Genomic DNA, 72,089 nt, shown 5'->3' on the forward strand with positions numbered 1-72,089 from the left:
CCTATAAAGGTGTCATGACCTGTTCCGACTCAAATCTATGGCTTGAAGCCATGCAATCCGAGATGGACTCCATGTATGAGAATGACGTATGGGATCTAGTTGATTTACCTAATAAGGTAAAACATCTACAGTGCAAATGGCTTTACAAAATAAAGTATTCTGTAGACGCGCAACCAGATACCTATAAGGCACGACTAGTGGCAAAAGGTTTCACTCAAGTGCAAGGATTGCATTATGATGAAATTTTTGCACCCGTAGTTATGCTGCGTTCCATTCGGATTATCTTAGCAATTGCCGCTTTTCATGACTATGAAATTTGGCAAATGGATGTGAAAACCGCCTTCTTAAACGGTTATTTGGAGGAAGAGTTGTACATGGTACAACCCGAAGGTTTCATAGATCTTGAAAATCCTAAGAAAGTGTGCAAGCTTAAGCGTTCCATTTATGGACTTAAGCAAGCTTCTCGGAGTTGAAATCATCGTTTCGACCAGGTGATAAAAGAGTATGGTTTCACTCGATCGGTCGAGCAACCATGCTTATATATCAAGTCGAGTGGGAGCAAGATTGTATTCTTGATATTGTATGTCGATGACATACTCTTGATTGGGAATGACATTCATCTCTTATCTTCGGTTAAAGGATGGTTGAAGAACCATTTCCAGATGAAAGATCTGGGTGAGGCACAACGCATATTGGGAATCCGTATCTACCGAGATAGATCACGACGGACGTTATCACTGAGTCAGGAGTCTTATTTGGATAAGATTCTTGAAAGGTTCAGCATGACCAACTCCAAGAATGGGAACCTTCCAATGACGTCTGGGATGCAGTTGAGCAAGTCTCAGTCACCCACGACGCCTGAAGGGATTGAGCGCATGAGTCGTGTTCCTTATGCATCAGCCATAGGATCAATCATGTATGCCATAATATGCACACGTCCAAACGTGGCATATGCATTGAGTATGACGAGTCGGTACCAAAAGAATCCAGGTGAAACACACTGGATAGCTGTTAAAAATATCCTTAGGTACCTACGGAGGACTAAGGATAGGGTATTGACTTATGGAGGAGATACTAAGCTATGCGCAATCGGTTACGCAGATGCTAGCTTCCAAACGGATCGAGATGATTCAAAATCTCAGTCTGGGTTCGTCTTCACTCTTAATGGTGCTGCGGTCAGCTGGAAGAGTTCGAAACAGAGTGTTGTAGCAGATTTTACTACTGAATCCGAGTACTATGCCGCTTCGGAAGCAGAAAAGGAAGCCATATTGTGGACAGCGGGCCGCCCACGGGGGCGCTTGGTGAAGGGGCTCGAAAACAAGCGTTTGCATTTTGTAAGGAGTCGCCACCAATTTTTATGGGAAATTGGAACCGTTCGAATACCTCGTGTCATGTCAAGACACAAAGTAGTGACATGAACACTAAGCAATCGTTACCCTTAGCATTCTATGTCTAGAATGACTCTCGTGGATGCCAATGAACACGGGTGCTCACGGAGATCTGGAGTAAGGGGTGAGGGTACGTATTAGGAAGCTCTTTTGATCGAACACCTAATCCCGCCCGCCTCGATAGCGGCCTCTACTAATGATTAGGGAAGTTATTCGTACTCGATATATCGTCGGCTATATGCATGCAATGCAACATCCATAGATTAATCCTAGCATGTGAATTAAGACTAAGTCGGTGAACAATTAATTAGCATACAATTTGGTCGAAGTTGGAATTAATATTGATTTACATGTGAAAACATACAAAGAACGAAAGAAATACAATAAATATAAATGCAATAACAAAAATTACATTAATTACAACGGATTAGGCGATTTATGTCGAAAATACCTTTAAAACGGATGTTTGGGAAAACGAATAAAAGAATAAAATTACGAACAGGAATTAGCGTGATAATACGAATATTAGTTAGTTAATACGTAATATAAACAAACTAGGTCAAGGCAGAAACGGAATTCAGGGACAGAAATCACCCTGGAACAGGCGCAGCAGACACTGCGCCCTTTGGAAGAGGCGCAGCAGTTGCTGCGTCTGTTCCAAGGGTGAGTTCTGGCTGTGAAGCCGGAACTGCAAATCGTTAATATTAATTGGTAAATTAATGGATTGATTATGATTTTTAGACTCGTATGAAAGTGATTAATGGATTATTTTACATATGAACATGTCATAAAACAGTAGAACATGGATGAGACGGAATTAGACGAATTAATTGTGTGAAGGGTCGATGTTAATGAATGAACAAACTAACAAACGATTAACTGATTAAACTAAACATGATGAATTGATGACGAATTAGTGATGAACAATAAATAAACAGATGCAAATTTATCAACAACGAATTCCAGAAACCCAATATGAACGAATTGAACCTCTAAAACCCGGAACTTGAATTTAATGACGAAAACCCGCAAATATGAATTATAAGGGATTTAAGTCGGACTTGATGACTAATTAAGCATGAATGATGAATTATATACAATATACATATGATTTATAAATTACCGTGATGAAGAATTAAAGAACGAAACAAAAGGAACAATTTGACACGAATTACAGAGGACGGAGGAAGAAGAAAAGAAACAGAAGGCTGGCGGCCCCTCACGAAGAGCGCGGCAGCAGTGCTGCGCTCCTTCGAAGAGGCGCAGCGATTCTGTTGCGTCTTTTCTCGACGTCGTCTCTCGGAAATCCGCGAAAACAGGTTTTAAAGACGGTTTTTAGAAATCGATTTTAATGGTGTTTCCGACATAAATCTTACAATTGTTATACAATAATTAAAATACAATAAATAAATAGAATATACACCCTCAGACTTACATGTTGACGAAACGAGAAGAACTAAGAAGATCGATTAGTGATGCTCGACGCGAATGCAAAGAAAGAGTGCCCTCGTGAGAGGAAAACGATTTAACAAGATTGATTAATTAAGTTGATTGATGTGTAGTTGGTCAAATTGGTCGGTCATGCAACGGAGAGGCTGGTACCCGGAAAGATCCGAGCTTACGTGGTCGGAAGTCCAAGCACGTAGGCGCCAATTAGTAAGAACGAAGTCTAGAATGCAAAGGGAGAAGAGAAGGGCGGACACTCGCGTGAGAAATATGAGGAACGAAAGCTCCTATTTATACTAATCACGTGAAGGAATAGGGTTTCGGAGACTCTTTGGAAGTGAATCTCGGAAAGATATAAAAAAGATACGTAAATCATGCAAAGAAGGGCCTGGGAAGAGGCGCGCAGATCCACTGCGTCTCTTGGAAGAGGCGCAAAGACTCTTGCGTCTGTTCCCGTGGAGGTTTCCTCTGTTTAAGAAAGATTTCCGTGTTTAAGTTATGGTAGGACGGATTTAATTCGATTATCTTTTGAATATTACGGGATATTGTTTGCCAAAAGATAAAATTTGATAAATATAGAAATAGAAATATCAGGAACCTTCCGAACATTCGACTCGGGATTTAACAAATGCTATCGAGAAAATGGAGACGGTTTTTGACCCGGACCGAATGTACTCTAATTATCGCCAAAACGACCGTATCGGCACGTAGATGACAACTAAGAGGTTGACATTTAATATTTGAGCAATCACTTGACGATAATCTTACGAACTGTCACAAATCGTTCCGCGAATCAAACATGCGGCCCAATCATCACCGGGTGGTTTGCGAGGGGTGTAGAAACGAGGTGTCTACAGAGCCCCCACTTTGACTGAGGCTTGGACAAGGCGAAAGTCAAAGTATAGCCATCAGGTCAATCGAAGATTACAACTTGACGACTATGGCGACGCGAGGCGCTCAAGGGGTCTCGAACCAAGGACTGTCGTCGGGAACATTTTAGAGTCCGTCGACTATCGGGAGGGTCGTTTAAAGTCCATTAGACTACGTAAGGAAGCTCGCCAACCATAAGAAGAGACCATACCTGAGACTTAATCGAACTTCGCGGGGAATAAGAGATATTGAAAACAAGCAGGACGTCAGAAAGCTGGGGAATCCACTGCGTCGGTCTCAAGCGAACTCGCGAAATTTGGAAGTTGAATCGCTTGCGTCGGCCTCAAGCGAACTCTTGTTGGGGAACATATCGACGACTAGGAACATCTTGATCGTCGTAGGGGAAACCTTGAATGAGCGATCGCAAAATACTCTGCACGGATAAAATGGTTGAGCAATATGCGAAAATCGCTGCTGCTGGTTAAAATGAATTTGGACAATACTGCAAAATACTGTCGCACTGGATAAAATGCGGGCCGGAACGAAAGGAAATCGTCGAAACGGACCAAAGTGATAAAATGTCATCGAGGAAGAGGCGCACCAAAGATGGGCCCACGAATAACGAACTCATAACGGATTTTTGAAAATCCATATGGAGGGAAACAAAGGAAGAGGCGCAGCAAGAGCTGCGTCTCTTGGAAGAAGAGGCGCAGGCGCCTTTCGTCTCATTCTCCCCAATTTGGCAATTCTGCGTAAAAACGCGAAATCAGAAGGGTTTTATTTCATTTCATTCGAAACATAAATCACTCCATTCTCTCTCAAATCTTCACCATTTTCGTCGAGGTTGGATTCAAAAGCTTGCTCAAAATATGACTAATCGAGGTATGTGCTTTAGTCTTGCATTAATCTCCCATATTTGTCGAATTTTAAGCCGCGAACATTAGGGTTTTCGACCCTTTTGATCGAAAATTTGGGGCTTTTCCCCCAAATGGATTTGTCATGCCAAATTGATGCTAGAAATGAGTAGTAGGCCATGCTAGGAACGTAACCATGTATTTACTTCGAATTTTCATCAAGTTTTGAGCCCTTGAGCGGATTTTGAGACGGTTTCACAGCTAGATCATAAATTGCTTCGAAAATGGCCTTAGGATTGCCCATTTGTGATGAAATTTGATATTTGGGACCCTTGGATGATGGGTAAACTTCCTGTCATCTCGGAATTTTGGTTGGTGACAACTTTTGCAGGACACCTTTTAGGGCATAATCGCCGTTATGGCGAAATGCTGCCGAATTTTCGACTCGAACTCGGAACTAGGTTTTGATTTTGACTTGACTTGACCCTATTCATCACATGAGTGATTGAATTGGTGGGAATATGGCCAAGGATGGCCAGAAAGGGGCGATTTCCGGGCCTTGAAGGCTCGAAATACTACTTAACAAAGGCTTGTCATCATGTGATGCGGTCTGGATTTGCTTTAATCGTTGCAGGTGACGATGCTTCTACTTCCGGGAGGACTCCCATGGAGGTAGACGCCGCTGTTGTTGAGGAGGCTTTGGAGCAGGCCTTCACCGCTGCGGTGATGGCTGCTGCAGAGGAGGTTCCTGAGGAGGAGGCCGCTGATGAGGAGGAGATTCCGAGACGGGCCCATCTCGGACGAGGAGGTCGCCAGCTGAGAGGTGCTCTGCGTGGCCGAGACACGGGAGAGTAGGCACCTTGTGTGGGCTGCAGAGGGTCACTTGTCCTACAGTACGGTGAAGAGCTTGGTAAATAGGAATTCCCTAACTCATTACCTATCCTTTTCTATTTTGTTCAAATCTCTTTCAAAACTAAAGATAGCTTTGTTTCAACTCATAATAGAAGGCCGGGAACATCCGGTCGTTCTCGGGGTATACGACAGCGATGGAGCATTACGAGCGGTTGTCGGCGGAGGAGAGGGCTATGATTGAGCGCGGAGCGTTTGGTCCTCTTGTTCAGGTCTGGAGGGATATCGTGAAGAGGAAGTTGCGGGCCAACCTTAGCCTGGTCCGCGCTTTCTTGGATCGATTCTGGGACACGACTTCCACGTTTCACCTGCCTTTTGGTGAGGTGGGGGTCACCTTGGAGGACTACGGCATGATTTCTGGTCTGCCGTGTGGGACTGAAGAGATGGTGTGGCCGGAGACTGGCATGAGGGCGGATTTGGCCGAGGCGAGGAGGTTGATCGGCTGGAACCTGTCGCCGAAGGCTGTTGCGGTGCCGGGTTTAGTACCCAGTACCTATGTTCGAGATTACTTCGCGGGGAAGACCCCGGCATCGGTGGTGATCGATGGGAGGGAGACGGCTCCTCCTCCTTGTACAGCCGAGCAGAGGGCTCGTCTATGGCTTTGGTGGTTCTTGTCTTCGATCTACCTCGGAGACAAGGGTGAGAGGCTGTCGACGAAGCTTCTTCCCTTTCTTGCCTTTGAGTTCCCTAGGGCGCCGGGACCGGGTCTTTGCTTTGGTTTTGCGGTCCTCATCCGCTTCATGAGGGCCATGGTTCGTCCGGAGTTGATGGAGAAGGGGACTTCTCCGGCGCTGTCGGACACAGGCTCTTGTTGGAGGTATGAACCTTCCTTCGGATCAACGTAAATTCCTTTCTTTTATCAAAGATCGAAAGATCGTCATTGACTATTCATTTTACGGGCGTGGGTGTACTCCTACTTTCCGGGCCTCCCGCCCAAGAGGACGGAGAGCGTTGGAGAGGGCATATCCGTGGTGAGGGATTGGGTCATGTGCCGGACGAAGAGCAAGCGTTCTTCTCACAATGTCTACCGGCGGGATGTGAACGCCCTTCACCGAAAGCAGCGTGAGTATCCTATTTGTATTCATTCATATTTTTGTCCTTTGCTTTAAATTGATCATAGGAATGACCTTTGCCTTCATATTGTCGCAGTGGGTGCCAGACCTTGGGCGGAGTACGCTAGAGCGCCTCCTTTTGTTCCGAGGTCCTTCGTCCCAGGAGCTCGAGCCTGGCCGTTGTGGACGTCGATGGGTCTGTATGGTATCGGGCGAGCGGTTAGCTCGTCGGTGCTTTCGGGCGCGTTGCGGTTCCGTCGATCCTCCTAGGACGATGTTCAGGAGCCTTCCGAGGCAGAGAGGGAGGCGGACTTGGCGGTGCGGTGGTGACGACCTTCTTCTCCCCGATGAGGATTACTCGGCGTTCCTTTACGGGAGGTTGGCCTATTGGCCGGTAGTGGTGAGCATCCTTTGTTTTCTTGTTGATTTGATTTTGAAAATTACGACGAAGGATCATCGATTAATGAGAGTCGTTTTGTCTTTGCAGGAGGTTGAGGCGGCGGGCATCGAGCCCCGTAGTACCCGAGACCCTCGAGTACACCGACGCCGGGAGGACGACGATCTCCGAGTTACGTGACTTTGACGTATTTGTGACGGATCTTGGCCTAGATGATGCAAAGATCGATTCGGAGGGTGAGTTCCCATTTTGCATAGTTTTCGTGTAAGAACACATTTGATTGAATTTGTTTAATTTACTGAGAATTCTTTTGAAATGCAGGTCGCGCCATCTCGGTTTGTGGCACTATGGAGGGTGGCCAATCGGCTACGAGCTACGGCCATCGAGGCACTCGTCGGCGGTCGAGGTCGTCAGGTATGAACCTCATTTGTTTTTCCTTGATCTTTGGCTTTTCAGTTTTGATTGAGTTGATTGACAGGAGCCAATTCGTTGCTGTTTGCAGGGTGACCGTGAGTCGGGACGAGAGTTGGCCCAGGCTCGGGAGGAGACGGCTCGCCTGTCGAGGGAGCTCGAGTTTCGGGATGCCGAGATCGCTGCTCTTACGGCGAGGGTTGCCGAGCTGGAGGGCACCCAGCAGTAGTCTGCGTGGTTTTGTACATCTGATTTTGAAACATTTTTGGACTCGGTTCGGGGCGCGAGCCCCCAGTTTACTTGGTCTTTTTGACTTGTTTGGGGCGAAGCCCCCAGTTTGCTTGTACATTTGTACCTTGTTCGGGGCGCAAGCCCCCAGTTTGCTTGTACATTTGCTTTTTGTTGCATATACGACGGCCTGAGTGCCTTTGCTGCTGGGTCGTGTTGTTTGTACCTGCAGGTTAGTTCTTGAACAGGTTTGGTAGACAACGGTTTGCACCGTCATGCTGCCGAAATTTACGTAGAAAAAATCACATACATTTACATTTTTATATACACATAAGGCCTTTAATTAGTGCAAAATGAGACTCGAAAAGGACGTGAAAATGCAAAAATTTTGTCGGAAATGACCGGACGGTAGGGAGGGCTACCCCCTAAAAAAAGAGAAAAAGAGAAATCTATAAGTTAGAAAATGGAGAAATATAAATATTGAAATTTTATTAAAATGAAAATAAGAAAAAAAGAAAGAAAAGAAAAAAAAAGAAAGAAATGATTTAAAGTGTGCTGAAATGGCGGAAGTGTCGATGTCGCCTCGAAATGCGTGCCCGCGAATTTAGGAAACCTGAAGCATGGTAAATGTCTCGGATTTACCAAAATAAAATCCCGTAGGAATAGGAAATTATTCGTTATAGAATTAGGAAAGATCCAAACACGGAAATCACGTAGTGAGTCTGGGAAGAGGCGCAGCATGAGTGCGTCCTTTGAAGAGGCGCAAAGCAGTGCCGCGCCTGTTCCCCAAGCGGTCGATTCCGACGGATTTTTGGAAACAGCAATTGGTATAAATAGAAGCGTCGACGAAGCTTTAAATTATATAATTCTTCCGTCTCTTCTTCGTCGCCTCACATAAAATTCTCAAAACAAATTCTCAAGAGAAAATTATCATCATGAATACTTTGGAGATCCGCTTGAAGGAATGGACTAATGAATTTTCGAACACGGAGAAGCATGATATGGGTGCTTATAACCTTGGGTCTTTGTTGAGTTTGAAACTCATTAAGGTTGTAAAACCGTTCTTGGATGCTTGCCTTGATTATTGGGATCCAAATTATCATGTTTTTGCGTTCCCAGGAGGTGATATTTGTCCTTTTCCGGAGGAAATTGCTGCTATTGGCGGGTGGGACCCTGAACATTTACCTGCCATTCCTTCTCGCTCAAGGGTATAAGAGCAAGTTTAGAGATTTGCTTTGGACCGACGGACTCGAGGTGGATCGTCTTGTTACTTCGAAAGGCGTGCGGATGTTGGATTTTATAGATCGATTCATCAACAGGCCGACCCTACGTCTCTTATGTTGCTAGAAGGAGAGCATTTGGCTTCTGTTTGCTTCATGTATATGTCTTTCAGGGACATGTTGACGAAGAACTGCGAGGTGATCCCCGTCTATTGGGTCTTATTGAGCAAATGGAGCTGCGCAGGAGCCCAGCTTGTCTATGCTTAGGGGAGATTATCTTGGGCTTGGATAATAGGAAATCCAACCGCGATCTTCCGTTTTTGGGGAGTTCCGTCATCCTACAGGTAAAAGACACCCTTTTTTTTTTTTTTTTTTTTTTTTTTTTTTTTTTTTTTTTTTTTTTTTTTTTTTTTTTTTTTTTTTTTTTTTTTTTTTTTTTTTTTTTTTTTTCGTTTTCGGGGTGTCTAATACCTGTTTTGGTAGGTTTGGCTTATGGAACAGCTCCCATTGCTCGAGCCCCTGTTCATGCACTTTCTTATCATGCCCGTATGATTTCGATGAGGACGAGGTTGTACATGGTGGATTTCACTCGTGTCCGTGACTATTGGAAGAACAAGTCTGAAGATCGATGATGGCCCTTTGATCGTGGGTTGTACCGTGGTGGCACCTCAAGTCATCACGGAGTGTCTCCTTTGGATCCTACTAGGTCCGTGCGCATTCCTGGATTGGAATTTATGGTATGCATCTTTCCCGAGAGGTTGATGAGGCAAGTCGGGTTGAAGCAGATGATCCCTAGGCTTGACACCGTTCCAGATCGCTATGGCGTTGACTACCGAGAGCCGAAGAGAGTGGGCTATGAAATGGGCCCAAAGAAACATGTGGTTCCTGAGTTTCTCCGCCAATGCTTTGTGGGTGTCTGATTCCTATCGAGGTGGAGAAAGGCCGCAACTTCGGAAGAGCGAAAGATCGAGGAAGCGCGAGCCCGTTGACTACAAAGTGCGCGAGGGAGAGAAAGAGAAAGAGAAGCATCCGATCAAGGAGAAGAAGAAGCGGCTTTCAAGTCATTCATCCTTGAAGAAATCGAAGAATACTCCTGTCGCAGAGATGGTGGTTGGCAAGAACGGAAGAGTCAGGCCTCGAGAAAGACCGTTGGTGATTAGGTCTGAAGTGGTGCAAGAGCGCCCGGCTCGAGGTCGTGACAAGAAATATGACAAGAACGACAAGGGCAAGGGAAAGATGGAGGAATAGCCCAAGTCTTATTTTTATTATTTGATTATTATTATTATTGTTGTAATAAAAAAGGAGGGATTTTTAGAATCCTAGCCTATCTATCTTTATTATTTGTCGTACTATTTTATTAGAAAATGGATGAATGAAATAAAAAGGTTAAATGGTTATGAAACCGTTGGTATTTTCTATTATTATCCTTGTCGAATTTCAAATGCAATGCAAATGTCCTTCTATTTACATTTTAAATATAATGGTGGGTTGAATCCCGTGAAGGATTGCCTACGTATTCACTTAAAAAAAGCGAAATCAAACCCTTGCGCGTAGTTCGAGTAAATGTAAAAGAATAATTGTTCGAAGCAAGAGCTTGTAATGAACATAGAAAATAAGCATGAGCTTTTGCTTACTCTGGAGGTGCAAATTTAGTTTGTTTGATGATATGAGGATGACAAGTTTGCCAAGATGCAAGAGCATAGTGACATTCAAATAGGCCAGGGGCCGTTTATTTAGTGCCACAAGAGCGACACGTGGGTTTACGCGAGGCGCGTTTCATTCTATCCTAGGCATAGTATCGTTTCAGATTGGTCGAGTTTTGTGGGGTTTGAAAACTCATTCCCATCTAGGTCTGTGATTCTAACCGCACCCCCTGGAAGTATGGATTTGACTAGATATGGTCCGGCCCAATTAGGTTTGAATTTTCCCCTCGGGTCGACAGGTAAAAGAGCTCTAACCGATTTGAGTACTAAGTCTCCTTCTTTGATGTTTCTTGGCCTAACTCTTTTGTTGAAAGCTCGTTTGATACGTGCTTGATATGTTTGGACATTATGTAAGGCACGTAGCCTGCGCTCATCCAGGAGGATGAGTTCTTCGTATCTATCTTTCTTCCAATCGGCTTCCGGGATTTGACTCTCGAGGAGGATGCGCAGAGATGGTATTTCTAGCTCAACTGGTTGTACGGCTTCCATGCCGTAGGTCAAATAGAAAGGAGTAGCCCCAGTGGGCGTCCTAACTGATGTACGATACCCCCACAAAGCGAAGGGTATTTTGCTTGGCCAATCTTTATAATTGTCAGTCATTTTCTTGAGGATTGTGACGACATTCTTGTTGGCTGCTTCTACCGCGCCGTTAGTCTGTGGTCTATAGGGCGAGGAGTGGTGATGCTTGATCTTGTACTTGGCTAGCAATTGTTCGGTTTCGGCTTGGAAGTGTGACCCATTATCGCTGATGATCTCATGTGGGCAGCCATATCGACGAGATGATGATGTTGTTCGTATGAACTTCGCCACATTTTTAGCCGTAAGAGCGGTGTAGGAAGCCGCTTCTACCCACTTGGTGAAGTAGTCAATTGCTACTAGGATGAAACAGTGACCTCCTGTTAAGTGGGGTTATTTTCCCAATTATGTCAATTCCCCATGCGGAGAATGGCCAAGGAGATGTCATCGTATAGAGCAACGAAGGAGGGACATGTTGTATGCGTTCGAAGATTTGACAGATTGTGGCAATGCCTCACATATTTGATGCAATCGGATTCCATTGTGGTCCAATAGTACCCTAGACGTGTGATTTTCTTTGCCATCATAGGTCCGCTCATGTGAGGACCGCATTCTCCATCGTGGACTTCTTCCATCACCTTTCGTGCCTGTGAATGATCAAGGCAACGTAGGACTACACCAAGAGGTGTTCTTTTGTACAATTCTCCTTGCATTAGGATGTATTGGGAAGCTAGTAGGCGTATAGCTCGTTGTCCCCTTTTGTCCATATCTGGTGGATAGGTACCATTAAGCTTGAAATTCAGGATTGCTTGGAACCAGGGTTCTTGTGCGATTTCTTCTTCATCGGTAATTTGATGGACATACGCTGGCTCCGACCGTCGTTCGATACACAAAGGCATTTCCATCATGTAATCTGGCATATTTATCAAAGATGCAAGCTTCGCAAGAGCGTCCGCAAATTGATTTTCTTCTCGAGGTAGGTGTAAGTAGGTTACATGATCAAAGAATTGAGCCACTTGGTCTATCCGAGCCTGATAGGGTGCTAGGCTTTCACTTCGGATTTTCCAGGATCCCGTAACTTGGTTGATGATCAGTGACGAATCCCCGTGCACTCGTAGGTTTTGATGCCTAAGCTTATCGCGCTTGTAGTCCAATGAGACAAGCTTCATACTCTGCAGCGTTGTTTGTCACCTCGAAGTCGAGTTTGACAGCAATTGGTATATGCTCACCTTCAGGAGAAATGAGCAACACTCCTATCCCAAATCCTCTTAGGTTTGATGCTCCATCAAAGTATAGGTCCCAGGAGTCTACATCTGTTTGAAGTATATCCTCGTCGGGAAATGACCAAGTATCTATGGCTTGTGCGTCGTTGATGGGAGTTTCGCGAAGAATTCTTGCGACGCGCGACCCTTTATTACTTTTAGTGGCACGTATTTGAGGTCAAATTCGGAGAGCATCATGGTCCATCTTGCCGGACGTCCGTTGAGGACGGGTTTCTCGAAGAGGTATTTGACTGGATCCATTTTGGAGAATATCTTGTGAGTAGCTAAGCATGTAGTGACGTAGCTTCTTTGTTGCCCACACAAAAGCGAGGCATGTCTTTTCGAGTTGTGAGTATTTGCACTCGTATTCCAAGAACTTCTTACTTAGATAGTAAATAGCTCTTTCTTCACTTCCTACGGTTTGAGCTAGCATAGCACCCATGGCAGTTTCAGTTACGGTGAGATATAAACCAAGAGGTTGATCTCGTTGTGGTGGCATGAGCACTGGTGGTTTAGCCAATATCTCCTTGATTCTGTCGAACGCCTTTTGACAGTCGTCGTCCCACATGGTGTGGTCTGCTTTTTCTTGAGTTTCTTGAAGATAGGCTCGCAAATCATCGTAAGTTTCGATATGAATCGACTTATGTATTGCACTTTTCCCAGAATCCTCCTCGACTTCTTTTTTGTTTGAGGTTGTGGCATTTCAATCAGAGCTTTGATTTTGGAAGGATCTATTTCTATGCCTCGTTGGCTAACGACGTATCCTAGGAGTTTGCCAGATGTTACCCCAAATGTGCATTTTTGAGGGTTGAGTCTCATGTTGTACTTCCGTAGCCTTGCGAAGAACTTGCGAAGGTTCGCAATATGTCCCTCTCTTTCCTTGGATTTGACGATCATGTCATCCACATATACCTCGACTTCTTTATGCATCATGTCATGTAGGAGTGTAGTCGCGGTGCGTTGGTATGTAGCTCCGGCGTTGATCAATCCGAACGGCATTACTGTATAGCAATAGGTTCCCCATTGGGTGACGAACGCGGTCTTATGCATGTCTTCCATAGCCATTTTGATTTGGTTGTAACCCGCATATCCATCCATGAAGGATAGTAATGCGTGGTCTGCAGTATTGTCTACCAATATGTCAATGTGAGGTAGAGGGAAGTCGTCTTTTGGGCTTGCTTTGTTCAAATCCCTAAAGTCAACACAAACTCGGATTCTCCCATCCTTTTTAGGTACGGGTACTATGTTAGCTAACCAGTCAGAATACTCGGAAACTTTGATGAACCCGGCTTTGAATTGCTTGTCAACTTCTTCCTTAATCTTTAGAGCCCACTCTGTTCTCATTCGTCGAAGCTTCTGTTTCACAGGTTTGAAACCTGGCTTAATCGGAATCCTATGTTCGGCGATATCCCTGTCGATCCCTGGCATGTCTTTGTAGGACCAAGCGAAAACGTCTTTGAATTCATTTAGGAGGTCTATGAAGTCGGCCCGTTCGGTAGAGCTCAAGGTAGTCCCTATCCTAAGTTCTTTGGGTTCTAGTTCAGTTCCTACATTGATGGGTTCGGTGTCCTCATTACAGTCCCCCTTCCCCTTCCCGTAGTATTTCTTTGGCTATGTAGGGAGGTATTTCGGTCAAGTCCGGGTTTTGGTCATCCTCAGTATCATCATAAACAGAATTGCACTCAAGATAACGCAAAGAGTAAGCGTAACCCGATTTATTCATATTAAGATTTGAGTAAAGTTGAAACAAATGAGCCAACTGATCGATGGATAGTGGCGGCAAAGGGACAAGAATGGTGGGGCATTTCCCGAACATCGTGACCACTTGAAAATAAGCTAGAGAAACGAGGGGAGTGGGGATGACGACGGGAGTAGACTCTCTAATGACTCCTCTAGACTCCGACTCCGACTCCGACTCCGATTCGAACTCGTCGTCTCTCGGTTCTTCTTTGAACATCTCTCCTTCTCCGGTGGTGAGCTTGAAGAGTCTTCCTTGATTGTTGGTCCATTTGATTGATTTCCTCCACCCTTTCTGCTGCTTTGTGTCGATTTCCGTGATCAAGGCGGTGGGGTTGAAGCGATCGTCTTGAAGTATCGTAGTAATGATCTCATCCTGCGCGGCCCTAACAAATCGGTCTTCTCCAAATAGGAGGCTAACAGCTTGTTCGTCTAAGCAAGGTGCTTGACGGGTTTTGACGGTAGGAACCGTTTCTGGAGGGATGAAGTAGCAATCGTGAAAGATCTTGATTCCGGCTAACTTCCTCTCGAGGTAATGCCAAGGTTCGGGAAATCCATGAAAGAGTTCCGAACTTCCTTCTTGAACGAAGTATCCATTCAAGGTAGGGAGGTATGGTCTCATTTGGACTCCTACATACTTGCGATTTTGGACTTGGGCGAGCATTTCGAGAACTTCTTCTGTTGTGGGTTTGTACCCTAGTCCAAGTGGTATTCTTGATGAGTTGCCCTCCTTGTATGGCGCGAAGGTGTTCTTCCGAACTGGGTTCAAAGGCATTCCAGGGAAGTATCCCTGGTTTTTGAGTATGTGGTTGACCACCAAGTTAGAGTAGGGATTATAGTATAAGGGTGCCAACTCACTTTCTATGACATTTACACTTTGGAAGCCCCCAAGTTCGTATATGGGATCCGCAAGGACTTGATTATTCGATTGCTTCTCGATTATGGCCTTGATGGGTGACGAAGTGATCGTCACAACCTTGCCATTTAGTGGGATCTTGATCTTTTGATGAAGGGTGGATGTTCTTTGCTTTGGAAGCATGAATCCAAGGCCTTCCCTAAGTATGTTGAATGAAGCTTCGATGTCCACTATTTGGAAGTTGACCTTTCGTTCGATTGGTCCCGTTGCTATGGTTAGGTTAGCAAGTCCTACCACTTTTCGTCGTGTACCGTCATATGCACGTACACCTTGACTTGTAGGGGTCCAGTCCGACTCTTTCATGCCTAGTTTGTATGCCGTTTTGAGGGGTATGACGTTGATCAGCGTGAGCCATCATCTACCAAGGTCATTGGCACATTCTTCTTTAGACAGATGACGGTGATGTATAGAGCAAGGTTGTGATTGGCGCCAAAAGGTGGCAAGTCTTCGTCTGAGAAAGTAATAGGATTACTTAGCTTCGGTGATTCTTGGAAGACCAAGTTGACTACATCTTCGGGAGTAGAGTTATGTGCCACATTCAATTTGGCCAAAGCTTGCGATAAAGCTTGGCGGTGTGGAAATGAGCTTGCTACTAGTTGCGGATGAAAGATCAGCCTTGGTTCTTTGTAATTGCTTGAGCAAATGATCAGTGGGGTCATCTTCGTTGTCATTTGGTGTGATGACGTTGGTTGGACCGTTTTGAGTAGTGCTTTGGTATGGACGACCCGAGCGAGTTAGGTGATCCACATCTTGGTCTTCGCCATTTTGGACTATTTCCTTGACTAAGGAGTTTTCAATGAGATATTCGTCTTCATCGTCATCGGCCCAAACCCCATTGATTGCGGCTAGTTCCCTCATCCTCATGATGTCACTTTCTAGTTGTATGATTTGATCGACCAGTTTGTCGACCACGGCGACTACTTCTTGCATAGTGGCATTTTGAGAGAAGATCAATGGTACGCGCTCTTTAGGTGTTGCCTTGGGATCGCGCAAGGTTGTTACCATGTTTTCTAGTTCCCACACTTGCCTATCTACACTCCTTGCCCATGCGATGAAGTCGGAAATGGTAGGGGAGATGGTAGAGTAGAGTCTTTCTTTCTCAATTGCATGAATTTCATTTTCGGTGGGAGAAATGAGATGTGAGCAATCTAAGGTAGATTCGTCACTTGTAATCATTAGAACTCCAAGAGGATTCTGAGTGTTGTTGGGCTTACCTCCCGGTGGAATCGGAAGTCGGCCGTCTTCAATCATATCCTGAAGCACGTGTTTCAACTTGTAGCATTTTTCTGTGTCGTGCCCCTTGCCCCTATGGTATTCACGAGGGAATTTTCATCCCGAACTTGGATTTCCTTTCGGGTTCGGGAGTAGGTCCAATGGGTTGGAGTTTGCCTTGCTTCACTAGCCTTTTTAGAGCATTGGAGTATGTATCCCCAAGGTTTGTGAACTTCCTTGGTGGGCTAGTTTTCTTTGATGGCTCGAGAAGGTTAACTTCGTCGGTCTTGCTAGTAGAGCCGTATGAACGACTTGTGGACCCTTGGTATCCTCGACCTACCGTTTTGGACAAGAGTCCTTTACGGATGTCGTCTTCAATTCGTGTCCCTAGTACAGTTAAGTCCTTGAAGGTCTTGATGTTTTGATATCTCAAATGGTTGGCATATATGGGCTTGAGATTGTCCACAAATTTTTTTACAAGAGTAGCCTCATCCGGGCGTTCAACTAGTTGGGTACTAGTCTTCCTCCACCTACTTAGAAAGTCGGTGAATCCTTCTTTGTCATTTTGGGTAAGAACCTCTAGAGTGCGCATGTTGACTTGGATCTCGGCATTATCCGCGTATTGTTTCGAGAATTCGATGGCGGCGTCCTCCCAAGTAGCGACCTTTTTGTGATCTAAAGTGTAGAACCATTGCTTTGGGATGGTGTCAAGAGATGAAGGAAAGATCCTTAAGAACATCTCGGGTTTGATGCCTTTGATAGACATGTAGTCCTTGAAGGCGCGGATGTGGTTCAAAGGGTTCTCATGTCCTTTAAACTTAGGGATATCCGTCATGCTAAAGTTAGTGGGCAATTTGGAATTGACGGCTTCATACTTGCGATTGTTCTCCCTGTAAATGTCATCCCCCTTAAGGTACATCAATTGCTCCTCTAGGTATTGGAGTCTTTTCTCAGCTGCGGTTGTTCCTAGGACAGGATTCTCATCTTTAGACTCGTCATCGGAAAATTGTAGTACTTCACCTTTAATGGGAGGTAGCTTTCCCTCTACATCAAAGATGCGGCCTTCGATAAGCTCAAGGCGGTCATAGGTTTGTTCTTGAGTGATTTGCATTTGGGCTATCGCGGCTAGGATTTGATCATTACTCTCTTGAATTTGCTGGAGGTTCGTATCATCACTTGACCCAGGCATCTTGGAAACTGGATAAGAGACCGGCGACGAATCAAAACACGATCGACCATTCTATCACACTTGCTAAAAGAGGAAAAAATTTTGACTCGTGAAGTGGGTGTGTGCCACTTGTGTTGAGTGAGTTTTGAAGAAAGACAAGGTCTTTGAAAATGTGTGTCCTAGCCAACTGTAGTGTAGTTGTAGGAGCGGACTCGAGGTGAGGTTTGGAATGGGCTTGTGGCCCGAATTTTGACGCGACAGACGGACAGAGTTTTGACCGGATTTTGTACTAATTAAAGGCCCTATTTTCGAAATTCTTGATTGAAAACGGGTTTTGATTTTTTTTGAAAATTCGTCATGATTTTGTTTAGAAATGGTGATCACGTAAGGTTTACATATTTATACAAGCATTATAACGGGATGCTGAGTGCATTTAGAAGGGTTTTGGTTTAAAGGGTGGGTTGCCATACCGAACCATCAAACCCGAAGTCTGTGGAGAGGCTCGTGCCAAACAAGAGTAAGGCCGATTCCTAGTCCATTTCCTCAAGTAGTGAAGGCCCTTGATACAAACAAGAGTAAGCATCATGGTATGGATGACGTCAATCGCTATCCATCCTTAGGCCCAAATAAGAATTAGGACCGTTTAGACGGGACGATTGGTCGAATGGGTTGGGTTGGGCCTAGGAAGGCCGAATTAAACGGTCTAGGAAGACCGAGTTATGAGAACCGACAATTGTCTTGTACAAACTTATTCCCTAACCTTGTTCAAGTTTCACCCTAGCTACACGTAAGTGTATATCCCTAGCGGAGTCGCCAAACTGTGGACAGCGGGCCGCCCACGGGGGCGCTTGGTGAAGGGGCTCGAAAACAAGCGTTTGCATTTTGTAAGGAGTCGCCACCAATTTTTATGGGAAATTGGAACCGTTCGAATACCTCGTGTCATGTCAAGACACAAAGTAGTGACATGAACACTAAGCAATCGTTACCCTTAGCATTCTATGTCTAGAATGACTCTCGTGGATGCCAATGAACACGGGTGCTCACGGAGATCTGGAGTAAGGGGTGAGGGTACGTATTAGGAAGCTCTTTTGATCGAACACCTAATCCCGCCCGCCTCGATAGCGGCCTCTACTAATGATTAGGGAAGTTATTCGTACTCGATATATCGTCGGCTATATGCATGCAATGCAACATCCATAGATTAATCCTAGCATGTGAATTAAGACTAAGTCGGTGAACAATTAATTAGCATACAATTTGGTCGAAGTTGGAATTAATATTGATTTACATGTGAAAACATACAAAGAACGAAAGAAATACAATAAATATAAATGCAATAACAAAAATTACATTAATTACAACGGATTAGGCGATTTATGTCGAAAATACCTTTAAAACGGATGTTTGGGAAACCGAATAAAAGAATAAAATTACGAACAGGAATTAGCGTGATAATACGAATATTAGTTAGTTAATACGTAATATAAACAAACTAGGTCAAGCGTAAACGGAATTGGTGACGTAAATCACTCGAACAGCGCAAAGAGACATGCGCCCTTTGGAAGAGGCGCAGCAGCTTGATTCTTTGCGTCTGTTCCAAGGGTGAGTTCGGGTAGTTTGAAGCCGAATCGCAAATCGTTAATATTAATTGGTAAATTAATGGATTGATTATGATTTTTAGACTCGTATGAAAGTGATTAATGGATTATTTTACATATGAACATGTCATAAAACAGTAGAACATGGATGAGACGGAATTAGACGAATTAATTGTGTGAAGGGTCGATGTTAATGAATGAACAAACTAACAAACGATTAACTGATTAAACTAAACATGATGAATTGATGACGAATTAGTGATGAACAATAAATAAACAGATGCAAATTTATCAACAACGAATTCCAGAAACCCAATATGAACGAATTGAACCTCTAAAACCCGGAACTTGAATTTAATGACGAAAACCCGCAAATATGAATTATAAGGGATTTAAGTCGGACTTGATGACTAATTAAGCATGAATGATGAATTATATACAATATACATATGATTTATAAATTACCGTGATGAAGAATTAAAGAACGAAACAAAAGGAACAATTTGACACGAATTACAGAGGACGGAGGAAGAAGAAAAGAAACAGGAACTGCGGCAGCCTCACGAAGAGGCGCAGCAGGTGCTGCGCTCCTTCGAAGAGGCGCAGCAGTTGCTGCGTCTTTTCTCGACGTCTGTCTACTGGAAATCCGCGAAAACAGGTTTTAAAGACGGTTTTTAGAAATCGATTTTAATGGTGTTTCCGACATAAATCTTACAATTGTTATACAATAATTAAAATACAATAAATAAATAGAATATACACCCTCAGACTTACATGTTGACGAAACGAGAAGAACTAAGAAGATCGATTAGTGATGCTCGACGCGAATGCAAAGAAAGAGTGCCCTCGTGAGAGGAAAACGATTTAACAAGATTGATTAATTAAGTTGATTGATGTGTAGTTGGTCAAATTGGTCGGTCATGCAACGGAGAGGCTGGTACCCGGAAAGATCCGAGCTTACGTGGTCGGAAGTCCAAGCACGTAGGCGCCAATTAGTAAGAACGAAGTCTAGAATGCAAAGGGAGAAGAGAAGGGCGGACACTCGCGTGAGAAATATGAGGAACGAAAGCTCCTATTTATACTAATCACGTGAAGGAATAGGGTTTCGGAGACTCTTTGGAAGTGAATCTCGGAAAGATATAAAAAAGATACGTAAATCATGCAAAGAAGGGCTGGGAAGAGGCGCGCAGCAGCCCATGCGTCTCTTGGAAGAGGCGCAAAGACTGTTGCGTCTGTTCCCAGGAGGTTTCCTCCTGTTTAAGAAAGATTTCCGTGTTTAAGTTATGGTAGGACGGATTTAATTCGATTATCTTTTGAATATTACGGGATATTGTTTGCCAAAAGATAAAATTTGATAAATATAGAAATAGAAATATCCGGAACCTTCCAGAACATTCTGACTCGGGATTTAACAGCTATCAGAAAATGGAGACGGTTTTTTGACCCGGACTCCGAATGTACTCTAATTACTGCCAAAACGACCGTATCGGCACGTAGATGACAACTAAGAGGTTGACATTTAATATTTGAGCAATCACTTGACGATAATCTTACGAACTGTCACAAATCGTTCCGCGAATCAAACATGCGGCCCAATCATCACCGGGTGGTTTGCGAGGGGTGTAGAAACGAGGTGTCTACACATATGGATGCGTCAATTCTTACAAGGACTTACGATAGTTCCTAGTTCGAATGATCCGATCACCATCTATTGTGACAATAGAGGTGCCATCTTCCAGGCTAAGGAGCCTAAGTCTAGCAACAAGTCTAGACATGTACATCGGAAAGCTCACCTGATCCGTGATTACGTGGAGCAAGAGGAGATAGTGATTGACAAGATAGCTTCGGATGATAACATCGCGGATCCTCTCACTAAACCGTTGAATTATGATAAGCATGAAGGGCACGTTATTTCCATGGGAATTAAACGTGTTCCCGAGTTGTAGTAGTTGATTATGGATTTGATACACTATCTTTTTCATATACTATTTATAACTTCATCGTTTTATTTCATATTTTGTTTTTCATGTGGATTGTACTGACAACATTGAACGCCACAAAGTGAACTGAATTACATTATATTTTTTTTGGTCCTTAATCGCCCATATGAGCTGATAACTTTGGCTATTATATTGTGCAGTCGATTGATGGTGGGTTCAACGAGCCATAAGTCAATCAGTTGGCTGATCGATCACAAATACGGGTTATAACGATACCTCGTGGGATAGTTTTTGTGACAACGTAATGGAGTCCTAAATGTTTAAAAACATTCGGTGCCAGGTCGTGGATTGGACGTCCATTGTGTACCTAGAGTCGATTCTTTTGACTATCGACTGTCTCTTGAGATTAAGGCAGTTTTTGGGTGACTTTGGTTTCTTTCTCATGGTCTGCCGTAATAGGAGACTAAGTAGATTTTTTCTGGGTCATTTCATATCGTGCTTACATCTGCAGGATTCGAGTTGAAGAAAATATCCAACCTTTATCAGGTTTAGTTATTTCTCTGGGCCACTCGAGGAGTTGTAGAATCGAAATGCATGGCCATGCTCGAATGATGATTCGTTTATCAGTTAAGTTACTCTCTATTCGGGGAAACCACTCTTGATATTGATCACTTGTAAAATACGACCTTTGTGAATACGGATTTTGCAAATTGTTTTACATTGAGTGAGAGAAATTTTAGGATATGAGAATCGGTTATCGCACATATACTTGAGAGGACAAGTGGTAGTTTGTTGGAGCTTGTGTCCTCCACAAATTAGTGTGATAACATTTATAAATATCTTATAGGTTCACAAGGGTATACTTCGTATTTTAGCAGTTGATTAACGATTACTTAATAACGGTTGGCTTGCTAGAAAGTTTGACGTTATTATCATACTGATGGCGGTGATCAACTGGTCCCTAAAAGTCACACCTAAAAGATGTGTTTGAGAGATGTGATTGTATGAAAATATAATCACATTGATTCTTGACTAAAAGGTTAGTCCAAGTATTTGACTAAACAGTTAGTAAATGTGTTGATGAGACGATTATTTAATACCGATTAAATAATATTAGCTGAGACGAATTAACTGTCAATTCGTAAATTAAATATAATATGTTATATTTAATTAATGTATATAATGTTAGCTTAAACGAATTAAGATGTTAATTCGTAATTAAACATAATCGGTTATATTTAATTAGCTAATTATAAATATGCGATATTTATAGTTAAAGTGTATATTATACGATATTCTCATAATAAATTATTATAGACCGGTATTAATGAATCGACTGCAAGCTGTTGTGTGTAGACTTATTAATACGGAATAAAATAAATGACAATTTATAAATAATACACTTTATATACATTTTGTAAAAACTACCAAAATAAGAAGATTTAATCTCCTTATTTTTGGTAGATGAAAAACCGAAAATAAGGAGATAATATCTCTTATTTTTTCGGTTGGGTTGACAAAAAAAAGGGAAGAAAATATCTCCCCTTATATTCACTCTTTACACGGTTTTAAGGAATGAGGGAGTTCATTTTCTAGACCTAATTTTTCTAACCTAATTCACTCATCACACAAGAAAGCAAAAACCCTAAAATTAATTGTAAAATTTGGGGATCTCATTCTAGCAATTTGAGGGGCATTTCTCGGAGCATCTTGGGTGAAACTAATAGGCGAATATCATTTTGATATTGTTCTTAGGCCATTATTGCTAGGACCGAAGGTTGATTCTTCATCTCTATTCTATTTTGTTTATACAATTCATTTATGACTAGTTTTCATAGATTATAATTTCGTTATAATCCTTAATTTTAAGGGAAGTATACCGATTTTCCCACAAGTTGTATGTTCACACACTCGAGTCGGGTCGCATTTTATTTATTTATTGAAAGTGGCGTTTGTTGTGTATGTGCATTGTCACCTATCTCTTTTGGGGTGGCCTGTGTCGATCCATATGATATCCTTTGGTCATATGGGGAGCGGGTTATGATCGAGTTATTTGGATAGTACGCGGGAGACGGGACGAGCTTGATGATATCACGAGACGAGTCTAGTTGGCTATAAGAGTATAAATATCAGGAGTTGTATTTTAGTTATTCATTTGTTTACGTTTATGTAATTCACTAAACATTTATATTAATAAAATTTTCTTTGATTGATGTTTTGAAACACTACCTCGGAAAACCGAGATGGTATCGCTCAAATTATCTTGGCCGGATAATCGGGGTGTTACATTGGTGGTTGATCTCGCTAGGTGGATTGTCTTGATATTAGATGTGCTAGTAAGTGATATGTTAGTGAGACGGAGCCTTGTGTGACGTTTGTGGATGGTATTCGGTAGTGTATGGAGTTAGTGTCGGGAGGCTATAATGTAGTTGATACGATATCGCGAGCTATGTTATGGAGGTAGGCATAGTTGGTGGAGTTAGTGTTAGGAGTTCATGTTTTATAGGTTGGGTTTGAACTTTGGGGACGAAGTTCATTTTTAAGGAGGGAAGATTGTAATACTACGGATTTATGAGCTGTTGGGTACTCTATTGAGTAAGGCTTACTCTGTCGAGTAAGTGAGTTTTGCGTACGAAACAGTGTTCTGTCTGATGGGTACTCGATCGAGTAGGGGCCACTTGATCGAGTATGTCACTTACTCGATCGAGTAAGTCACTTACTCGATTGAGTAAGTTATTTTTACGGGTTATTTTGCCGGGTTTTGATAGCAACGCGAGAAAGATATATAAACACCTTTCGTCAGTTTCTTTTCACTTTTTACCCTAGTCTAAATTTCACAAAGATAAAACAAAGTTACATTGCTTTTCTCTTTCGCATTGCTATCAAATCCCAAGGCTTGTGTCGTCGGAATCCAGAGTCCTTTACACCGTTGAGACCGTCGCGTTGTGGGTAAGATCCTAGTACCGTTTTTGTATTGTTTCGTTGATTTTGGTTGAAACCCTAATTGGGTAATTTGGGGGTTTTGGGAGTATTTTGATAGTTGATGGTGATTTTATGATTGCATGATTGATATGAGGTGATTTCGTAGAGGAACGTTTCTAATTCGCCGTTGTGACGATATTGGTGATTGTATTTCCAGGTAGGGTTTCCTACTCAGTTATTGTTTACATATATATTAGATAATTGGTTGGTTGTTGATGGTTCATTGATGTCATTGATCTATATCGTATTGAATTGGTAATTGTTGATGTTGTAGTTGGTTGTTGTTGTTTGTCTGTGGTTCGCGAGGTGCGCCCTCGGCTAAGTGGAGTAACTTGAGGGAGTGGCTTTACGCCCTTGATTCGCCCTTTGTGGAACCCGCCACAAGAAGGGGTGTGCACATTAAGGAACATGGGTTTGCGCTCGGTATTGATGAGCGGGACTTAGATGGGAACGGCTGCGGTCCCCCACTGGCGGTGAGGATTACTGGTTGCAGCCGTTATCTGGCAGGACTAGACCTTCAGGCTAGTCAGGTGATTGGTGATGTGACGGTATTGGAGAAATATGTGTATTGTTGTTGTTGTTGTTGTTGTTGTTGTTGTTGTTGTTGTTGTTGTTGTTGTTGTTGTTGTTGTTGTCGTCGTATTATCTTATATTGTGTAATCAGTAATTAACTGACCCCGTTTAATTGTTTTAAAAACGGTGGTGATCCATTCGGGGATGGTGAGCAGTTATTGAGTAGATATGATTTGGATGCGTGAGGGATTAGCTGGGCATGAGTCATCAGGAGTCTATTAGAAGTCTTCCGCTGTGTTATCGAACTATATATTTTCCTTAGTTGATTTTTGGATTTGGAACAATTGTATCATACTTTATAGTCTTTGGATTTTGATGTATTTACTTAAACTATTTTTTTTAAAGTACGTTCCTTTATGGTTTATTTGATATTCATTGCCTCGGGTAACCGAGATGGTAACACTCTCATGCATTAGGTGGTCTTGGTAAGACACCTTGGTGTATGGGGGTATTACAACCCCACCCATCTCATTTATTATATTTAATCCTAATTATTCATACCTCTCTCCAAATATCAAACCCCACCCATATCTTTATCAATATAATACTCCCTCCCTTAGTCCTTGTGCCCGCTACAAAGGGGAAGAAAATAGTGGATGAGAGGGAGTACTATTTATTATGTTCTTGTGTCTCAAAAAATTGTTTATTGTTTAAACATGCACATGAGCTTGACTCACACCCAAATAGAGGAGGGAGAGTTTACTTCATACGAACAAAGAAGTTTCAGTCTAAAACCGATTAATAATAGACAGAGTACTCTCTTTGCTTATAAGATGGTAATTGGTAAACCCTCATTTTTTCTATCTATGTGGAGACAGTCCCATGTGACAATATACGAGTTTCTTCACATTTACTTTTATATTATTCACTTCAAATATTTTAATCAAAACTAAACAAAGTTTTGAAAAGAAATATTCACAAAATCCCCTATATACTAAATGAATAGGAAACGTTTCACATTTTTCCGCCTAAAAACACCTTTCCTATTTTGATATAATTAATTATTATTTACTTTCTTATTTTGATATAATTTCCTATCCACAATGATTTGTCGTATAGAGGATTTGTTTCTAGGTTTTTATGATAAAAAAACCGTTGACTTTGTAAGATAAGTCATAGCTAAAATATACTTGTATATTATTAAAAATAAATCTCCCCTCCATTTTTAGTCTTCCCATTTATTTTCTCTTGATCTCCTAGATAACATTTTGACCGCTCTTTTCGACACACATATATAACTCTTTTTTTGCTTGGAAATGATATTTTGTGAAAGAAAAGAGATTTTGATAAATGGGAAGATATAAAAAAATTGGAGTATAAAATAATATCACTAATTTTGCGTAAAAAAAATATTTTCATTAAAATACACATCATGTCATTACATAAATCTCTTGATTAATTTTGTTGTTTTAATTTATTTTCTCAAATCAAATAAAATAATGAGAAACATTACTTTTGTAATGAATTGTCAAATTATAATCCATAAATAATATACTAAAAACTAGAACTCTACAAATACCGTGCATGCAATACACCGGGTCTACACTCGTTATAAATAAAACGTTAGTGAAGTATGCAACAATTCATTTTCATAGACGTAAATGACCATTTTACCCCTATCTTTTCATTCCAATTCAATTTGTTTCAATTTTCTCCCTTTAACCTCGATTACCCAACCAGTTAGTCATCATCCACCTGCGTCAATGCCACATCATTGCTACATCAGTTCGGTCTTGACGACCTCCTCAAAAACAAAAAAAAAAAATCAAACAAGCGTTTCACATCAAACCAAAATTTCCCTTGGTGAAATTACAGGATAAGAATTACTGCCTAGTCAATTAAAAACATTACCTTATTGTCTACTCCATATAAGAGGATTTCGCCTGTGTAGTGTATGAAGAATCAACATAGAGAAACAGTTGCAAGACATTATACACTGAAGAAATGATAACGAGATTTGTGCTCTTTATATCCATTATTGGGCATCAATATAATGGAACACTAAAACTAACGAATGGCTCTCCCCAAACGAGATTTGTGCTCTTTATGTACATTGTTGGGGTTCAATGTAATGGAACAATAAAACTAACGAATGACTCTCCCCAACGTTAGCGACGGCCACCGTTCCTCACCCTAACGCCGGCAACGGTTTAAGCAAGGCCTAATTTAATTAGTGTAAATTCATTAATTTGATAAAAAAAATAATTAATAAAATCAAGAGAATTATTACTTGATCGATACGAGAATTAACATTCATAATTGTGTAATTTGACGAATTTGTGTAATTTGGTGGATTTGATTAATTTTATGAGGGGGAGAATTAGAGAGAGTTTTTTTCCGTTTCTAGGCAAAGGATATATAATGAAAAAATAATGAAAAAAAGTCCATAAATGAGTAAAACCTGTACATGAATGAGCAACTACGTAACTTTATACTCCCTTCCTTATTATATATTATTTGTACATTTTTAGAGGCAATCTTTTTTGGCTTTATTTGTTTACAAATGTATTTGCTAAAAAAAATTGAAAAATACAATCAATTTGATTCCTTCAAATTCTCTTTTATAAGAATAAAGCTTTTATAACATTTTGTCATTCATAGATATTTTTTTTAAAGTAAATATCTCAAAATATGTGTGAATCTTCAACATTATATGAAGATTATAGAGAGAACTAGAGATAGAGAGAACATTAGAGAATGAATAGAAGAAATTATGTTATTTAACTTGTAAATGATTATATTCTTACATCAAGTATATATAGTGAATTATGTAACAACAGGGGCGGCCCATGAATTCGGGAGGCCCTGTTCCGAATATTAAATGGAGGCCCTAAAATTATTAATCGTCATTTACTTTGAGATCCTAAACGGAGATAATTAATTACTTTCACTACTACAGATACAGGCTATAATAACGGTTAAAAATCGTTGTTATATAAAAAAGCGTCCGTTGTAAAAGGTTTTAACAACGGTTGGTTTTCTTAAGGAACCCGTTGTTAAAACTATTAACAACGGTTTTAAGTATAAAAACCCGTTGTGGAAAGTGTGACTCAATTTTGGGGGGAAAGTTATAACAACGGGTTGTAATATACAAAACCGTTGTTATAACTAAAGCCAACGGGTTGTTTCTCAATAACCGTTGTTGTTTGTTTTTAAAAAAAAAAAAAATTAAATATTACTAGATGCATGCATAATTACGGCCCGTTATAATTCCGATGCATGCATTATTACTGCCATCCCTATGCATATGAATGAACAATATGGAATGAGAAGGGTTATAATAAGATTTGAAACAGTAGAGAGAGATATGATGATGATTATGGCATAACTTCCTAACATATATATTAATTAAAAAACAACTCAAATCACACATTACTTAGTATAAATACATGTATTATCTCAACTAACATTCCATTATCTCACTATATATCTCCAAACCCTAACTGCTAAAACAAACTCCAAATAAACCCTAATTAATCTTTCAAACAAACTCCAAACTTCATCAACAAAATGAATGATATCATCCTTAAGACTCTTACTATGATCGAGAACAACAACAGTTTCATCCGCCGGTTGCTCCACATTGAGGACAATTTCAGGAGCTACCTTGTGGATGCTCGATCCGTACCGAAGGATGCCAAAAAAGATGGCTTGACAGAGCAGCAGCAGTTGCGGCTATATGATGATATAATAACTGCTGAACGGAACCTCCAAATAGCTAAGGAGGAGAGGACGGATATCATAGAAGAGAATAAGACTCTCTATGAAAATATAAGAATTGCATTTTTATTAATGTAATTTTTTTTTAATTTATGTATATATATATATATATATATATATATATATATATATATATATATATATATATATATATATATATATATATAGAGAGAGAGAGAGAGAGAGAGAGAGAGAGATAAGATCTAATGAGTCCAACATGGGCCATTGAGTCCATAAGTCCCTCTAAGGGCCATTGGATGGACTAAATGGAAGGTTGAGATGAATTTGATTAAAGGCCTTTAAAAAGAAAAGGAAAAAAATGTGGATGGTTGGATTGAGATGGATGGTTGAGATTGAAAATTACCAAAAAAAAAATTACCACTAATCAAATTTCTACACACTAATTAATTTTTCTTTCTCTCTCTAGCCCCTAATTAATCAGTTTTGAGTTTTAGATTTCAGAAGTGTAAATGTAATGTTGTATGAGTTTTACAAGTGTAAATGTGACAAAAATATAATTTTAACATTTTACAAGTGTAAATGTGATGTTTTACAAGTGTAAATGTAACATTTTAAGAGTGTAAATTTGATTTTTTGTGACGGAAATTTTGAATTTATATAATTTTAACATTTTACAAGTGTAAATGTGATGTTTTACGAGTGTAAATGTAACATTTTAAGAGTGTAAATTTAATTTTTTGTGACGGAAATTTTGAATTTATATAATTTTAACATTTTACAAGTGTAAATGTGATGTTTTACGAGTGTAAATGTAACATTTTAAGAGTGTAAATTTAATTTTTTTTGACGGAAATTTTGAATTTATATAATTTTTAACATTTTACAAGCGTAAATGTGATGTTTTACGAGTGTAAATGTAACATTTTAAGAGTGTAAAATTTGATTTTTTGTGACGGAAATTTTGAAATTATATAATTTTAACATTTTACAAGTGTAAATGTGATGTTTTATGAGTGTAAATGTAACATTTTAAGAGTGTAAATTTGATTTTTGGTGACGGAAATTTTGAATTTATTTAATTTTAACATTTTACAAGTGTAAATGTGATGTTTTACGAGTGTAAATGTAACATTTTAAGAGTGTAAATTTAATTTTTTAGTCAATTTGAAGGTTTTAGAGTGTCAATTTGAATTTATTTAATTTTAACATTTTACAAGTGTAAATGTAATGTTTTACGAGTGTAAATGTGATGTTTTACGAGTGTAAATGTGACATTTTAAGAGTGTAAATTTGATTTTTTGTCACTGAAATTTTGAATTTACATAATTTTAACATTTTACAAGTGTAAATGTGATGTTTTACGAGTGTAAATGTAGTATTTTAAGAGTAAATTGGTCCTTTGAGTATAACTTTGGTCCTTTATAAGTGAAACTTTAGTCCTTTACGAGTAAAACTTTAGTCCGACTACCAAAAAACACCACCACCGTCGTCCTCCACCACCAACTCATATCCACAAAAAATATGAGTGCAAATCTATATAATTTTAACGAGTGTAAATGTAAAGATATACGAGTGTAAATGTAAAAAATATGAGTGTAAATGTAAAGAAATGCGAGTGTAAATGTAAAGAAATAAGGGTGTAAATCTGAAAAATGCGTGTAAATGTAAAGAAATATGAGTGTAAATGTAAAGAAATACGAGTGTAAATGTAAAGAAATACGAGTGTAAATCTGAGAAATGCGTGTAAATGTAAAGTAATATAAGTGTAAATGTAAAGAAATACAAGTGTAAATGTAAAGAAATATGAGTGTAAATGTGAGAAGATACAAGTGTAAATTTAAATAAAAATGAGTGTAAATGTGAGGAAATACAAGTGTAAATTTAAAGAATTAGGAGTGTAAATCTGACAAAAATGTATAGAATACGAATGTAAATCTGAAAATAAATATATTTATTAGATCTAATAATAAAAAACATGACAATATGATTATTTTTCAATAATCTACTATATATTTTTTTAGATCTAAGAATAAAATGTGGTAATTATCTTTAAACACAAATAAGAAAAAAAACACAAAAAAAAAAACATAAAAAAAAAGGGAAACGAGAAAGAGAGGAAAAAACAAACAAAAAACACAACTACACAACACAACTCACGAGAAAGAGAGGAAGCAAAACAAAAGAAATGATACAACAAAAGAAATGAAATCAAAACATAAGAAATGATCGAAATCAAAACAAAAGAAATACACAACTCAAATCTTAACAAAACAAAACAACACAAATACACAACACAACTCAACTCTTTAAAAAAAAAAGAAATAAAATCAGAAAAACCAAAAACACAGAGAAATGGTGATCGAAATCAGAAAAAAAAAACAAGAAATCAAAAACAAAATAACATTTAAAACTTAAATCTGGAACAAGAGAGAGAGGAGGGTGGTGTTGCGTGGTGGCCGTCGTTGTTGGTGTTGCGCGGTGCGACAGAAAGAGAGGAGTTGTGGTGGTGGTTGCGGCTGGGCTTTTTGGGGATGGTAGGGTGGGGTTTGTCGTGGTGGTGGTCGGGAGTTGTGGTGGGTCTGGGCTGTTTTGGGATGGTAGGGTGGGGTTTGTCGTGGTGGTGGTCGTTGGTGTATGGTGGTGAGCAAGGTGGCGGAAAGAGGACGTTAGTGAGTAAAGGAGTTTTTTTGTGGGGGATGTGTGGTGGTCGTGGGTTTGAGTGGTGGTCGTGGGGTGGGTGCGCGTTGGGTGGTGGCGGGTGTGGGGTTTCGGCCTCAGATCTGGAATGGTGGCAGGTGTGGCATTTTTGGTTAGTTGTGCGTCGGGGAAGCGGCATTTTTGGTAGATCTGGGTTTGTGAGGGGAAGTAGCGGCGATTGTGGTTGTTGGAGGTGCGTCTGTGGTGGTTGTGGTGTTGGAGAAGGGGAGAGGAGGTGCGGGAAATGGTGGTGGGCAGGTGGGTGGATGGAAGTCCGGGTAGGTGGGGTGAGGCAAAAGAGGAGGGAATTTTTTTGTTTTTTTGGTTTTTGAATTTTTTGGATTTTTGGATTTTTTTGGTTTTTAGAGAGATTGAGGGATGATATTTGTGTGATAGGAGAGAGAAGTGAGTGGAAAAAGAATGGTTATATAGTGAAATTAGGGGGTTGATTAATGATGGTAGTGAGGGAAACTAATTAATTAGCATCAATCCCTTCATTTTAGCCTTAATCCCTTGTTTTTCCTCTTCAATCTCAACCCTCCATCCCATCTTTTCAAGGGCTCTAAATGGGACTTATGGACTCAATGAAAAAGGGTGGACTCACTTGATCTCTTCTCTCTCTCTCTCTCTCTCTATATATATATATATGTATATATATATGTATATATATATATATATATATATATATATATATATATATATATATATATATATATATATATATATATATATATATAAATTAAGTTTATCATGCATTCCTCTCTATCATCTTGCTTCTTCGTTGTTTTATTTTATTTTATTTGTTTTACTAGCTAATTAAGCGAATAATACTTAGAGAAATAACATAATGATCGATAAAAACACATACATGCAAATGAAATAATTTTTAAAAAGAAAATAATGACGATGAAACCAACAGTGACGGCGAGATTTACCTAATAATTAGAGAAAGTAAGAGACGAGGAAATCAACAAGATGATAAAAAGAAAATAATGACGATGAGATGATAAAGTTAATAATAGAGAGAAAGAGAGAAAGAGACGATGAGAAAGTGTGTGTTATGTGTTTGTGTTTGTGTTTGTGTTTGTGTTTGTGTTTGTGTTTGTGTTTGTCTGTGTTTATGTTTGTGTTTGTGTTAAGGTTTGTGTTTTGTAGCTGTAGCTGATCTGTATTTGTGTGGTTTATAGTATGGAAAGTATTGACAACGGTTGTTAAACAAAAACCGTTGTTAAAACGTTTTAACAATGGGTTTCAAAAATAACCGTTGTGATTACTTTTCACTAACTTTGCGCCAATTTTGCGCCAAATTATTAACAATGGTTGTGCATGTTTGACCCGTTGTTAAAACTTATAACAACGGTTATATAACCATACCCGTTGTAATTAATTTTAGTAAAATTCGCGCCATACATTCTACAACGTCTATTGTGATTTTCGTGAATAAGCGTCGTTAAATGGGCGTTGTAGTTGCCTGGATTTGTAGTAGTGTTTTCACCGAGCTCATAGACTCATAGTAACTGATTATCGCCGTACATTTGTACGAAGTAAACGAAAAAATAAAAATTTGAAAAAAAATGAAATTTCAAAGATATATGAAGAAAAAGGAAACGAAACGGTCAACTTTTGTAAAATAAGTATTCATTTATTGGTGATAAATGTCTTGTCTTTTACACAATCTCATACAATAATTAATACTCCATCCAATTCTTAATAACCTTCCCTAACACCTTTTTCATCAATTTACAATACCTTCTCTATTTTCTTTTTTTCATGTGGATAGTCTGTTTTATGTGGTCTAAATTCAATTGGGTAGTGTAATTTTTGTATGGTTCAAATTCACTTTCTTATTTCTTGTGTGGTCTAAAATCCTCTCCATTTCCTAAAAAGAAATGAAGAGTCCATTTTCTATCAACGGACGAGATTGGATTCTATCAACATCGAACGGTTCAAAATTTATGCATAGAAAAAAAAGGGTTAATAGAGTAAGGAGAGGATAATATTATTAAATGGGTTTGTGAGAGAAAATGGAGAGAAAGGAAATGGAGAGGATCCTAATTGGTTATTTAGAATATAAGAGGGATTTAGGAGTATGAATTAATGTTCATTAATAATATAATAAATAAAAATTAGAAGATGAAGATTGTCACATACTCATAGTATTATACAAACAAAATAACTAGAAAAGGTTTTGAGTGTACTTTTCGTCTGTGCAACAATTAAAAAAAAAAAGTAAAAAAAATATACTATTAATGTGATGGACGCGTATTTTGGGGAAACAAAAGTTTGTAGTGTGTGTAAAGTGTAGATGTATATTTGGCCCATAGAAGATCTGAGAAAAACCCATAAAGAAGGGAAAGTACACAGTTCATTTTTATTTAAACGTATTAATAGATTGAGTTAAGATTTTGGGGCCCTATTTTCCCATGGGCTCCAGTGTTTAGAACCGAAATGCATAGCCCATGGGCTGCCCCTGTTAACAACTTTCTTAACTAACTAATGATGAGCTGACAGTTGTAACAAACTATTAACAACCCATCAATTAACACCAACTAACTCGTCTATGTTGCTCTATATCTCATATCCCTCCCTCAAGCTTGATCAGACTGCTGTAGAGAAAGCCCAAGCTTGACAGAAAGGTTATAATGTTCCAATGCTCCTAATGGCTTGGTCATGATGTCTGCAATTTGTTGTTTGCTGCTGACATGCTTAGTTATTAAAAAACCCTCTTGTTACTTATCACGGACAAAATCGCAATCTACATTGAGATGCTTAGTTCTTTCATGAAAGACAGGATTTAAGGTAAGGTGCTGAGCTGACTTGTTGTCACAATACAAAGGAATTGGACACTGAACATGAAACCTCAAATCCTTCAAGACTCTTGTTGCCCAAACTAGTTCTGCAGTTGCATAGGACATGCTTCTGTATTCAGCTTCTGTAGAGCTCTTGCTAACAGTCCTTTGTTTCTTTGTTTTCCAGGAAATCAAGGAATTACCCAAAAATAAGCAATAACCATTGAGGGACCTACAGCTAAAAACACATGTAGCCCAATATGCATCTGAATAAGCTTGTAGCTGATCTGAACCAGTTGTGGGATAAAATAATCATGTGTTTACTGTACCTTTCAAATATCTAAGGACATGCTGTGCTGCTTGCATATGAGGTGCCCTAGACTGACTCAGAAATTGGCTTAAATGTTGTACACTGAAGGAAATATCAGGTCTGGTCATATCCAGATACAAAAGTCTTCCTACAAGCCTCATGTATTGTAGGCTCTTGCAATAATTCACCTTTGTCAATAGAAAGCTTGAGACCCTTCTGCATTGGAAAAGGAACAAACTTTGTATCCTCAAAACCTGGATCTTTCAGAATATCTAAGACATACTTCCTCTGATTTAACATAATTCCTTCTCATTTATGGCTACTTCTAAGCCTAAGAAATACCTCATTGGCCCCAAGTCTTTAATAGTGAACTTGGTATGAAACTGCTCTTTTAATTGAGTGGTATCTTCTAAGGCATCTCCAGTTAATAAGACATCATCAACATAGATCAAAGCAATTAAAAATTTTGATGTTTGAGGATCATATTTAGTGAATAAGGAATAGTCTTGTTTGAATTAAGTAAAACCAACAGTGGTTAAAAAATTTGTTACACTACTACAGATATAGGGATAACAATGGTTAATAACCATTGTTATAGAAAAAAGCGGGTGTTGTTGTTCTTCGGCCCGTTGTTAAAAGTTTTCACAACGGTTACGTTTTCTGATAAAAACCGTTGTCAAATGTTTTAAAAACAATTTATAACCGTTGTGAAAAGAAGTCATTGTATTGAATAATATTTTGGTGGGAAAGTAAGAACAACGGTTTAATGACATAAAACCGTTGTTGTAAGTATTTTAACAACGGTTTATAACCGTTGTTGTTACAAACTACCCATTGTGAAAAGAGTGTGTGGGAAGGTAATAACAACGGTTTTATGTAATAAACTCGTTGTTGATAGGAATGCGCGCGTTTAATAGTTTATTTGTGGGAAAGTAATAACAACGGTTTTGTTAATATTAACCATTGTTATTGTTATTTTTTTTTTAAATTACAATTTCATTGCATTTCTTTCCAAAACCTGCATCAATAATTTACAGCATCAACAATAACAAATAACCACAGCAGCAGCATACAACATCAACTATATGTTGTACAAACTAGCACTTGTGCTATACCTAGATCAAATCAACGGTTTCAAGTAAATAAAAATTTCGACGAACTAGTAAGGGTGTTGCAATTTCTTTCACTGCTTGATGTGTCAGGGTTGGCATATCCCGCAACATCTCATTTACTTGTTTGTTTTGAATATCATTGAGTGGATTAAGATGGGCGCACTGCAATACATTTTTTCGTTGGTGAACATGCATGATGATAAATCTGGCTGCCTCATTATCCGTCATAAAGCACTTGCATCTTTGGGAAATTAGTCTACCATTCCTACGCATTATCCTCACACCATTGACATCACTGCCGCACAAAGTTTAGAGGTACGCCAACAGAACACGAGGTGAATTTGGATAAAAAAAAAACAGTTGAGCCCAAGATTTACATACCATGGCCATGTTTGCCTTATCCTAACAGCTATCAAGAAGGTGGAAGATTTTAGAACTGATATTTGGATCAGTTAAAACATCATATTGGAATTGGTTGCAGCTGCGATTGAACTCGACTTCTTTACGTTGACCAAACCAACCCAGAGCATTATCTGTTTTTGCTTTGACATAATCTGCATGGAAGAGTTCTCTATCTACATCCAGATTATTGACTACCCAGCCTTTGAACCAATTTTTCATATTTTTTTGTATACATAATGGTAGAAATGAGATTTGGATCAATTATTACATCGACTTCAACACACAAAATACAATAATTGACATTTTTCTGTATGCATATTGCCATTGTTTTATGAAGGTTAGATTTTATTTACATGCTAAGTAGGTAACATGTTACTTAATGGCAATTAAATAAGTTAATTACATAATATAAAATTTTCACAATGACAATAAGAGCTTCAAACTCAAAGAAGAACTTGCTAATTAACAATCGAATTTACAAACTACTATAAACTGTAGAAAAGTTATGTTAGCTAAATGTCAACAATTTCCGAGCATAAAACTCATCAACAACAACACTTTTTTTTTTGGGAAAAAGTAAGCCTTTCATTGAAATACTTACTCATATAACCATCTCAGAATCGGCGACGTTTTATGGGTGGCAAAGTTTCTTCGTTAACCCAAATACCTTCACCATGATCATCACGCATATAGATGCTTGGAGTGTTATCATCGTCAACAACGTCAATCTTTGATATCTTACGGTGATTCAGTCCCTCAAATACGACATCCTGATCATCATCATCACCACTATAGGGCGCACCACGTCTACTCCTTATAGATAGTACAACAGACCACTTCTTATCCATAGGATCGGTGACATAAAACACTTGTTTAGCTTGTGATGCCATTATGAACGGATCATCCTTATGTAACACCCCCACATACCAAGGTGCCTTACCAAGGACTACCCTAGCATGAGAGACTGTTACCATCTCGGTTGCCCGAGGTTAGTAGATCAAAAGAAACCATTCCATAACATTTATTAGGTATAAAAGTTAAAGTTTACGAGTTCCAAAATCAAAACTAAAACAAAGGTTCACTAGTACTCAAAACAAATGAATCTAAAGCAGCTAGTCTCGTGACAGCGGAAGGTAGACTCGAAGCGATGACTCCCCATCTCGTCCCCATAGCTAAAGACCATCATCACATCTCACAATCTTCTCACCATCCCCAAATGGATCACCACAGATTTTAAAAAACAACAACGAGGTCAGTTCACTGCGTAATCAACATAAGACAAAGTACGATAAAGATAAACACCTGTTTCACAATCCACCTCCAACTCCCAATCACATCTCATAACTGACTACACACCAAAGTGTGTAGTCCTGCCAATAGGGGACCGCAACCTTGCCCACCTAAGCCCCGCTCATCAACGAGCAATAACCCTGTTCATTAATGTGCACACCCCCTCCTGTGGCGGGTTCCATAGAGGGCGAATCAAGGGCATGAAGCCACCCCCGCAAGTGACTCCACTCAGCTTAGGACCCACCTCGCGAACATCAACAACCATCACATCTCCAACACCCATACTCCAATCCACCAACAACAATCAATCAACAACATGAATGAAATCAATCAATCACAATAATGCATTAAATCAATATACCATAAACCGAGTAGGGAAACCTTATCTTAGCACAATCTGAATCGAGACAATCAAGCAAGCTAACACGGCTCCTCTATGAAATCTCCACCTAAAAATAATCATACAATTCCAATTACAACATGCCCAAAATCCCTTTTCCTCCAAATCACAAAATTAGGGCAAACCCTAAAAGACAATTTGACAAAACTCATAGAACTAGAGGCTTACCGACACAATCGACGCAAAAGAAGGATGAACAAGACTCACGAGCAATCCACAAACTTGAGAGATATTTGAGATGATTAGAGTTACGTTGAAAGTTTAGGTTTTGGTAAAAGTGATTAAGAAACTGTAAATCCCGTTTATATAACTCTAATCCCTCTAAATAAAACCGCGGAAATAATCACCGTCGGATTGGATACTCGGTCGAGTATAGAGTATACTCGGCCGAGTATCCCCTACTCGGCCGAGTATCCCCTACTCGGCCGAGTATACCCTACTCGGTCGAGTATTCCTATACTCGGTCGAGTATTCCTGGACAGTAGCCTGACCAGAAATACACGACGCATTACTCGCCCGAATAAGCCATATTTGGCCGAGTAAGAGGCTTAGAAAACCGTAGTATTACACCTTATTTCCAATCTTATCAATATTCACCAACGTAAATTCCATATTATCCTTTCGAACACCATTGTTTTTATCTACCCACTTACATCGGAGTACATGTATTTTGAAATCAATGTAATTTAATTCCAATATTTCTTGAATTACACCATAATATTGCATTTTCCCCCAAATAGGATGTTTATCTTTTGAACTAGCAAAGTATATCGCCTCAAATTCAGAACAAACATCACTATTTTGCATTGTGCTCAACTCATCTTGCTCGCGGGTGTAAAAAGTATATCCATTAATGGCAAAACCACTATAAAAGGTTGCTCTCACATTTGGACCTAAGCCGAGACGTAGTAACCTAGGAGATATATCATCACCATACTGATTCTTATAATCTAAAATAATATTCCTAAACCACTCTCCAAATCTCTTGTTATGCTCGTTTGCAATCCACATCTCGCTCTTGGTTGGGTAAACGTTTTTGAGCTCATCTTGGTGCTGCTGAATATACGGTTGCACCTCATCCTCGTTGTGAAGCACGTACATATGTGCTAAATGCAACATGTCACGTGTCACAACTTTTTCAACACGACCCCTAATGCCTTTTTCCGCCATCCAGTCACTATGGCGATTCTTAGGAACTCCAATTAACTTGTCATTGGAGAGGTGCGCGTAACCATATGCAAGAGCTTCATCGATATTAGTGCGCTCAGCAATACAACCTTCTGACCAATACCGATTCGATGTGTAGTCCTTGTACACTTTCATCAATCTTTCGAAAGGATACTGGTATCTCAAATACACGAGGCCAAGATACAAAATCTCCCTAACTAAGTGAACAGTCAGGTATACCATGATAATGAAGAACGAGGGTGGAAAATACATTTCCAACTGACAAAGAGAGGTGACAAAGAGGTTTTGCAAAGACTCCGCATCAGCGAGATCAATGACTTTCTCGCAAATAGACTGGAAGAAGACACAAAATCTAGTTAAAGCATATCGTACCTTGTCGGGCAAAATGGACCGAATAGCCACAGGTAATAACTATTGCATCAAAGTATGACAGTCATGTGACTTTAACCCGATGAGTTTTAGGTCCTGCATCGACAGAAGGCTTCTGATATTCGACGAATAACCCTGTGGCACCTTAAGTCCATTCAAGCATTCACAGAACTGTTTTCTCTCATCTCGTGAAAGGGTAAAAGCAGCTGGCGGCAAAAATGTACGATTACCTCTCTTCTTGGTGTCAACTCTGGCCTAATATCCATCACTGTCATATCTTCCCTTGCTGCTTTATTATCTTTTGTTCTGTCGGGAACATTCAAGAGGGTGTTGGTGATATTATCACAGACATTTTTCTCAATGTGCATGAAATCGAGGCAATGCCTGACTTCTAGGTTAATTAGGCCAATATAGAAATTTATCAAAGACTATCAATCTTTTCTTATACCCATGAGTAGACAATTTAGAGCCCTTCTTCTCATATATTATCTCAATTTCCTTAACTTTCTCATAAACTTCACGCCCATTCAAAATCTTAGGACTCGCACGAGGCTTGACGTACCCATTAAACGCCTTCTGAAGCTTACGATAGGGATGATCACGGCGGAACCCCCTACTATTTCCCATGTACACATGCTTGCAAGAATGCTTCAAGTATTCTGATACAATATCCTCTCCACACAATGGACAAGCCTCTTTCCCATGCACACTATGTCCACAAAGGTCGCCATAAGTGGTATAGTCAGATATTGTACACTACAACATCGCTCTAAAATTGAAAGTTTCATTATTATATCCATCGAATACTTCTATCCCACAATCCCCAAAATACGCAAATCATCTAGAAGAGGTTCCAAATAGACATCTATATTGTTTCCAGGTTGTTTAGGGCCGGAAATTAACAACGATAACATCAAATACTTTCTTTTCATGCACACATGTGGAGGTAAGTTATAAATATCCAACACTACTGGCCAAGTACTACGTTGACTACTCATGTTTTCGTGTGGGTTCATTCCATCAGTGGACAGCGCTAAACGTAAGTTTCTAGGTTAATTGCCGAACCCGGGGTACTTAGCGTCAATCACTTTCCATTGTGTACCATCTGTCGGGTGTCTTAGCTTTCCATCATTTATTCTTCTAGTTTTATGCCAAGTCATCATACTTGCATCTTCTACATTAGAATAAATCCTTATGAACCTTAGTATTATTGGAAAATACCACAACACCTTAGCTGGGATCCCTTCCTTATCCTTATAACGCTACTGAAAATAAACCAGACAGTTAGTTAAGTTTTGATATACTTTTTGGTACAATAGGTAGTCATTTGGATATGCATGTATATTCTCATATTTCATACCCACTCCTCTAATCAGTTTCTTAGCCTCATATGTTCTAACAGGAAGAGCATTACCAGCTAGAAGCAAGTCATTTATCAAGGCTAATAAACTGGTGAAACACGTGTCGCTCACCCCATTTGCCCCTTTGATATTATACAACTTCACCACGACCGACATTTTAGTGTACTTAGAACCGGGGTACAGAGGCGGTTCACACTCTTGCAACTTTTCATACAGGTTGTTTTGGTCATGCAAATTAGTGTCATCACCTACATCTTCAAAAGCATTCGACTCATCATCTTTCTCTTCATTCAACTTATCACCCGTATCAACACCAACTTCGGTTGTACTACCAATGTCTGCTTCCAACTCAACAAACTCGGCATCACTCAACCTTTCGTATTCCGCACCTATCCCCTCATCATCATCTTCTTCAAAACTATACACTTCCTCTAATGATTCCCCAAGAAAAATCCAACGGTTATAGGATCGACTAAACATATTCTTTTCTAAGTGAATTTTAACGTCCGGAAAGGCCATATACCTAATAATACCACATCTTTCATAAGGGCATGGAATACTATAAGAACCTTTTAAAATTTTCAAAATGAATTTATAAAATTAAGCTAAACCATCCTTATAGTTGGGGTCACTCTTATTTGCATCAGTCATCCAAGTTCGAGCCATATATCTACATTCATAAGATATACATTTATTAAGGATAATGGGTATGGAAAAGTATCCTAGCTTGTTTTTTATGTTCTTCATTCGCTTTCACATATATATAATCGAATAAGCAAACTAATAAACGTAGAAAAATACACTAAAAAATCATCTACACCACAATAATTAGAATAATCCTAAAACCATATCTAAATAAAGAAAGACAAAACATAGGCTAAAGAAAGACATGCATAGATGATAAGAAATAGACGATGAGAAAGAGACGACGACAATAGTCACGGACATGACAGAGGGAAAACAAACAACTATTGAGGAAAAACAAACAAAAACAACTATTGAGGAAAAACAAACAAAAACAACTATTGAATTATACCCATCAAACAAATAATCAGCAACATCAAACAAACCAAAAAAAATAAAAAAATATTTAGAGATATACCTGATGATAAAGAGAAAGAGACGACGAAAACGACGAAAACAGTGACGGAGATGACAGAGCGACGGCGACGGAGAGGATTGACGGCGAGGGAGAGTGTCGACAGTGAGGGAGAGTGTGCGGTTGTTTGTGTGTTTGTGTTTGTGTTTGTGTTGTATTCTGGTGTTTGTTTTTGTTTTTTTCTATATACTGAATGCATTGACAACGGTTTTGTATATTATTAACCGCTGTCAATAGTATTGACAAAGGTTCTAACAGAGAAACCGTTGTTATTACTTTTATTATTGACAACGGTTTTTAGTAATATATCCGTTAGTATTGAAAAAGATAGCATAAATTAACCGTTTTTATTATTTTTCACTGACTTGCGCCAAAATAAAATAACCCAAATAACAACGTTATTACATATTATGCATTAAACCGTTGTTATTACTTCATTAATGAAAATGGTTCTTATTTACCTAACCGTTGTTATAAGTAATTACAATGGTTCTTTTTCTTGTAACCGTTATTACTTTTCACTGAATTCCGCGAAAATAAAATAATCCCATTAACAACGTTATTACGTTATGTTTTTGCGTTAATATGCGTTGTACAAGGGGCGTTGTTATTGCCTATATTTTTAGTTGTGTTAATTACAAGTTCCACTGTCTTGAGGCTTGCTTAAGACCATATAATGATCTTCTAAGCCTACAAACTTGACCTTTTTTAGCCTTGAGGCTTAATATAGACCTCTTCATCCAAGTACCCATGTAATAAGGCATTATTAATATCAAGCTGATGCAATGGCCAGTGTTTCTTAGCTGCAATAGCAAGTAGAATTCTAACGGTTGCAAACTTAGCTACAGGAGAAAAAGTGTGCTTATAATCTTTGTCCTGAACTTGTGTAAAGCCCTTAACAACTAGCCTAGCTTTATACCTTTCTACTGTACCATCTGCTTTGTGTTTGATCTTGTAAACCCACTTACAGCCTATGGCAGTCTTATCAGCAGGTAGGTCAGTCAAATCCCATGTATGATTCTTCTCAAGGGCTTGTATTTCTTAAGACATAGCTTCAATCCATTTATCACTTGTCTCTGCTTGAGTATAAGAACTTGGCTCAAGTGTTTCAACTACATTACTCAAAGAATAAAGGTATTCTTTGTCAAAATTGACTAAATCATTAATAACCTGAACATGTAAAGCTGCAGGTTTCTGTTTAGCCAATTGAAAACATTGTAGTAAGACACCAGGTTTCTTTGGTGTATTAGATTTTCTAAGTACACTGTTATTGAAAATTGTAGCCTTATGTTGATCAGGAGTAGAATCAACTGAAGAATTAGGAAAGATCGAATCATTTCGTGGATTATTATCGTCATCGTAACATTCGATTGCACTAGGATCGGGTTCTACAACATCCGTATTAATAGACATATTTCGTGTCTCAACTATAGTAGGAGTTAAGGACTGAGCATGTGTTATAAACCGTTAAGTAAATTCAGGCATATCTGTCACAATAGGTAATGTAGGAACAATCAAAGCTGTTGGAGTGTTATTTCTGTAAGGAAAAACTGTTTCCTGAAAAAGCACATCTCTACAAATATAGACAATGTGATATTCCAGATCATACAATTTTTATCCTTTTTTTATGGAAAGGGTACCCAATAAAAATAGATTTTCTAGCCCTTTTACTGAATTTATCTTTAACTGTATAAGGCATAGTTCCATAACACAAACACCCAAACACCCTTAATTCAGTATAAGTAGGTAATTCTTTGAAAATGACTTCATAAGGTGTCTGCCATTTAAGCACATAACTAGGCATTTTATTGATTAAATAAGTGGCAGTAAGTAAACAATCTCCCCAAAACTTAAGAGGTAAATTAGAATACAATCTTAATGCTCTTGCAATATCAAACAAATGCCTATGTTCTCTTTCAACTCTGCCATTCTGCTGAGGTATACCAACAAGACTTTTTTGATGAATAATACCTTCATTTTGGTAAAAATCTTTACACTGGTCTTGGAAAAATTCAGTCCCATTGTCAGATCTAATGATTTTGACTTGTGCAGGAAACTAAGTAGAGACATACATAATGAAACCTCTGACCAAACTAGGAACCTGAGTTTTGTTATGAATTAAAAACACCCAAGTGTTCCTAGAGTGATCATCTAATACTGAAAAAAAGGATTTGGCACCTGACATAGTTGGAACTTTATAAGGTTCCCACACATCCATATGAACAAGATAAAAACATTTAGTTGCATAAGACTGACTTCTAGGAAAAGGCTGAATATGATGCATAAGAAATCTTTTATTCCATTCATAATAGGAAAATGTACATGTTTCAGTTTCTCAGCAGAAGTATGCCCTAACCTATTATAGAACAGAATTACATCTTTATTTGCAGAAATCTAAAAGTTGGCATTAGGCCTACTATCTCTATGAACCAAAGAATTACAAACAACAGAAAAACTCCTAAAGTACAGGAATTTTTAGACATTTTGAGCTTGTACAAGTCACCATATATCTTAGCTTTAGTCACCACTTGTCTATTTGAAGGGTCCTGAAAATAACATTCATTTTGCAGGAAAACCATAGTTAAACCAGTAACAGATAATAACTTACCAACTAATAATAAATTCTGCTTGAAATCAGGCATTAACAATACATTATGTAATGTAATCCTGTCATTCAATTTAGCAGTGCCTGATTTGTAGACTATTTTAACTGTCTCATCAGGTAAAGACACATAAACATGCTTATTCAAAACCTTGACATACTTAACAAAGCAAGATTTGATGTCATGTGGTCTGTAGCCCCAGTATCAATATAATCCAATCAAAATTATGTGCATAAGAATTAACATAACTAGAAATATGAGCCATACCTGCAAAGTGGACAGAGGACTGCAAGGGAGTAATATCAATAGTAGATTTAATAGAAATCACCTTGAGTACCCTGAATATGACTGAATAAAAAATGTGCTGAATCAAATCTGGATTAACCTGATCTGTTGTACACTTCACAACAGGAACCAAAGCAGTTGAATCATCAATTGGAGTCACATCAACATACTCATCATCTTGATCAGCAAAAGAAACATAAGCATTGTTGGCAGTTGTTGAAGACTGTGGATATATCTTACCCTTGCCCTTGTTCTTACTTGCCTGAAAAGCTTTGTACTTGTAACATCTTTCTTGAATGTGTCCCTCGATATTGCAGATTGTGCAAGTCTTCAACCTGTGACAGTCTGAGATATCATCCCTCCTTTGTTGCGGTGTGTACATTACTCAACATCCTTAGATTTCTTGGCAGGAGAAGTATCAACAGAATTATCAGGCATCCTTCTCTTAGAGTTGTAAGCACCACTTTTCACCAGATGCTCAGAAGCATTATCATTAATGATCCATCTTCTGCTTGTTGATCTTATGTAACATCCCAAGAGCATGATTAATTAGAGGTAAGGCTCCATAGAGAGATGCGTGGTCTGAACTTGCTCATATCCAGAGCTGAGTCCCATCAACAACTGGAATAACCTTGCCCGAGTCTCACGATCCGGAAGCCTTTTGAGCATGTTGCTAGAACACTTAGCCATAGCCCCACATGAGCATTCAGGCATAGGATCCATGTTATCTATACCTTCCCAGATGGACCTAATCTTGCTGTAATACTCCAAAAGAGACAGATTATCTTGAACTAGATTGTTGAGAGTCTTCTTCAAATCATAGAGCTCAAGAACATTCAATTGACCAAAATCTCTCAACAATCTCATACCAAAGAGACTTGGAAGAGTTGGAATACTGCAGATTATCCTTAAAGATTTAGAGACAGAGTTGAGAATCCACCTTAAAACTAGCAGATCATAGTGAATCCATTGGTTAAATTTCTTGTTTGTCTTCCCAGGCATGCTGCATTCCCCAATGATGAACTCAACCTTATTCTTCGAAACCAAGGCCTGGACAACATCTCTCAACCATTGATGGAAGTTTGAACCATAAAAAAGATAAGCAGTCAATTGGAGATTTGGTTGATCATTAGGCGACAAGAAAAGAGGATCATCCAATGGAGAGTAGAAAGTATTCTGAGAATTTTTTCCAGTTTCTTGATTTCCAGACATTGTACTGTAATGAAAGTAGAAAAGAAGAAATTTTGACGAAAAAAGATGAAGATTTGATGATTAAAGATGAAGATTTATCTACGGAAGCTTAATGTTTTATAAGGATCGATTAACAATGGCGATTGATACTATGTGAATCTTCAACATTATATGAAGATTATAGAGAGAACTAAAGATAGAGAGAACATTAGAGAATGAATAAAAGAAGAATTTATGTTATTTAACTTGTAAATGATTTTAATGTTACATCAAGTATATATAGTGAATTAATGTAACAACTTTCCTAACTAACTAATGACGAGCTGGCAGTTGTAACAAAATATTAACAACCCATCAACTAACAACAACTAACTCGTCTATGTTGCTCTATATCTCATAATATGAGATATTCTTCTCCTTTCTCGGTCATTTATTTGCCTTTATTTTTAACATAAAGAGAGAAGAGAGGAGCATTTGCGGTTATTGTTTATGAATGACAAGCACTTAAATTAATCATTTTTCACATAAAAATTCAATATAATATATATATTTCAATATTTGTAATATTTGTGCCTCAAATGTTTTATATTCACATGTAATATATTTTTTTACCAGTTCAGCAGGTCAGATCGTATTCTTACTTACTATTCTTACCCTATATTAACGAGTTATTTCGAGTTCTAATCGATCAGGTCGATCGCTAGTCCATATTTACAGGTCCTGAGCCTAAAAAGGGTCGAGTTAAATTTTGACATGTATCCTAATAAGATATATAAGCTATTATAAATCATTAATGAATTTATGAATACCGACTTGAATAAATTTTTGATCGATTTGGAAGAAAGATAAATATTACTCCGTATAATTTGGATTTAAAGAACAAAAATGAACACATTGTAATTCGAAGAATAATGAGATTTACTTAGATTGCATTTCATAAATGACGAACCGCGTTACAAAAGATGGACTAACGAACATTTGAATTGTATATTTAACTGTGTCAAACAAGGATCCCTAATCAGTTGGGACACTTGCCATGTAAATTTCGTCCCAAATTCTTATTTTAAACGGACATTATCCGTCTAAAGCTGTAAACGGATACTGTCCCTATTACAAAATGAGAGTGGATAGTGCAAGTGGGTGGGAAATGAATACCCTCACTTGTCCTCCTGCTTACATTTTGTGAGAGAACCACTATTCATCTACAGCTTTAGACGGATAGTATCCGTCTACAATAAGATGGATTATTTGGTAGTAGTGTAGACTGTAGTAGTGTAGTACCATACTCTGCTTAATAAATCCAAAATTGTCTCATTATTGGTTATTAAATAATCAAATTGCATTTTTAAGCTTCGTTCATTCACTACGTACTAGCACGCATGAATACCAAGTACCAACTAAATAAAAAATTGGACAACAAGTGGAAACAACAAAACAAAAAGGTAAGCAAAGTGACTTGTGTAGTGGAGTGTGAGAGTGCCTCAAAGCATTGTAATTGGCAAAGAATTAAGAGGTCATGGGTTCGACTCCTTACACGGAAGTGCTGCGATTATCTGTCATCCTAAGGGATTTTTTACCTGACACACGTGATTTGCAGGATATTGTATGTGCCTGAGGGATTAAACCCCTCGTCATCAAAAAAAAAAAAAAAAAAAAAAAAAAAACCAAAAGGCCGAGGCCAAGAGATCTATTTCAATTTATGGGGGACCCAACAAATCTAACGTGAGCAGTGTTCTTTTGGATTGATCGACCGGTTTAACTGTTTTAGCGAAGTACTCCCTTCGTACAAATGTATTCATCTCATTTTAATAAAATATTTCTCACATATATATTAGAGAAATGGGATGAAAATAGTTATGCGAAACGAGTAATTCATTCCACCTCTTTTGACTATCACTTTATATATGTCCCTTTGTGATGTGCCTAATATGTTTAGATGGTTAGATGGCCAACGTACGTTTAATAGTAAATGTATGCTTATAAAGCTTAAAAGAAGCTTGGAACTCTATAAACGGAGAACTATGAAAGCCAATCTGTGGACATAGCCACCTATACGCCGAGCCAATCTGCGGACGTATAGCGGTCTTTCTTGAAAGCCACGCTCGGCGGCGTAAAAATGCTTTCGACCGGATCGTTTTAGATCGGTCGGTTTCGTCTCGGTAAGGGTCTCGAAACGATTAGAGATGTTCGGAGTCGCCACCAAGCATTTGTGGGATGCCTGGAACCCATTGGTAATGGGCTTGAATTGAGTCAGTTTGCCTTGAAATGGACCTCATTGGTATTTTAGGTCATTTTGAGGCCTGATAAAATCACGTTTGCCTTTTGTGGTCGTTTTCGAATTTTTGACCGGTTTGGGCTCAAATTAGCGTATGAATTGCCTTTTTGAACCGTAGAAAAATCATCATTGTGTCGGGAATGTATTTTGGGTTGTTGGCGGACCTTGTAGGGGTCTTGAAATGCCGTTTTTGTGGTTTTGACTCGTCTTTTGCTTGAAAAGATGAGCGAGTCGTTTTTGTGTTTTTTGTGAATGGTTTTGTTTGGTTGGATTTTGGGCGGGATTGCCCTTGTTTTTGCATTGCAGGTTGATTTTTTTGTTTTTGGATTTATCCATTTCATGCCGTCGTAATGCCGAAATTCCGGCTGACGTTTTTTGTTGTTGCTTTTTGATCGCAGGGTATCGTCTGGGACCTATGGGGTACGTCATTGAGGCTTTGGAGGAGGAAGTCGATCCTGGAGGGGCTGTAGCGGTCGAGGAGGCTGCCGTATTCGAGGCGGTGGTGGAGGATGCTTCCGTAGAGGAGGAAAGGCGGCTGATATGGCCGGCTTGTCCTTTTCGTTGTGGCTCATAGACAGGGTGGCTGATGAGTGGGGTTCAGTATCGGAATGGTGCATCCCATCATGGTTCTTGGCCTCCTCATCATCCGAAGTCTGCAAGACACTGTCTTCATTTTTGTCGTGGAGCAGGAACGGGGTATTACCATAATGGTAATCACCTCTGCTTCCGTTGTTGCTCCCTTGTTCCCTATGTTGCTCCCTTTCTTTTCTGATCGGAAGGGTAGGGAGTGCTTAGTCCGGTAGGTGGCGGATAGCCCCCAGTTTGTTGTCTTAGGCCAGTGTCTGTATGATAGACGTTTGTTTTAGGCCAGTGTCTGTATGATAGATGTTTGTTTTAGGCTATTGTCTGTATGATAGACGCTTGTCGATGTATTTTGCGTAAGGCGGCTTGTATATGTGTTTTTGGACTATGGTTTGTTTTGTGATTTTTGGCCTTTTTGTGTTGTGTTTCGGAGGAGCGCTGTCGGCTGTTTGATTCTCCTTTTGCTTTGCACCAGTTCCTGCATCGTTAGCGTAGAAAACAGGCAACAGATAGCACATATACATAAATGCAAACACGTAAAAGCATTTGATTGGAAACCAAAATTAACCAAGATGACTTGAAGTTAAAATTTGAAATTTTGAAATGAATTTTGAAAATTCCGTGACAAGTCGTCATGTTCGGAATTCAAAAGGAATTGATTTGAAAATTTGAGCAATTAACTCGTGTCGTGAATTAAATTGCATCGAAATTATTGAAATTGACTCGAAAAATTCAAACTCAAACCGTCAGGGAAAGAATTTTAGAAAAGGATTTTTGCGAGTATATTTGATTTTTGAGGTCAAGACTCGAATTTGTGAGTGCTTGAATTTTTGACGAAAATTGATTTCGTGTTATCAATCTTCGGTTTTGATTTTTGCCGGAAAATTGCGAAAAAGCCAAAAAATTTCGGAATTTCGACTGACATGGAAACGGTCCATCGCGGATCAGGAAGACTAGCCCTTCCCCCCTTTAAAAAAAGAAAGAAAAATCCGTATGTTTAAAGCTATGTCATGGAAACCGTGTCGGATTCGTAAAACGCGAAAATGAGGAAATGTGAGTGTGAGGAAACACAAAATGTTCCGGATTATCCCGAAGAGGCGCGGGGTTCTTGGCGGGAGGTTTGAGGTGTCAGGAGAAAACACATGTTGAAAGAGACAAGTCAACAGCGGGAATCCTGGTGAAGCCTCAAAGAGGCGCGAGCAGCCTGGCGATGGAAGCCAGCTCTCCCCTTTTTCTGAAAAATGCGCTGATCATTTTGTATAAATAGGGACGTTTGCGCTTCATTGTTTCATCATCCAAAACACAAAGACATCTCTACAAAACCTCTTCCTCTTCCACAAAAATATTTCATGGATGCTTTAAAGAACGCATTGCGACAATGGTGCCGGGATTTGTCGCCTCCCGAAAAGTATCAACTCGCTTGCATGGGAGTTGGTCAATTGTTGGTGCTTCGTCAAGTCAAGGTGCAACCTTCGTTTCTTGAAGCATGTTCTCGGTTTTGGGATTCGAAACACCATATTTTCGTTTTCTCGAAAGGCGAGCTTTGTCCTCTTGCCGAAGAAGTTGGAGCCATTGGTGGGTGGCCGGGTTGTATTCCGGTGCTTCCTCCGACTCGGTTGTGCTACAAGGAGAAATTCCGTTCTATGTTGGGCTTATCAACAAGCCAAATCAACTTTCTTCTTGCTCCACATGGTGTGGATATGTTGGCTCTTATCAACATCTTTTCAAACCGATTAGATGTTAATGTCTCGGAGGTGGCTAGGAGAAGGGCTCTTGCATTTTGCCTTGTCCATGTGTACCTCTTTGTTGATGTCTTGAAGAAGGAGGGGCCAATATGCCATGGTAGCATGACCCTTATCCATGTGATTGAGCAAATGGAGCATGGTAGAGATCCATCATGGTTGGTGCTTGGGGAGATTATCCAAGCTTTGGACAAGGAAGGCTCTTGTGGAGAAGCTCCCTCTTTCGGATCCCCAAGGATCCTCCAAGTGTGGCTATTGGAGAGGCTAAGGTATGTAAAGCCTCCGGTTAATCCTTCTTCTTACTCCTTCCGTCACCTTACCATGAGGAAGAAGTTGTACCTGGATAGTTTTGCTTCCACCGAGGCCTATTGGGCCGCAAGATTGGCGGAGGAGGGTGGTCCTCATATCTGTTGGATGGTGCCGTGGTGGCACTTGAGGTCCTTCACGGGGTTGCCCGCTTCGGGTGCTAGTCCTCGTTCTTTGATGGTGGTGGGTTTGAAGGTTGTTTCCTTCATATATCCCGAAAGGTTCATGAGGCAAATGGGGCGTCAACAAAAGGTGCCCGCTCAAGATACTCTTGTCTAAGGGAATATTTTCCGGAACTCCGAGCTTGTGGAGGTCTTCGAAAGGTGGTGGGCCACTCGGCTGCTTGGGAGGTGCCAAACCCCGTTGCCACGACATGGGTGACTGTCGCTTATGTCAAGTAGTCCCGTGCTCCGTCCTTGGAAGAGAGGTCCAAATTCCGTAAGGACGAGGTTGTCGACTTGAAGTACCGAGAGGTTGGCAAGGCCAACCATGCCTTCTTTGAGGAGTATGTTGATGGAGTTAGCCCCAATGTGATGAGGCCACCAAAGAGGAGGAGTTCCGGCCCCAAGAATATGGTGGGCCGTGCATTGGCTCTTTTTGGGTCGAACATGGGGTCTTGTGCTAGACCGGAGGCCGTCGCCGTCTTAGATCCGTTTAGGATCCGTTCTGAGGAGGAAATCCATGCTAGGCGGGCCAATAAGAAGAACAAGGGGAAGATGTACCCCGAGGGAAAAGGCAAGAAGGGTAGGATGGAAGAGTGAAGACCTCCATTACCCGTTTTATTATTATGTTGTATTATTATTGTGAGTTTTTATTATGTTGTACTAACTAGTTACTGTGTGTTTTGTGCTAGTTTTACTATGTGAGGTGCGTTAGTTGACACCTTAGCTTTGACAAGTTGTAGACTCGTCGAGCTTTATTTGTTGAATTTGTAATCCCTCCCATTATTAATTAAATAAGAGGATTGCCCGTGTCGAAAATTGTGAACACTTGTTTCTTCCATCCATTTGGTAAAGGCAATTCGATTTGAATCGTCTCAAACATTTGCACTTGGGAAAGTGGTATTTTGTGGAAAGGGAGAAAGGCTCATTTTTGTATTTTTGTGGGAAAAGGGAATGGTTTCCCTTCCTCTTTTTTGATGGGGATGTTTTGTATGTGAGGATTTTTGTATGGGGATGATTGTTTTTGATTGTGGGAATGGTTGTATCCTTCTTGTGTAAGAAAGGACTGCCTACGTATTTACCGGGAGAGGTGAAATCAAACCATGACCGTAGTTCGAAATGTTTTGTGAATTTGATTGGGTTTTGTGGTTGTATCCCTCAGGCATAAGAGGGACTGCCTACGTATTCACCTGAAGAGGTGAAATCAAACCATGCTCGTAGTTCAGGGGGTTGTTTTGTTTTAGTGCAAATGGTCGTTGCCTTTGACAGATCAAAGGATATTTGAAATGGGCAAGGTGCCATAGCTTAGACTCAATAAAACATGCAATTTCAAATCAGAACACGTTGAAGAACTTGACTTGAAGAGGGTTGAGGTCGTTGCTAGTTGTAAAACTAGGCTAGGCTATTGGTTGCCAGGGTTCAAGGGTAGTACTTCTTGAGTTGGTCTAGGTTGGTCGGGTTTGTAAAGTCCTCCCCATCTAGGTCACTCGGTCTCACCGCGCCCCGAAAGTATTTTCTTGACCATGTATGGCCCGACCCAGTTGGGTTTGAATTTTCCCCTCGGATCGACGGGTAATGGTGCTCGAACTGACTTGAGGACCAAGTCGCCCTCCCGGATGTTTCGGGGTTTAACCTTCTTGTTGAATGCCTGTTGTATACGTCGTTGGTATAGCTGGACATTGTGCAAGGCGTTGAGTCGTCGTTCGTAGAGATGGGACCTCTAACTCCACCGGTTGAACCGCCTCCATACCATATGCTAGGTAGAAGGGGGTGGCGCCTGTCGGTGTTCGAATGGAGGTTCGGTATCCCCAGAGTGCGAATGGGAGTTTGCTCAGCCAATCGCGGTAGTTGTCTTGCATTTTCTTGATGATGGTGACAAGAGTTTTGTTCGCTGCCTCCACCGCTCCGTTGGTTTGGGGACGGTAGGGGGATGATCGATGTCGCTTGATCTTGTACTTGTTCAGCAAAGCTTGAGTTTCCGCCCGAAAGTGAGAGCCTTGATCGCTGATGATTTCATGGGGTACCCCATATCGGCAGATGATGTTGTTTTGAATGAACTTGGCCACTTGTTTGGCGGTCAAGATTGCATACGACTGTGCTTCTACCCATTTGGTAAAGTAGTCGATGGCGACGAGGACGAAGCAATGCCCCTTGGTGCCTATCGGTTTGACTTTTCCGATGATGTCGATGCCCCAGGTTGAGAAAGGCCAGGGCGACGTCATGGTATACAAAAGGGATGGTGGTATGTGTTGTATGTTGGCGAAGATTTGGCAATTGTGGCAATGTTTGACGTAGTTACGGCAATTAGCTTCCATGGTGGTCCAGTAGTAACCTAACCGCGTGATTTTCCGTGTAAGCATCATTGCACTCATGTGAGGGCCACATTCTCCGTCGTGAACCTCTCCCATGACTTTCTTGGCTTTGTGATGGTCAATGCAAAAGAGGAGAATTCCTTGGGGTGTTCTTTTGTAGAGTTGATTTTGGTTTATCACGAATTGTGATGCAAGTAAACGGATGGCTCTTTATCCTCTTTGATCAGAGTTGGGAGGAAATTCGTTTTTGGTTTTGTAATTGAGGATGGCTTGGTACCAAGATTCATCATGGCTTTCCTCATCGTCGATGATGGCACAAATGTGGGCTGGCTCGCTCCTTCTCTCGACACATAGGGGCATCGATGTCATGTCGTCAGGTATGTTGACGAGTACGGCAAATTTTGCCAGGGCATCAGCAAATTGATTTTCCTCTCGTGGCAAGTGCAAGTAGTCAATTTGGTCAAAGAACTAGTTCTCTTGACTGATCTTCGCTTGGTAGGGAGCTAAGCTGTCAGATCGGATTTTCCATGATCCGGATGCCTGATTGATGATGAGTGAGGAATCGACGTGGACCCTCAGTCTCTTGATGCCAAGTGTGATGGCTGCTTGTTGGCCGATGAGACATGCTTCATATTCAGCGGCATTGTTGGTGACGGCAAAGTCCAGCTTGACCGAGATTAGAACATGTTCTCCCTCTGGTGATATTAGAAGGATTCCTACCCCGAAGCCTCTCAGATTAGATGCACCATCAAAGTATAGGTCCCATGCGTTGGAGTCGGCACAAAGGATGTCTTTGTCAGGAAGTGACCATGTGTCGGTCGTTGGATCCTCGTTGACGGGATTTTCTGCTAGGAAATCGGCAAGTGCTCTTCCCTTGATAACCTTGAGGGGTACAAACTTGAGGTCAAATTCGGACAGCATAAGCGTCCATCTAGACAGCCTTCCGTCTAGTACGGGTTTTTCGAAGATGTATTTGACCGGGTCCATCTTGGAGTAGATGTGGACCGAGTAGCTGAGCATGTAATGCCGCAGCTTCTTTGTTGACCATACTAGGGCAAGGCATGTCTTTTCCAGATGGGTATACCTCGTCTCGTACTCAATGAACTTTTTGCTGATGTAGTAGATGGCTCGCTCTTCGTTGCTAACTGTTTGTGCTAGCATTGCTCCCATGGCCGTGTTGGTAATAGTCAGGTATAGGGATAGAGGAATCCCCGGTTGAGGTGGCATGAGGACAGGAGGTTTGGATAGGATTTCCTTTATCCTGTCAAACACCTTCTGACAGTCGTCTTCCCAATCGGTGTGATCGGAGGCACGAAGCTTCTTGAATATTGGTTCACAAATCATAGTAAGCTTGGCAATGAACCGGCTGATGTATTGGACCTGACCGAGAAATCCCCGAATCTCCTTCTCGTTCCTAGGCCGAGGCATTTGCTGAAGGGCTTTAATTTTGTTGGTTGGATCAATCTCAATGCCTCTTTTGCTGACGACATGTCCCAAGAGTTTTCCGGAGGTGACCCCGAATGCACACTTCTGAGGATTTAGTCTCATGTTATTTTTCCGCAGACGAGCAAAGAATTTCCGGAGGGCATTGATATGGCCGTCCCGTTCTTTTGATTTGACGATCATGTCATCGACATATACCTCTACCTCCTTGTGTATCATATCATGTAGGAGAGTGGTAGCGGTTCTCTGATAGGTTGCTCCGGCGTTGATGAGGCCGAAAGGCATGACCGTGTAGCAATATGTACCCCACTGTGTAGTGAACGCAGTTTTGTGCATGTCTTCCTCAGCCATTTTAATCTGGTTGTACCCGGCATACCCGTCCATGAATGATAGGAGAGCATGTTCGGCAGTGTTGTGCACCAGAATTTCAACATGTGGCAAAGGGAAGTCGTCTTTTGGACTTGCCTTGTTCAGATCCTTGAAGTCGACGCAAACCCGGATTCTTCCGTCTTTCTTTGGTACGGGCACAATGTTGGCCACCTAGTCAGAGTATTCAGACACTTTGATGAACCCAGCCTTGAACTGTTTGTCCACTTCTTCCTTGATTTTTAGGGCCCACTCCGGACGCATCCGGCGTAGCTTCTGTTTCACAGGTTTAGCTCCGGGTTTAATGAGTATCCGGTGCTCTACAATTTCTCTGTCAATCCCAGGCATATCTCTGTAAGACCAGGCGAACACGTCCTTGTATTCGTGGAGGAGATCAATGAATTGTTGTCTTTTCGAGGGGTCCAGGGTTGTCCGTATCCTAAGTTCTTGAGGTGTATTGTCGGTTCCTACGTTAATAGGTTCGGTTTCCTCAATGATGGGGGTTCTGGTTTCCCATTTGTCAAGTTCTTTGACTAAGTGAGGTTGGTAGTCACTCAAGTCAAATTCCTCATAGTCATTCAGAATCGCATTGCAGTTAAATTGAGACGAGTCATAAGCAAACTTAGCGTTCATTAAGTTGACACGAGCGAAAAGCTCGGAAAGGACAGACATCTCGTGGTCAGTCAGAGGCGACACAACAGAGGAAGTGGCCTCTGGAACATGCTCCAGGTTGTCACCTTTCATGGGGGTGGGGGTGACCCTAGTAGACTCAGCCTCTGAATCAGCCACGACTTTGTGATAAAACAGTGGGAAGGGGACCTTGACCGGGACATTAGGAGCGTTATGAGCTATGACAGACTCTGACTCCGACTCAGACTCGGACTCAGATCCCTCTTCACTTCCCTCTTTGAACATAGGGCCTTCTCCAGTTATTATCTTGAGAATGTGGCCTTGGCGATCGGTTCACTTGACAGTCTTCCTCCAGCCTTGGGTAGCTTTCTCCGAGTCAGTATCGGAGATTAAGGTGGTTGGATCAAATTGATTGTCCTTCAGGGCGATGTTGATGATGTCCTCATAGTCTAGGTGCTTGATGTTATCTTCCCCGAAGAGGAGTGTGACAGCTTGTCCGTCAAGGCATGGTGACGGCTTGGACTCAGTTGATGCAGCTTCGATGTTGTCGGGGATAAAGTAACAGTCCTGGAAGACTTCCACTCCCGGGTACCTAGCCCTCGCCAGAGAGTCATAGATCGGTTCCGGAAAGTCATGGTAGACCTCGGACTCTCCCTCGGGGAAAAAGTATCCGTTAAGGGTCAGGTGGTAGGGACGGAGGATAACTCCGTGCTTCTTGTGTTTTCGGATTAGGAGGTTCATCTCCTGGATATCTTGGTCAGTAGGTTCGTACCCCAGCCCAAAGGGAATGTTGGGGACCTTAGCCTGTTTCAAGGAAGGCAATGGGTCCTTTAGTGGATTGAGCGGCAAACCCGGGAAATAACCCTGACGCATCATAATACGGTTGACCGTGAGGTTGGTGAACGGGTCACACTCAGAGGTCGCCGATTCATCAGTTATGGCGTTTACGGCTTGGAAACCCCACATTTCATTGTCGTCATCCTCAATGGCTTGGGAGGCTATCCCCCTTCTCATAACTGCTTTGATCGGGGAAGCGGGAATCGTGATTGTTTTCCCGTTGAAGAGGACCTTGATCTTCTGGTGGAGCGTTGATGTGACCGCCTTGATGGCGTGAATCTAGGGACGTCCCAGGAGCATGTTGAAGGACGCGTCGATGTCGACCACTTGAAAACTGGTTTGTCTTTCTAAGGGTCCGGTTGCGACGGTCAAAGTGACTAGCCCAACGACCTTGCGACGAGTGCCGTCGTAGGCGCGTACTCCTTAATTCGTTGGGATCAAATCAGATTCCTTGACACCCAACCTGTGGGCAGTTTTGAGAGGAATGACATTCACGACGGAACCGTCATCCACGAGGACCATTGGTATATTTTTCTGGAGGCATTGTACGGTGATGTACATGGCCAGGTTATGATTGGCTCCGAACAGAGGGATGTCCTCGTCGGAGAAGATGACCGGGTTACTCAGATCAGGGGCGTCTCTCGTCATGTGCGCCACTATTTCTTCTAGGGAAGAGGTGGAGGGCACGGTTAATTTTCCCAAGGCCTGCAGCAAGGCTTGTCGATGCTCAAAAGACATTGCGATCAGTTGCCAAATTGAGATTTCGGCTTTTGCTTTTGGAGTCAAGTTTCAGATTGAGTTCTCGGGGCCTTTGGTTGAGTGTCCACCTCGGGGGACGATTTGGTCATTCGTTGTTGGAACGACCGTTGGATTGTTCGGATTTTGATAGGGACGTCCGGATCGGGTGAGATGTCCGATTTCTTTCGTCCGCTTCTCCTTCCCTGGGAGGATATAGACATCCTCAACATCATCCCTCCATATGCCGTTAATTTCAGAGTCTCGAGGATACCTTGGAGGGGTATTCCTCGGTGGGTAGTTCTTGTGGAGAATATTTTTGTGAGGGCGATTTTTATGGGGGTAGTTATTTTGAGGGTAGTTATTTTGAGGGTAGTTATTTTGAAGGTGATTTTCGTGAGGTCTATGCCAGAATGGTCGCGGGAGCAATCCATCCGGGGGAGGGTAGTTTTTAATGCCTGGGGAATTCTCCCTTGGGCGCGGTATTGGGGGATTGAAGATGAGTCGACGGTAGGCGTCGTCAAGTCGGGTGATTCTTTTGGAGAGGATGGCTATGGCCTCTTCAACTTGTTGAAACATAGTGAGTATGGTGGCAACACTAAACACAAACACTCCGTCTGAAGGATCCTTTTCCAAAACATTCATCTCGTCGTCAATCGGCAAGATGAGGTGAGAGCAGTCTAGGGTCGGCTCATCGTCAAAGATGGCGTGAATTCCCAAAGGATTCGTCTTATTGTTCGGTTTAGTTGGTGGGGGTATAGGCAGATCTCCCTTCTCAATCATGTCTTGAATGAGGTTCTTGAGTTTGAAGCAATTTTCGGTATCATGCCCCTTCCCTCGATGATACTGGAAGTAGGCGTTGGGGTTCGAAAATTGGGACTTCTTGGCGTTGGTCGGATCCGAGGTGGGTCCGATCGGTTGTAGCTTCCCCTGGTCCATGAGCCTTTTCAGGGCACTTGCATAAGTCGACCCTATGTTGGTGAACACTCTCTGGGGGCGCTCAGTTTTCTTGGCAGATGGTTCGACGAGGTTGACCTCATCAATCTTGTTTGTCTGACCGTAAGGGCGAGATCCGGTTGAGGTGGATCCCTGGTAACCCCTGCCAGTGGTCTTTGCTAGGACACGCTTTCGGAGGTCGTCCTCAATACGTGTCCCCAGAATCTGTAGATCTTGAAAAGTTTTGATATTTTGATACCTCAGTAGGTTGGCATAAACCGGGCGGAGATTGTTGACAAACTTTTCCACCAGAGTTGATTCACTCGGCTTACTGACCGATTGAGTACTCACCCTCCTCCAGCGGGTTAGGAACTCAGTGAACCATTCCATGTCGTTTTGGGTTAACACCTCGAGAGTGCGGGTGTTGGCCTGGATTTCGACGTTGTCGGCATACTGCTTGGCAAACTCAACTGCGATCTCATCCCAAGTAGTAAGGTTTTTCGGGTCCAAGGAGTAGTACCATTGGCGAGGAATCGGCTCCAAAGAAGATGGGAAGATCCGGGTAAAGAGCTCATGTTTGACCCCCTTAATGGCCATGTAGTCCTTGAAAGCACGGATATGGTTGAGAGGGTCCTCCACTCCCCTGAACTTAGGCACATCAGTCAGGGTGAAGTTGTCAGGTAACTGGTCCCCGACAGGCTCGAACCTTTGGTTGTTCTCAAGATGGATATTGTTACCCCGGGCTAGGAGCTGTTCTTCCAAGAGTTTCAGTCTCTTCTCTGTTTCAGTCAGAGGTGGGGTATTATGTTCCCCAGTTTTCTTGTTCTCCAGGGTGTCGATACGGGAATCGACGCGATCCAGCGTGACCTTAAGAGCGGTAAGCAGGCTGGCTAGCTGATCAGTTGTGACATCTCTGTTGTTATCATTGTTGTTGTTGGACGAAGCTGAAGACAGGGCAATGGCTCTGAGGCAGAAAAACGGCTCACATTACAACTCAATCCGACACGGTTCCAAGACTAAACGCAGACAACGCAGAAGACGAGACAAATATCTGACTCGACAAGACGGGGCGACCGTGTGTGGTCCCTCGGTGCTGACTCGATTTATGACGTGACGGTGTTTGACCGAACCTTTAACACGAGTCCAATCATGACGGCGCGACGCCATTGGACGGGTCTCGTGGTGAGACGACTCATAAGTAAAGAGCCATAAGTACGTTTGCTTTGACTCGATAGACACGAGGCGGAATCGGAATGGTGGACCGAAGTTTTCGAAAATAGAAATTTTCAAAAAGATTCATTTGTCGCTTTTAATGGGCGGCTTCCGAAGATAGAAATCTCCGCAAGTCGATCAGTTGAAAAGGGTTGTCTTAAGTTTATTTGCAAAATACGGTTTGAGTCGGCTCGGAAAACAGTGCATCGTTTCCCAAGACGGTTTTGAAATTCAAAATTGTATGTTTTGAAAATCGAGTTTGAAATGTTTGAAGAGGTCTCGGGGACGGTGCATGGTCCTCGGAATCCCGAAAGTGTCTCGAGAAAAGGGTGTGTGCTTTTCTCGGGTTTTGAAAGAAAGCCATTGTCGGCGCGAAACGGGTTAAAATCCGTGTCTAGACGCGGAAATTATAACGGCGTAAAAAGGTGATTTTGAAATGGTTATACAAAACCAGGTTCGAAAATCGTCATTACGACGGCCTAGAAAGGCGTGTTGAAATGGTTATAAAAACCGGGTTTAAAAATCGTCATTACGACGGCCTAGAAAGGCGTGCAACGGTCGGCAAAAGACCGAGGTTTGAAATGGCCATTATAACGGCGCAAAAAGGTGTTTTTGAAAGTTTGAAAATGACACGGAAGGACTTATGATCAATTAGCATATAAGCACTCACAGTTTAATTATATTATGCATAATGCTGACACGGGTTTTGTTTTAAAAGGGTGGGTTACACACCAAGCAATCAAACCCCGATTTGCGAGAGGGATACCAATCCAAACAAAATGTGTAAGGAGGGTGCCCTAGCCTCGTGCTCGAAAGTGATGAAAGCTCTTTGACGAAACAGAAATGTGTAACGTCAACGGTATGCTTGACTCAATCGGGATTCGAAACGCGAAGATGAGAAAACTCACGCCGACGAAACGAGCCAATTGGTCGAAAAGGGTTAGGTTGTGGGCCCGGACAAGGAAACCCGACCGTGACCGTAATATCAATTAATGCATTCCAACCAAGACCTCGTTCGAGTCTCACCATCTAGGGATCACAAAAACGTAAGTGTCCTAGTTTTCCCCCAGCGGAGTCGCCAATCTGTGGACATAGCCACCTACACGCCGAGCCAATCTGCGGACGTTATAGCGGTCTTTCTTGAAAGCCACGCTCGGCGGCGTAAAGATGCTTTCGACCGGATCGTTTTAGATCGGTCGGTTTCGTCTCGGTAAGGGTCTCGAAACGATTAGAGATGTTCGGAGTCGCCACCAAGCATTTGTGGGATGCCTGGAACCCGTTCGAATTCCACTTTATACCTCGGTCAAATCGAAGCACAAAGCAGCGTTTGACATAGGTACTAAAGATAAGAAAATCGTCCCTCTTTAGCATCTTATCTCTAGAATGACTCTCGTACGCCCTGGATAAGGTCGTCCACTATCCAAGGAAGCCCTTTAATCAGACACCCAATCCCGCCCGCGTTTAGCGGCCTCTACTGATCGATCTTGGTTGGTTGAATGCAAAAGTTGATAAAACGGTTTAAATGCATGAATGCGCATCCAATGATTTAAACCTAACATGTGAGAGCTTTCTAAGTCGGTTTATTTAATCCAAGTATCAAGTATAAGATGTCGAGTTGGATTAAAGGTTGATTTGCATGCAAGACAGAAATTAAACATCCATTTACCGTATTAGGTTTAGGGTGCATAACATGATCCATTTATCTTAGTAAGGCATTTTGCAAATATGGTTTTGGGTAATCAAATAGTCATCTGATCCGTCCTATATCCGGGTTAACCGGAGTCGGGATCGTCCTAGACTAATGCTGGAAGGGAGCAGGCCCTGTACCAGACGGCTATATGAGGCGCGAGCCAGACGGCGGTATAAGGAGCCTCCCTCTAGTTTTGAAAATGAGAAATGGAGAGCCTGTTTAGGCGCGGGTTAGCCCACGGTTTATGTGCCGTGTTCTGACTTTTTAGAAAACGTTATAAAACGTGTTGGAAATGGATATTTGAACCCGGTTTGATTTGAAGGGGTCGTGTAGACCGCATTTGTTGATTTGAAGAACTAGACTCGAATAATCATCATTATTTTGATAATATTCGGTGTCGGGTTCGATTTGACAAACTTGACATGAATAGTTTTGAAAATGATTATGGACTAATTGTTTTAAGTCCATTTGAATGTTATTAGTCGGTACTCATCATCGTACCCGGGTTAAAATCCGGCATGGTATGTAGAACCAAGGATGACTTTGTGTTGGTGACTAATATGTTTGTTTGAAAATGTAAAGAAATGAAATAAAAGGCTTTAAAATACCTTTTAAATGTCATTAACCAAATATTATCACCGAAACACGGATTTAACCGTCATGGTATGAGGAACCAAGGGTGAAAAATGTTTTATGGTTAAAACAAGTGAAATAAAATAAAAAAGGGTTCGAAAATACTTGAAATGGTGAAAACCGATTACAAATATGAAAAATGGATTAAGGGAAATGACGAGAACAAACACGGTTGATCTTTGGTCTGAATACCCCATTTAGGCGCGGGCTAGTTGGCGACCTAAGGGGCTTCTGCCTCAGACCAAAAATCAGTTTTGGCTCGTTTATCCCATGTTTTGGTTCATGTTATGCATGTTTTAGCATGTTAGAGTCATGAAGCAAATGAAAATATAATAAAAGAGGATTTTTACACCCTCATACTTACATGTTTGGTTATGGCGAGTGACCGACGTAAGTGTAACAACTCGTTTGATCGGAAAAAACTCGGTTTAAAACCGTTTTGGTAAGTAAAAGAGTGTTTTAAAAGTTTAGTGATGGTGTTGTAACACCCACATACTCCAAGTGTCTTACCAGGACCACTCAGGTATAAGGATACTACCATCTCGGTTACCCGAGGCATGATAATCATAAGACAATAACGAAACAACATTAAATAGTATAACTTTAGTGAAAGGTTACAACTGAAACCAAATACCAAAATACGATACATGTTCTCAAAACCAACTGTCTACTGAGTTAACTGAAATGTTATAAAACTAGTAAAGCTACAGCGGAAGACTTCTATCGTCAGACGGTGGCACATCCCCCTATCCTAAAAGACTCAACTCAAACTCTGTTCATTATCGCTCACCATCCCCGAATGGATCACCGCAGGTTTTACAAAACAACAACCGGGGTCAGTACTAATCACACAACTTACATACATCAACAATACGATAAACAGACAGCTTACACCATAACACACACACAATCACACCAGTCCCATCAATCTCAATCACCGGCTGTCCACTGGACCAGCCCTGCTAGTGGGGGACCGCAGCCGTACCCACCAAATCCCCGCTCCTCATAATGAGCGATAACCCTGTCCATTAATGTGCACATCCCCTTCCGTGGCGGGTTCCACGAAGGGCGAAACTAGGGCGTGAAGCCACTCCCGCAAGTGACCCCACTCAGCCGAGGACACGCCTCGAGAACCAGAGACAAACAATCACAATCAACAAACCATCACAATACAATTACTATATTATTCAATCAACCACAACACATCAACATCACATTATGGGACTAATACTGAGTAGGAAATCCTACCTGGAAAGCACAACAATCAGACGGTATCAACAGCTGTATCAAAAAGCCTCTTCTACAAAACATCCTCCTATCATACAAACACATAAACACTACCAAATCACAATCTACACAAAACCCCCAAATCCCCATATTAGGGTTTAACCAACTTAAAGGAAATACTGTAAAAACGGTACATAGATCTTACCCTCGATGCAAGGATCTCAACGGTATCACGAAAGGTGAAATCCGACCTTCCAAACTCCGGGATTTGCTAACAATGCGATTAAAGCGAAGAACGTGCTTTGTTTTCTCTCTTGACAGTGATTAGGTTTTGAAAAAGTGTTTAAGAACAATGACGGAAAAGATTATATACCTAATCGCATTATTAACAAAACCCGAGAAATAACTCCCCGTAAACCGGCTACTCGATCGAGTAGCTAAGGTACTCGATCGAGTGCCCCCTTACTCGATCGAGTACCCACGTTACTCGATCGAGTACCCAACAGGTCAGAAACTTTTATAAAACGCAACTCACCCTTACTCGACAGAGTAAGGCCTACTCGATAGAGTATCCAGAGACTCATAAATACGGAGTATTACAGGTGTAGTGGTCGAGGTGGTCGGTCAAGTGATTTAATGCACGATGACGGTATCAAACAATGTGTAAGGCTCATGTTTACGATTGGTAGGTCGTAAATAAGCGTCGGATTGTGACTTAAGAAGTCGAGTCGAGAATTTTAAGGGAGAAAAGAGGGTGCGGACACTCGCGTAAGTCTCAAATGGGTGGCATTTGAGGGGTATTTATAGGAGAATGAGTTGTTGTGTGAGTTTTGAGCGACGTGGCCACTTGGGCTGCTCAAAGAGGCGCGAGCCACGTCGCAGGTCTTCAAGCTGTGTTGTCACTTTTACAACAAACGCAATCATGATTTGTTCTATCCTAGGTTTTGTAGTCACATGTTTGGTACTTGACCATTCATGAATCCGGGAAAACTTAAGGTAGAAGGTTTGAAATGTTTGTTTTTGGTGGTTGACTCGGTTTGACTCGTTGTTGGAGTCGGGATTTGAATTTTCGAGTCGGTTTTTGGTCCGGTGTCGGTTTCGACTCTAGTTAGTATCGTCGCGACCCCGTCGTCGTGCATTAAACACTCCAGGTATTTTTGAAATGTTTTGAGATGTTTTTTTTTTCGAAATCGTTTTAAGTTTTCCGACGTAAAGTTGTACACAAACTGTCGATCAAACGCCGCGATTCCAAAACATGTTGTAGTCCGATAATCATCGGGTGTTTGTTGGAGTCTCAGCAGATATTGGGTATCTACACAAGGAAATAAGGGTTTTGCATAGCTAGAAAATGTGTGAAAGAGAGAGAATGATTTTATTAATAATTTGAATGGATCACCTTTTATAATGAGACGTGTTTTTTCACATACGAATTTTATTTTTTTCACATATGCTTTTTACCATACTACCCTTGTTATTTTTTTTCATCACTCACAATTTTTTTCTTTCTTTCTTCCTTCAACTCCTTTCACCACCAAGAGACACCAAACCACAACCACCTCCGTTCACCACCGACTTTGTAACCCCTGCCCCTACTCCGACCACCTCCGTTCAACACCGAATTTATACCAATGTCCCTGCTCTTGCTACTGCTCCGACCACCGCTCCCACCACCAGCTACGACCATCGTATTGCCCTCCGATGACCCATACTCCGCACTCCCTTTCCCAGATCTGGCTGACTACTGGAGGATGGCGTGGTTGCCGATTGTCGGCTGGGACGGTGCCGGTGGTGTTGTGTGTTGCATGTTTTCCTTAGTGGTGTTTCTTTGTTTAATGTTGATGCTTTGATTTTTTTTAATATTAATTAATTTGTTCGTTTGTCAATTATAGTAATTTGTTTGTTATTTTTTAATTTGATTTTTAATCAATTAACTATAATACTCTATTTTTTTATTTATTTGAAATTATAGGACGATGACTATTATAATTATAATTATAATTATAATTAATTAATTATTATTATTACTATTATTATTATTATTATTTGCAAGAAATTATAATCCATTTTATTCATCCATAAAGGAAAAAAATAAGAGGACAAGCATTTCATACAAAAGAATATCCTCTAAGCTATTTCAAAAAACTAAACCTAGTTTAGTCTGTGGTCCGGAATAAACTCGTCGTCAAAAGCTACCAACCAAAACAATATTTATAACTTTACAAACTACTCTTAGCAAAGAGACAAGTAAAGGTCGGATCCCAAGGGACGGGTATTGATGTAGGATTTTCAATTGGAAATGATTGTGTCATAGGGTGTCACAATTTGGGTTGAGATAGGAGATCAACTAAACTAGTCAACAATATAAAAGTAAAGTAATGAAAACAAGCAAGATGATTAAAAGGAGATGTAAACAATTGATTAAAAGCACTAGGGTGTCATGGGTTCATATGGGATTCATGGGAGTTGATCATACAAACATGTTCTCTACTAGATGCAAGCACTTATTGTTGTGATGGGATCGAGTTGGTGTATAAGCTTACTATCTCTAGGAAGGTTTGGGTCTCGGAGTCGAATCGATTAGATTGTACAACACCTACAAGTCGACTTAGTCCTTCCTATTCAACTATATGCATGGTCTAATGAGACTCGAGTTGGTGTATAAGATTAAAAGTCTCATTGAAAAGATAGGTGATGGGTAAAAAATGCAAGGATTCATAAGCTCGCATTTCATCAAACATAACATGTGCATAGTTGAAATCACAACAAGCAAGCAAATTAATTATGAAAATATATTAGATTAAGCATGAATCAATCCCCATGTTGGTTTCTCCTAATTCCCCATTAATCCTAGTTAAGGAAACGACTCACTCATTATCAAGTTCAACATGCTAACAAGGTTGTCAATCATACTAGCAAGACAAAACATGATGAATAAATGAAAGTGATTAACAATAATTAAACAAGGTTAAGAGAGAATTATACCTATGAAGATGATTCCAAATAATAAAGCAAAGAACAATAGAAGTACTTGATGATTGATGGAAGGTTGTCAATCCTTCAAATAAACCCAAATAATCTTCTAATTACCCAAAATAAATGAAAAACAATAGAGAAATTAAGGAAAGATTAATATTGAGAATCGTATTAAAACTTGATTAAGAGTTGATTACAAGATTACTACTAGATTAAAGGTTGATTACAACTTGATTAAGAGAGCATAAAGAGGTTATCCTAATCTAGGTAGTACAAAAGGGTATTTATACTAAAGATTAGGTACAAAGATTAGGGTTACTAAGGGCTTAAATGACTATTAAATCCCTAAGAAAAGTTGAGGAAATGCTCCTCTCGAAGGAAATGAGCATATCCCTCGTGCTGGTCCCGTGTCAATATGCTCGTCCCGTGTGTCTTGAGCTGTGGCACGATTGGTACTGACTTGTCACCCGAGCGGATCACAGATGAGACGCTCGGCTTGAGCTGATGTGGGACGCTCGTCCTGGGCAAAAGACGCTCGGATCTTGCTGCTCAGAGACGCCCGGATTGTGGACAATCCGCTCGGATCCTGGGACAGACAGCTTCTCTTCTTTTTGCTCCTTAACAATCCACAAGGATCGTGTTGAGGATGCAAGGATCCTTTCATCATTGCCCATTCACTTTCTTATCTACTTAGGCCTTCTAGTATGTCTTCTCCTTGATGCTTGGTCATTAGATGCGATCAATTTAGCTCCATTCCGCCTCATAGATGCAAGGTTAGCACTCCTTTCCTACCAAGAGGACAAAACCTCAAAGAATATGCAAAATGGGAAACTAAAGATAAGAAATGACCCAAATAAGTGCTATAAAGCATAGGAACGAGGTTAATTCAGGGACTAAATGTGCTCAAATATGAGTCACATCAAACTCCCCAAACCGAACCTTTGCTCGTCCCGAGTAAAGAGGTGACCAAAACTAGGACCTTTATTTAAACTAACCTACTAATATAGCCGATATGAGACAATTAGCGGGTCTCACTCCGCCCCTTCAACTCACAACATGAGCACTTAGATCAACTGGCAATGGGTTGTTCTAGCTTAACCAGAGGTCTCGTGTTCGATCCCTGGGAACGCAACAGTGTTAAAACTCATGAGGGAGATCTTTACCACCGTAGTGGTCCTACGCGGCTCGAATCCGGATTAAACCGAATGGTTTACACCAAAAAAACCTATAATATATGTTAAAAATACCATGCACTATTCTAGGAAACATCTTTTAGGCGGGAAAAGTGAGAGTTTCGCCTATTTATTTAGTAAAAAGGGGATGCTTAAGTAGATTTTAACTTTTAAAGCAATGACTTTAATTAAATTTGGCCACTTGCAATTTACAATAAGCAATCATGTAAATATTTTCTATTGTTCATTGGTATACTCCCTCCGATGCAGATCAAATCTATTGGATACAGATTAAAGGTAACACATACTATAAATGGATGATCCAAATCAAAGGTGACATTCTTTATTTGGTCCACAATATTACCAAGTTGTTCTTATGCCCATTTGATATTTACACAAAATACCATTGCATAACCCATTGGTACCAAGTTGTTATTATGCCCATTTGATATTTACATAAAATACCATTGCATAACCCATTGATCCACAATATTACTAAGTTGTTCTTATGTCCATTTGATTTTTACACAAAATATCATTGCATAATCCATCTGACAATCTACAATTAAACCCACAATTTTATCGCCCACTTATTTTTTTCCTCTTTTCCCCTCCTTTTTCCACCTTTTCACAAAATCTCCTTTTTTTTTTTCCTATATTACCTTTGATTAAGATTTTAGCTAAAGGTATGGTATGAATAATTCTAGTCCTTCTGTCAAAAAAAAAAAAAATGGGATATTCTACGGTGTACCCCTAAGTTTTTGAGTTTTCTAAGCTGTATCCCTTTTTTTTTAAAAATTTTGTGTTGTACCCCTGAACTCCCTGAACTCTATATTATAGTCTATAACATGGCCTTATTAATTATCCTTGTTAACGTAATTCTTTAGTTGATCGATTCCTTCCCTCATTCAGGCACCAATCACTCACTAACACGTCCGCATACTTATTAGCTCATCCAATTATCCACTAACTCACTTAATAATCAATTAATATTTTCAAAAATGCATAAAACTTTCATTATCTTTCTATACTTCTTTAAAGAAGTATTAAAGTAATTTGCAATTGGTTAAAGTTTGTTTGTGATGATTATCATAACATAAGATGATATGATGTTAATCAGTGAGATTTAAGGTTAAAGAGCGATTGTTAGAGAGATAACGAGTTAAGAGAGAGTTGAAAGAAATCATTATATAAACGAAGTAAAGAGTTTGGGGGTATATCGTGGAATATAAAAAAAAATAGGGGTACAATATAAAAAACGCAAAAACTCAAAGATACACAATAAAATTTTCCAAAAAGATTTTCGCTAACACCAATTCTTATTTCAGACCAAGGTATCCGTCTTATTAATAAGACGGATACCATATTCTCTCACAAAATACCCATTTAGGGTGAGTGGAGAAGCACATGGGGTCCCACCTTTGTCCCCTCTACCCATTTCCTCTCACACAACGACCCGTCTTAAAATCCGACCCGTTTTAAGCAAGACTTATTCGCTAAGCATGTGAAATAACATTTTTTTTTTTTTGGCACAAAAACAACATTGTTGAGGTAGTTAAGATATTCATATCTTTTCACAGACATGTCAGTGACTCAGTATGTCACCATTGTAAACCATGTACTCCGTACCATTTATTTAGTGCCAATTACATTAATTATAGTGCGTACGACCAATAATTATTGTCTATTTGTCATTATCATGAGTGCTAGACCGCAATTACCCGTCACAAGGGGTCAATAAAGTTTCATCTAATCTTTCTTTCTCAAATTTTTGTTTCAGACGAACATTTTTCGTCTTATTTTTCAGATGGGCATACGTAACTATTTTATAGTTAAATATAACCACAATGGTATAGGCAGTGTTACAGCTTATGGTCTTATGGTAACTGATTTTTCAATAGTGGTCACATTTAACTGTAAAATAATTACAAAATCTCGTCTTATTATTCCAGGCCAAAAAAGTCCGTCTGAAACAAGACGCACTATCTTTCTTTCCATTTTTCTTATTTCAACCATCTCCCATAATCGATTATATACTCCCTTAAATGTAATCAGTTTTTGTTTAATTAAAATATTTCTCATAAAAAAAAATTTTAGATTGAATTTGGATGGAGTACTTAAGCTCTGTTTGGTAAAACTAGCTGAAAAGGTAGCTGAAACCTGAAAAGGTACCTTAAAACTGAAAAGCTAACTGAAACTTGAAAAGGTAGCTGATAAGGTAACTGAAAATTAAGAACTGGTAAGGTAACTGATTATATAAAAAACTGTTTGACAAATTAACTGAAAATGTAGCTTATTGTGGTGAAATGACGTAAAAGGATATAATAATTATTTAATATTATCGATTGAAGGGTAAAAAAGGAATATTCACTAGGATCAGGTACCTAAATCTCAAATGCTACCATATGTAGCATTTTTATTTCAGATAGCTTATTTGAGCAATTAAGCTACTTGCCAAACACATACAAAAATATAAGCTACCCGAAGTTTTGGTGAAATAAGCTACTTTGACCAAATAAGATAGCTGAAATGTACTATCAAACACAACCTTAGTCTTCTATTTGTTTTTCTTGAGAAAATGTCAATTGTTAAAAATTAAAATACATTAAATTAATTTAATGGTGTACTAGTTTAGATCCCGCGTAATAAATGCGCGGTATTTATAAAAAATTTATTTTGTATTACTTAATAATGCTAAATTAAAACCTAATTAATTTTTAATATTTCACGTCATTATATTTTGGTATGAAAAAAAATTTGAACTGTGAAGTTATTCAAAAAAATTGAGTAAAATTAAACTGTAAAATAATAGTGGTATCTCATTAATTGTTCATTTTTCTCGTTATTGTATTTTGCTTCGAGAAAAAAAATTAAACTGAAAATTAATCGAAGAGAATTAAGTAATGTGCTGAATTGTATTTTTTTAAAAGATTTTTTATATCACAAAGCTGATGATTCCAATTTTATAAGTTATCTCAATTTTTTTTGTCATGAAAATAATCAAAACAATTTATAGTTTTGTTAATACAAAGTATGAGTCAAGTCATTCTTAAATAATAGTATCAATAAAAGATTTAATATTTTATAATTTAATATTATTTATATTTTAAGTAAAATATTATAGTTTAGTGTTTAGTAAAAATTATATAATTTGATAAAAAGATTAATTTTAATGAAATACATTATAATTATTAATTTCTTTATTTAGTGAAAACAATTAAATAAATAGCTTCATTATTTAAAAGATCATGTTTTTTCGAGGGAAAATTCATGAATTCATCTATTCTTTTAGTAAATAGGGGATTACATAATAAATTTGAAAAGAAGCTAAAAGTAAGGTGGATAACAATCTTCTTTGAGCCAATAAGAGGCTTCTGACTATGCATCTATATCATGTTAGTCGCAAGTTTTGTGAGGAATTAACGTAATACTCTCTATTGAGTTCAATTTGTTTAATCCGAAAAAAATGATAATAGGGTAATGAATTTTAATAATTTGTAATAATTAGCTAGATCTGACAAATAGGACAACCGGCTCGGGTTCAAGTTGGTCAATTAGGAGTTGGTCGATTTCAAATTTGAAGATTTCAGGTTGGGTTATTTCTGATAAGCATAATCCTGGCTAACTATTTTATTCTTTAAATATCTTTGTATTATTTAGAATGATCCTTGAGTATAATATCTTTTAATTATAGTTAACTTGTAATCTTAGCTACCTAGGATCTTTAGGGTTTGCATCCTTCCGTCTCCTTGTATATATACCTTGACATATTGTTAATATAACTCAAGCTTTCACAAACTCCTCTCTTTATACTCCTTACATGGTATCAGCCAAACGATCCTTTCATGGCAGCCTCAACAATCCCTAACAAAGATGATCCGACCAATCCGTTTCTCGTTATCAATGTCCACTCGGTTGAAAAACTCGATGGCTCCACCAACTATCGACAATGGAGGACACAAATTCAGTCTCTCCTTGTTAGCTATGGCCTCTTTGGCTTTGTTGACGGTACCACCGTCCCTCCTTCCAAAACCCTAGCGAGTGACAAGTCCTCGTCCCTTATTCCCAACCCGGCTTACACCTATTGGTTCCGGCAAGACAAATTACTTCACGGTGCTTTAGGGGCACACTCACAGGACCTGTTGCTGCCCTAACCACCCGTACCACCACTTCTAAGGAACTTTGGGACACCCTTAGTTCCACCTATGCCCTACCCTACCGCGGCCATATCAAACAACTCAAACAAAAACTCCGTCACCTCACCAAAGGTTCCCTCTCCATCTCGGACTTCCTCACCAAAATCAAAACCACAACTGACGAACTCGCCCTTCTTGGTAGCCCTCTCAGTGTCGAAGACATCACTGATCGCAATCTCGAAAATCTCAACGACTCACGCTATCAGTTCGTCATCGATGCTGTTCACACGCGTGATACCCCTATATCCTTTGTTGAGTTACACGAAAAATTACTCAATAAAGAGATTTCCATCCAAGCCCTTGAACACACCACAGTTACCTCATTTCCCGCCACTGTCAATGCTACCCAAACCCGTCCCTACCACAACCGTAACTCTCACTATCCACCACGCACCCCTGCTCCCTCTATCAACCACGCCCCTCCTCCCTCCAATTCTGCTCCTTGTTCTGCGTACAAAGGCCATTGTCATTGGTGCAACACCCAAGGACACTCTTTGTATTACTGCCCTGTGTTCAAGGAATTATACCCTGACATCAGGGTTCCTCGTCCTCCACCCTGCACCACCCCACAAGCCCACACCACAGCCTTGCAATCTCCCTCCTCCTCCGACCACACTGGTCAATATATCCTCGACAGTGGTGCTTCCCACCACGTCACAGCCGACTTATCCACCCTCTCCCTTCATTACCCCTACGATGGTACCGACGAAATAGTCGTTGACGATGGAACGGGTCTTCCGATTACTCACTCTGGTTCCTTTCTTCTTCCCTCTTCCTCTCGTGTGTTTGTTCTAAATAATGTTTTATGTGTCCCAACCATGCGTAAAAATATAATCTCCGTGTCTCAATTTTGTCGTGATAATAATGTCGTCATTGAATTTTTCTATGATTTCTTTTGTGTTAAGGATCCTCGCACGAAAGCCCTGCTTCTACGCGGCCTCGCTAAAGATGGAGTCTATCCCTGGCCGTCCTCCACCACTGCTCCCACCGCCTCCACCACCTCACTCCAGCCTCTTGATCTCCACCATCGCTTGGGTCATCCCTCAATAAAAGTCATGCGTCATCTTGCCTCTTTATTTAATTTCAATGTCTCGAATTTGCGTGATTTCCCTTGTAATGCTTGCTTCACTAATAAAAGTACGAAATTACCTTTTACTACATCCTCGCTCACTTCCACAGCTCCTCTCGAAGTAGTGTTTAGTGATCTATGGACATCCCCAGTTTACTCTGTTCATAACTTCAAGTTTTACGCAATTTTCGTCGACCACTTCACTAAATTTATATGGCTATATCCCCTTAAAGCTAAATCTGACACTTCCACTATTTTTGTTGAGTTTAAAGCGCTTGTGGAAAAGCAATTAAGTACTCCAGTCCGTACCTTCTACTCCGACAATGGAGGGGAATTCTAAAAACTATCACTGTTTCTTCGCAAACATGGAGTCTCTCATCTAACCTCCCCTCCACACACTCTCGAACACAATGGTTATGCTGAACGTTGCCAC

Source organism: Silene latifolia, chromosome 4 (genome assembly GCF_048544455.1).
Source record: "Silene latifolia isolate original U9 population chromosome 4, ASM4854445v1, whole genome shotgun sequence".
NCBI lineage: Eukaryota > Viridiplantae > Streptophyta > Magnoliopsida > Caryophyllales > Caryophyllaceae > Silene > Silene latifolia.